Source organism: Xenopus tropicalis, chromosome 1 (genome assembly GCF_000004195.4).
Source record: "Xenopus tropicalis strain Nigerian chromosome 1, UCB_Xtro_10.0, whole genome shotgun sequence".
Classification (NCBI taxonomy): Eukaryota; Metazoa; Chordata; class Amphibia; order Anura; family Pipidae; genus Xenopus; species Xenopus tropicalis.
The window spans coordinates 921483-992921 of NC_030677.2; the positions used below are offsets into that span (position 1 = coordinate 921483).

General features: G+C 48.3%; 4 protein-coding genes across 8 annotated transcripts; 1 reads left to right on the forward strand and 3 right to left on the reverse strand.

The window, feature by feature from the left end:
• Nucleotides 1-3484: 3484 nt before the first annotated feature.
• On the reverse strand, nt 3485-20096 carry idh3b (isocitrate dehydrogenase (NAD(+)) 3 beta). Of its 5 annotated transcripts, none has more exons than XM_031894669.1 (12): nt 19890-20096; nt 12852-12917; nt 12317-12415; nt 12013-12133; nt 11849-11909; nt 11231-11363; nt 10920-11053; nt 10695-10797; nt 9643-9789; nt 8563-8657; nt 7826-7886; nt 3485-3820 (listed from the first exon to the last, which is right to left on the reverse strand). In XM_031894669.1, the coding sequence occupies exons 1-12, from the start codon at nt 19923-19925 to the stop codon at nt 3743-3745; spliced, it is 1134 nt and encodes a 377-aa protein (XP_031750529.1). In that variant the 5' UTR covers nt 19926-20096; the 3' UTR covers nt 3485-3742.
• Nucleotides 20097-36204: 16108 nt separating this feature from the next.
• LOC101735102 lies at nt 36205-43326 on the forward strand. Its single transcript, XM_031895214.1, has 8 exons — nt 36205-36244; nt 36727-37164; nt 37460-37528; nt 37641-37733; nt 40285-40368; nt 41104-41250; nt 41330-41428; nt 42140-43326. The coding sequence occupies exons 2-8, from the start codon at nt 37161-37163 to the stop codon at nt 42265-42267; spliced, it is 624 nt and encodes a 207-aa protein (XP_031751074.1). The 5' UTR covers nt 36205-36244; nt 36727-37160; the 3' UTR covers nt 42268-43326.
• A 2180-nt stretch (nt 43327-45506) lies between these two features.
• On the reverse strand, nt 45507-55151 carry LOC100497670 (vomeronasal type-2 receptor 26). The gene is made up of 6 exons (XM_031895112.1): nt 54943-55151; nt 52069-52360; nt 50900-51724; nt 49395-49622; nt 47073-47196; nt 45507-46423 (listed from the first exon to the last, which is right to left on the reverse strand). Exons 1-6 carry the CDS (start codon nt 55149-55151, stop codon nt 45507-45509), a joined length of 2595 nt encoding a protein of 864 aa, XP_031750972.1.
• Nucleotides 55152-57727: 2576 nt separating this feature from the next.
• LOC116408331 (vomeronasal type-2 receptor 26-like) lies at nt 57728-58390 on the reverse strand (the record flags this gene model as incomplete). The annotated part of the gene is made up of 1 exon (XM_031895113.1): nt 57728-58390. A coding segment is annotated over exon 1 (663 nt), but the record flags the coding sequence as incomplete, so codon positions are not given.
• Nucleotides 58391-71439: the final 13049 nt, after the last annotated feature.

Consider the following 71439-nt stretch of genomic DNA (forward strand, 5'->3'; position numbering starts at 1 on the left):
CCAATAGGTGAGCTGGACTACTGGAATGGATTATCTGATGCGCTTGTTCTATCCAGAACCCTATAGCTTCCAGGGCCAGACAGCACAACCTTTTAAACCTTCTCGGTTTATCATCCTCTCCCTTAGAGATTACATCTCCCACTATGGAGAACTTGAAGGGAAAACTCACCTTTTCTCTCATTTGTTGGGCCATTCTACCACAGTCTTTACAATTATACTGGGCATGATACATCATATCCAGTGTTAAGTCCTTGAGGAGTCCAAGTTTGTAAAGTAAATATCCAAAAAGCTTCCATTAGATTCATAGGTCCCTTAATATCACCATTTCTCAAAGGAATTGTAACTTTTTTTTCCTCCTTTTGTCATAAATACTAGTGACCATGTTAAGGAAGCCCTCCGTTAGCTCAATTCTTCAGATACTAACGAAAAACTTCCAACAGATTCTATAAGGATTTCTTCTGTGGAGCTATCCCAGATGGTCTCTTTCAGTGCATCCTTGGGGGGGGGGGGGGTGAATTCAAAAGAGAAATCCTACCTTATTCAGGACAATCCTGTGACCCAGATTTTCCACCACATCCCAAAAAATCATAAGTCTCACCGGAGGGATACACTATAGTGGCAAGTATAGGATGCCTAAATGAAGGAATATATAATTGGTTAGATTCCTGTTTATAGCCATTAGTTTTCCAACTTAGTGCAGACATAAAAAAATATGGACCATCTCCTACCTTAATGAGAGCATAATGCTTTGGTAGACGGGTACGTGTGGGTAACAATAGACGTTAAATCCTTGTACTTGTTCATACCCCATGATAGGGGTTACAGAACGTTTTCTACAATGATTGTGCTCTATTCATTGATTTGGTTTGGGAATACCTGTTGATCCACAATTAGTAAGGGGGTTCTATCTTCAAAGGCATGGGGCCACTATGGGGGGCATCCTTTGCCCCCTCTTATGTTTGACATTGTATGTTTATGTGAACATATATAGTATCTAATAAGGAATGTCTGCTTTTCTTCATTCTCGTATTACAATAAAATATCTACAGCAAATAAATATCTACAGCAGTCTTATGAAAGCTTTCGGGAGAAGGGACATAGATTTATTACCCCACCTGTGGGTCATACTAATGCGCTAGGGTGGCAGTTTATAGTGAAAAAACTGAGAGTTGGGGTACAGGGAACCTATTTAGTTGAAACTACACAAATTATTGCTTTCTCTTTGCTATCGTTACAGACAGTGTGAGTTGTACAAGATGTTCAGATATGGAATGGCCAAATGAGAAGAAGAATCAGTGTATTGGAAGAAAGGAAGAATTTCTCTCATACACTAAAGATCTCATCTCTGCCTTTATTTCACTTGTCTCAGTACTTTTTGGCCTTAAAACTCAGCTGATATTGGGAATTTTTATTAAATACCTGGACTCCCCCATAGTGAGAGCCAACAACCGGAGCCTGAGCTTCCTCCTCCTTGTCTCCATCAAGCTGAGCTTCCTCAGTGTGTTTCTGTTCCTCGGTCGCCCTGTGGATATAACCTGCATGCTGCGCATCATCACTTTTGGAATCACCTTCTCCATAGCTGTCTCTTCTCTCCTGGCCAAGACTATCATGGTTTGTGTTGCTTTCAAAGCCACCAAGCCAGGGAGCTCATGGAGAAAATGGCTGGGAGTCAAACTGTCCAATTCTGTAGTCTTGTTCTGCTCATCCATTCAAATAATCATCTGCATGACTTGGTTGGCCATTTCTCCTCCCTTTCAGGAACTGGACATTCACACTTCCCCTGGAACCATCATCATTCAGTGCAATGAGGGCTCAGCTATTGGCTTTTACTCAGTTATTGGGTATATGGGGCTTCTGGCAGCTGTTAGTTTTGTTTTAGCATTTTTAGCTCGGAGCTTACCGGACAGTTTTAATGAGGCCAAGTACATCACTTTCAGCATGCTGCTCTTCTGCAGTGTTTGGATCACAATGATCCCGGCCTATCTGAGCACCAAAGGCAAAAACACTGTGTGTGTGGAGATATTTGCCATACTCACCTCAAGCGCGGGGCTTTTAGCCTGTATATTTCTGCCCAAATGTTACATTATTTTACTGATACCTGAAAATAACACGAAGTCTAATTTATTGGGGGGAAAGTGCTGATAATCTTCTAATATATTTATATATATCCTACTCATGCTTTAGAGACTAAATATCAGAATACAAATGGAATATTATTGCAGATCTCTATAGGTCACAAAGTAAACTCTGCAATCCCAAACTTCTGAAGGGGCTGCAAGTAATAATTGCAAATTAGCACAGACGTCCTGTCAGGCAACTTATTTTCTTCAGGTTCATCCCAAGACATCCCAGAAAGCCAGCTGCTGATCTAAACTCCCATGGACCATTAGAGGTCTAGATCACCCTTGGGTGGGAAACATTAAGGCTTGTTTTTATGATACGTGACATCTAAGAGGTGGTAAATAAAATTGAATAGAAGGTGGTGGAATCTTTGAGGATGGGAAGAGACCCCCATCCAGTACGGCCATGTTCACCTCCAGCCCCAGCCAATAGCTTATAAACAATATGCCTATGCCGGTTCCTTTGGGTTGGGCCCTCCAGTAGGCTCTGTATCGTAGAGGTAGAGAAGCTCCGTTCATGTGTTTACTCATTGCTTGACCAAGAAGATGAAATGAAATGTATAGAGAGCTGTTGTCTTCTCGTTGGCATCTCATATTTATAAGCACAGAAACTAACGTGTGAAAGTTCTAGTCTTAAGGAGATGTTGCCCCCTGTGTTGAATAAAGTGGCCGCTGTTCTGCTGCTCAGTGTTGTGGCTTCTGGGTCTCAGCCATGTGTATAGCAGGCAGGGCTTCAGTGAGATCCCCACCCAAAACTATTTTTGCATAACTAAAGAAAATTTAATTATAATTAAATATACGCTCATTTTAAAACATCAATGGAGAAGGAAAGTTTATTGGCATTGTATTATATAGTATAGTTGGGCAATTTTGTGTCTACTGCAATAATGTAAAGTCCCTGTATACAGACGTGATAAACCATAAAATAAAATTTTCCCATTGATTAGAATCTGCCCCAACGTATTGCTATTCATATTAAAGAGCTGGTAAGGACAGAGCAAGGTGTAGTCAGATGGACCAGGTCAGAAACAGAACCACAGAATTGGTGCAGCCAAAGTGTGTGTTCTGCCCTTTCTTGTAATATTTATTGGTGGATTCCAATGTAAACACTCTTCTACATGTACAGTATAAAACCTTCCAGATCCCAGATTATTATTATTGGGTCTCTTGGAACTGAGATTTGGATCCCTGTGGGTTTCAGAGCCACATGTCCAGTCCGGTTTATTCCTCTGCTTCAGATGCACAAAGATACCAGAACATGGTCACATCCCATATCAGTACCAGCAGTAATTATATATAGTGGTGCAATTAGGGGGCGCTCTTTCACTAATATTACTCTCTAGTACAAACTACACCCAGACCAGTGGCTTCACATACATGTTTATTGCACACACAGAGGGGCAAGTAGGTAGGCGCTAGAAGGGGGCAGCGGGTAGATTCAGAGTGAAGCTCACTGGCCAATCACACGCTAGACCCTCATTTCCCAGAAGACAATAAATAAATAGTGCAAGTAGACGCTTGGAAAACAGGCAGAGCAGGGATTGTGCTTTGCTGGGACACACAGAAGAACACTTTTGCCCCCAATCCTGGTGCAGAGGAACCCGTTGTTGGCACAGATGCCCCTAAGAGCTCAGGTTGGAGATGACGGCCTGTGTGTAATCCAGAGAAGTAGCGTAACCTCCCATGTCAGTCGTACGCACCTGAGGGCACACAGGGAACAGAAGGTTACGTTTGGAACAACTCCCACCCACGGCCAGCCTTTGGGGTATGTGTGGCTCCCACACGTACTGCGTCTAGTTTTGTATACTGCTGCCCAAACTGAAGAGGGGCACCTAATGCACGGACCATTGGCCCCCAAATTGATCCCTGGATCAATCACAAATGATTTTCCTCTTCATCATCTCCATTCTTTCTAACCGTTCCACCTTCACCATCAACTTGATAGTTCCTACCCTTTCCTCCAATTTCTATTCTTCTACCTACCCTTCTCTCCTCCTCCATCATCTCCACTGGTCCTATCCTTGCTGCGGAATATGTTGGCGCTTTATAAATAAATGTTAATGTAATGTAATCCTCCATCATCTTCACTGTTTCTACCCATTCAGCCTCTCCATCATTTCCACTTTCTGCTCTTTCCTCCTTCTCCTCCATCATTTCCAATCTTTCTGCCCCTTCCTCCTTCTCCTCCATCATTTCCAATCTTTCTGCCCCTTCCTCCTTCTCCTCCATCATTTCCCTCTCTACTGGTTCTATAATTTCCTCCTCCATCATCTTCACTGTTTCTACCCAGTCCACCTCTCCTATCATTTTGACTCTTCCTGCCTTTTTGTCTTCCTCCATCATTTCCACTATTTCTGTCTCATTCTTCATCATTTCCACTGTTTCTGCTACTATCTTCATCATTTCCACTGTTTCTGCTACTATCTTCATCATTTCCACTGTTTCTGCTACTATCTTCATCATTTCCACTCTTTCTAACCTATCCTCCGTCTCCATCATTTCCACTTGATGGAGACACTCACTGATAATGTTAAGTCATAATAATAGAATAAATAGAATAGAATAAATAATAATGGAAATCAAAATAGGCCTTAGTATTACAAATATAGAGTGTTCCAAACAGTCTACACCAGTCCAATAAATAGTGACTGTCTAGGCTAGGGCATATTACAGTTGCCCCTCTGGCATTTGCCTAAATACACAGATTGCCAGCCTGGACCAGCCTAAGGCCCCACAGGTGTCTCCTAAGAGACAACCCAAGGCAAGTGAGTTTTACAGGGACATTTAAACACAGGTACAGTATATTAAATAATACAGAAGTGTTACACAAATAATAGACACATTTTCCATTCTCTGTAGTAGCAAAAGGCGCACAGAACAAAAGATGACTAAGCTAATTCAGCCTTATCTGTACCCTGCAGGTTGACAGTTAGCAGGCCATGGTGTAAATGCTGTCCAAGCAGAACATCTGTGGGTGGGCTAGTTGTGACCTACAGGATTCTTTGGGTGGGTTAGAATTAACCTATAGCATTCTCACAAGTAACTTGTGTACCTCCTGTTATCTGTGAATGCTAAATGAGTAGGCTATAAAAGGCACAATCATTCTGGGTGGCTGAAGGCTTCCAACAAGACTGTATGTTTGGCTTACAATAAAGCAGCCGTTCCTGCTAATCACCTCTTCTCTGAGTCTTGTTATATAAGATAAGGTTCCGCTAGGTAAATCTACCAACACACTCTGTCCTTTCCACCTCTTCCTACCCTGTCCTCTTTTCCATCATTTCCATTTTTTCTACCCTTTCCTCCTCCTTTATCCCTGCCCTTTCCTCATTCTCCATCATCTCTGCTTTCTGCCCTTTCCTCCTCCATCATTTCCACTCTTCCTTCCCTTTTGCCTCTATCATTTCCACTCTTCCTTCCCTTTTGCCTCTATCATTTCCACTCATCCAACCATTTCCTCTCCCCTATCTTTTCCAGCTTACCTATGTTTTCCTACATCATTTCCACTTTCTAACCAATCCTCTATCCACTCTACTCTCCCTTTTCTCCTTCAACATTTCCATTCTTCCTACCTTCTTCATCATCATGCTCACTCTTCCTACCCTTTCCTCCGCCATCACTTACACTCATCCCACACTTTCATTGAAGTGCTGGGCGATCTTAGTATAAAGACAGTTTGACAGGTCAGAGCAGAACTGGTCATTGTTAATGAAAAGCCCAGGACCAGGGAACATTAAGCCGAGACACTACTCTATCTGAGTGGATGAGTTGCAACGCATGGCTTGTTACAGCGTTTAGGCGCACTGAACAAGTGGCAAGCGCAAGAGGATGCAGCATGCTGAAACGATGAAACGCAAATGGAGTGAAATGCAAGTCTGAAAGCTTGTGAGGCCAACCAGGCAGAATACAATGCAATCAATTAGTAAATGCGTTTAGGTGCACTCAAACTGACTCAAATGCACTCTGAATGCATTAAAAAAATGCTTGTAAGTACCAGCCCTTATTGATCAGCCACAACATCTGGATTGCATATGGGTTGTCTTAAAAGGAACACCAAAAAATAAAATGAAAATATTTTAAAGTAATATTTTAAATATTGATATATACAATGATAGAATACAATGGTGTTTTACAGAGCTTATCTGCCATTTAGCCCTATTTTAGTTTAAAAATCCCCCATGGCAACACAGCATCTTATTACATAAACTATAGTAGCCTTTCTGAAGCCAACAGAACTTTTCCCAGTGCATTTTATTTACTGTAAAACATTTTTATATTTTTTAGTTGTTATTGTTTCTTTAAAGGAGCGATATAGATTGCTATGTATGCCATAAGCATTTTGATATAACTTGACCCACAAACCGGTAGTTTGTCAATGCACTGGCCAACTACATGGAATGAGCTGCTGCTCTACTTGGCCAACTTATACCCATAGTAAATGACCAAGAGAGGAGTAGAGAGGGATGTGGAGGAGGTGCTGGTTGCCATTTCACTGGTACATCTCCCAGTATCCTCCACAAAACAAGGGCCCTAGGGGTGGTGTGAGCCCATATCTGTCACTTTCTCTTGGGCCGACAGATGAAAGGTAGAATTGAGGGGAGTTACTCCGGGCTAACAGCCCTATGATGAGGGGATTAATGTTTAGAGTTTGGCAGAAGAATTATAGAATGTAAAGGGGGCAGCGCTTCTAAAATGCAAAACTCAACAAAAACAAATAAACAAAAGAGCTTTAATGAAAAATAAAGGTTTTTATTTGTGCGGCACTGGGGGTGGGCAGTGTGTGTGTAAATGCTCCAAAGCTGGGCATCAGCCTGGCACAACCTGCCCCAATACTTTGCCCAGGCTAGAGCTCCCACAGTCGGAACCACTTGGGCCCAGACTGACTGCTTGTGGAGCAATGAGCCCCTTATAGAGCAGTTTTATTGGCCGACTGGCAAGGGCGCCCAGTAACAGGAAATGAGCAGCGGCTGAAGGTTCTCTCCCAGTTCTTAGATCTGTATTACAGGGTAGAACTTGCTGAATCCCTGGCACCCACCCAATTTATGGGTTACCCTAGGCCCAGGGGTGGCACAAGGATGGTCTGTATCCATTAACCCTTTATATGCCTGGCTAACCCACTGTAAGACGGAGGCTGAGACAGAAACCGCGCAGGGAAAGGCAGGGAGACGACGACCCCACAAGGGACACAAAGCAAAGTGCACAACAGCCACAAGGGGGGCACTAGTAGGAATGGCGATAGTGTAAGCCGTCAATCACAGCCTTGATGAAGTCCGTTGTCGTGGAATAACCTCCCATATCTCGGGTCCGCACCTGAGGGGCAGCCGCACAGGAGAGAACACAAACAGCCAAATGAACCAAAAGAAAAGTGAGATGGGAAGCAGCAAAAGAAAAATGGGGAGCAATGTGCCGGGCAGCGGTTACACTGAATGATAATGTATGTAGGGGGGCTAAGAGCCTAAAGATAAACAGAGACCTCGTCAGAACCTGGGGTTGGGGGGGATGTATGGGGCTTGGCCCTGGGTATAGGGAATGTAGAAATATTTGTACTTGTTTCCTCTGGCGAATACCACTCTGGCACTGCCCTATCAGACCAAATCAGTAAGGAGTGAATCAGCCACTCACACTCGGGCTGGATTTAACCATAGAGAGGAGGCACTCGCTCACCAAGTCTCGTGGTCTGACAGAGTGGAGGAGAAGGGGGCACTTACCTTTCCCTGTTTAATGACTTTTTTCACAGCATCAGAGATGAGATTTGAGTGATACTCGAGGCTGAAAGATAAAACAGGAGGAGGGGTTTATCCGGCACATTTATGGTTAGTGATAAAGGCAAAGGGCCCGGGGATAAGGTACGAGCAAAGGGGCAGCCATAACCTGGGCAGTGCTGGGTACAGCTACAGTATATGGAGTGCGAGGCTTGGTTAGGATTGCGCCCCCTTCTGTCACTCACACATACACTCAGCTCTGCACTGCCTCATTTGCCATGGTTAAAGGGAAACTATACCCCCAGAATGAATACGTAACCAACAGATAGTTTATGTTATGTTAAGTGACCTATTAAAGATTCTCCCCAAACTGGAATATATATATCAGTAAATATTGCCCTTTTACATCCTTTCCCTTGAGCCGCCATTTAGTGATGGGCTGTGTGCTCCCTCAGAGATCAGCTGACAGGAAGTGATGCAGCTCTAACTGTAACAGGAAGTAGTGTGGGAGCAAAAGGCAGAACTCTGCCCATTCATTGGCTGATGTGGGGGGGGGGGGGGGGAGGATTAATAAAAAAAGAAACTCTCTCTTGGGTTCCTGTTGTACCGCAATGTGATTGTGTTTTTACATATTGTGCTTATTTGCCCCAGCAGAGGCAGTTCTAAGCACACCTACAACTCACAACCATAAAAGCACAAGTACAGCTCACAGACACACACAGAGCGGTTACAGTAGAACTCACTTCAGGTGGCGCAGCATGTTTGTTGCAGAAAGTAACATTGCAGTCGGGTTGGCGATATTCCTGCCCACGGCTTGTGCGAAAGGGTGGCGTGCACCCTGCGGGGGGTAATACAGAAACATTGGTTATAATACAGACTCCTCCCCCTACCCTGTAACCGTACCCCCATATACTAGATACCCACCCTCCCCGCTACCCTGTAACCGTACCCCCATATACTAGATACCCAACCCTCTCCCTACCCTGTAACAATACCCCCATATACTAGATACCCACCTTCCCGCTACCCTGTAACCGTACCCCCATATACTAGATACCCACCCTCCCCGCTACCCTGTAACCGTACCCCCATATACTAGATACCCAACCCTCTCCCTACCCTGTAACAATACCCCCATATACTAGATACCCACCTTCCCGCTACCCTGTAACCGTACCCCCATATACTAGATACCCACCCTACCCTGTAACAATACCTCCATATACTAGATACCCACCCTCCCCCTACCCTGTAACAATACCTCCATATACTAGATACCCAGCCTCCCCCTACCCTGTAACCGTACCCCCATATACTAGATACCCACCCTACCCTGTAACAATACCTCCATATACTAGATACCCACCCTCCCCCTACCCTGTAACCGTACCCCCATATACTAGATACCCACCCTACCCTGTAACAATACCTCCATATACTAGATACCCACCCTCCCCCTACCCTGTAACCGTACCCCCATATACTAGATACCCACCCTACCCTGTAACAATACCTCCATATACTAGATACCCACCCTCCCCCTACCCTGTAACAATACCCCCATATACTAGATACCCACCCTCCCCCTACCCTGCAACCGTATCCCCATATACTAGATACCCACCCTTCCCCCATATACTAGATACCCACCCTCCCCCTACCCTGCAACCGTATCCCCATATACTAGATACCCACCCTTCCCCCATATACTAGATACCCAACCCTCCCCCTACCCTGTAGCCATACGTAAGAGATCCTCCAATGTGGAGGTGCCATGCAGTAGATCGTTACGAATGTGAAGCTTCCCAGTGTCTCACACTCACCGTCTCAAACACGGCGTATTCCGCACTGTAACTCTCCCCTGGCACCACCCCAGCGCCCCCGACCAGCCCAGCCGCCAGGTTATCGATGATATTGCCATACAGGTTGGGCATGACCAGCACATCAAACTGGTATGGGTTCTGCACCAGCTGCCAAGAGACACGAGGGGGTTACTCACAGGATCGTGGGGGGGCAGAGACACGTCATACACAGGGAACTCACAAACATGGGGGACTGGGTTGGAACACTGCCCTCTAGTGGTGAAAATAAAGGGAATTCTTGGATACATACATTCTAACTGTGATGAACAGGGAGGACTGCTTGTTGCATTATTGTTTTAAGGAGTTAAGTCTATTGTTTTGCAACAGGTCTGGCTGCTACTTGGGGTCTGTGGTCTGCTCCTCCCACTGCAGGGTGATACAGAGAGGGGAGACGGGAGGTATAATCTGCTCCTCCCACTGCAGGGTGATACAGAGAGGGGAGACGGGAGGTATAATCTGCTCCTCCCACTGCAGGGTGATACAGAGAGGGGAGACGGGATGTATAATCTGCTCCTCCCACTGCAGGGTGATACAGAGAGGGGAGACGGGAGGTATAATCTGCTCCTCCCACTGCAGGGTGATACAGAGAGGGGAGACGGGAGGTATAATCTGCTCCTCCCACTGCAGGGTGATACAGAGAGGGGAGACGGGAGGTATAATCTGCTCCTCCCACTGCAGGGTGATACAGAGAGGGGAGACGGGATGTATAATCTGCTCCTCCCACTGCAGGGTGATACAGAGAGGGGAGACGGGAGGTATAATCTGCTCCTCCCACTGCAGGGTGATACAGAGAGGGGAGACGGGATGTATAATCTGCTCCTCCCACTGCAGGGTGGTACAGAGAGGGGAGACAGGCGGTATAATCTGCCCCTCCCACTGCAAGGTGATACAGAGAGGGGAGACGGGAGGTATAATCTGCTCCTCCCACTGCAGGGTGATACAGAGAGGGGAGACAGGCGGTATAAACAGCTACTGCCAGTAGTAGTAGTTGGGCACCAGTAGGTAGTCCTTACCTGCATGCAGCAGTTGTCAATAATCATTGTGTCAAATTGTATCTTGGGGTACAGTTGTGCCACTTCCTTACAGCACTGCAGGAACAGCCCATCTCCCAGCTTCCTGTGAGGCAGGAAGACATGAATATATAACAATACGGTACAAGCCATAAATAGCGGCACCCCCCATACCTACAGGGAGGCTCCTACAGCCCCTCGGCCAGCGGGTATCTGCCCCACACTCACATGATATTGGCTTTGTGCACAGCAGTGACCTTGGATCTGCCCTTCTTGGTGGCATAATCAAACGCAAACTTGGCAATGCGGTTGGACTTCTCTCTGGTTATGATTTTAAGGCACTCGATGACTCCGCTGACGCTCTGCCCGAAACAAGCACAACAAATAGACTGTAAGCTCCTCGACGCACCTCATTCCAACTGTGTATTTATAGTAACTGTACCCGGCACTGTTTATGGCTAGTAAAGCACTAAGTACACTTGTGCCGATACTTCTACAGGGGACACATCTCCAAGAGGGGGTAAATACCAGCTACACACCTCGTGCTCCAGAGAGCTGTACTCTCCCTCCGTCTGCTCCCGAATAATCACCAGGTCCAGATTGTTGTGCCGGGTCTTGTAGCCGGGGAGGCTGTTCACATGCACCACGTTAGCAAAGAGGTCCAGCTTGCGCCTACGGGGAGGGGGAGATGGTCAGTGCCCCCCAGAGCTTTGGCCCCAAGGGACATGTACATATCAGCATTAGCACCAGTCCTATAGTGCTCTTTCCCCAGAAGGGTAAGGGCAGCCAACCACAAGAGAAAGGGCAGCCAAACAGGGAAAGGGCAGCCACCCATAAGCCAGCAAGGGAAAGGGCAGCCACCCATAAGCCAGCAAGGGAAAGGGCAACCAACCATAAGCCAGCAAGAGAAAGGGCAGCCAAACAGGGAAAGGGCAGCCAACCATAAGCCAGCAAGGGAAAGGGCAGCCAACCATAAACCAGCAAGGGAAAGGGCAGCCAACCATAAGCCAGCAAGGGTAAGGGCAGCCAACCATAAGCCAGCAAGGGTAAGGGCAGCCAACCATAAGCCAGCAAGGGTAAGGGCAGCCAACCATAAGCCAGTAAGGGCGACAGATAATTGGATCCATTAGAACGCGGAACTGTCTGTTATCCCGTACCGGAGTCTCATTTCATACGACGCCAGTTCCCCTTTATACTCCATGGGGGTGTGGATCTTCCCTAGAGACAGAGAAAGGCAGTGAGAAATGATATACTTACCCCCCTCCCCCATATCGAATCCAACCCATGTGACTCCCAGTACAGACACCCATAACCCCCGTACCTTTAATCGCCACCTTATTTGCCTGCATGGAGGCCAGGACCTCGTCCAGCTTCTCCTTGGAGGCCATGTTCTGCACCTCGCTCAGATGGTGCTCATCAAACTCCACCGGCACATCAGCTGCCTGCGGGAAGCCAAGAAACCTCTGTGGGAACCAATCCCAGCATTCCCTACTCATTGCTGCACTGATGCACCTTCTGCAGTTCCTCATTCTACCACCAGGGCAACCCTTGTCTGTCATTTTATGGCAGAGGTTCCCACAGAGTAGGGAAGTCACAAGCTCCCCTTCCCACTGACTGGCACTTACCTTGAACACCTCTCTCACCGAGTGCATCAGCTCCGGTCCCACTCCATCCCCAGGGATCATGGTGACATGAAAAGCCCCATCTGACTTGCCCGGTTCAGCCTGTGGGGACAAGAACGATCAGCTCAGCTGCAGGTCCCAAGTACACGGTAAGGGCAGTGGCACCCCTAGGCCCGGGGTATATGTTACAAGGCACCATGGGTCCTGTGGCTCCCCAGTAATTTAGTGGGGCTCCCCTGTGGCTCAGAAGGGACAAGCATAACCCCACCCCATATGGACAAATCAAGCTCCACCCACAGAAAATCAAACTGCATCTAGAACTGGGCACCCTACAACCCTACACTGTCACCCTAACGAGCTAGTACCCCCTTCTGTTTCACCTAAGCCCAACATCAGTGCTGCATCCTATTCTGCCCCGTGCCCTGGGGCAATACATCTGCTTCACTACCTGGGGCATCAGGGCCCTGCAAAGAAAGTGGGCGTGGGCAATCACCAGTGATGTACCGGGCATGGGGCTACAGGTTATAGGTGCCCTTACCTGCTGTACCAAGGGGGAGGTGCATAGGGGGCGCCGTGCCAGGCTGATCTGTGGGTACAGCTGTGAGAGAGAAACATTACTGGTTGGCAGGAGGGCAGGAGTGGGGCAGAGGGGCAGCTGATGGGTACAGGTAATATATAGGATAAGCCATATAGAGACAGAACTGGGCAGGGTGAGGGGGTAGAAGATGCAGGGCAGATAGCAGCAGGGGAGATAAAAAGGGCAGAACACATAAGAATAGGGGGGAGAAGGGGCAAGACAGATAGAGGGCTTAATTAGAGGGGGCAGATAACTGAGTGGTAGAAGGGGCAGGGCAGATAGAGGGGCAGATAACTGAGGGGTAGAAGGGGCAGGGCAGATAGAGGGGCAGATAACTGAGGGGTAGAAGGGGCAGGGCAGATAGAGGGGCAGATAACTGAGGGGTAGAAGGGGCAGGGCAGATAGAGGGGCAGATAACTGAGGGGTAGAAGGGGCAGGGCAGATAGAGGGGCAGATAACTGAGGGGTAGAAGGGGCAGGGCAGATAGAGGGGCAGATAACTGAGGGGTAGAAGGGGCAGGGCAGATAGAGGGGCAGATAACTGAGGGGTAGAAGGGGCAGGGCAGATAGAGGGGCAGATAACTGAGGGGTAGAAGGGGCAGGGCAGATAGAGGGGCAGATAACTGAGGGGTAGAAGGGGCAGGGCAGATAGAGGGGCAGATAACTGAGGGGTAGAAGGGGCAGGGCAGATAGAGGGACAGATAACTGAGGGGTAGAAGGGGCAGGGCAGATAGAGGGGCAGATAACTGAGGGGTAGAAGGGGCAGGACAGATAGAGGGGCAGATAACTGAGGGGTAGAAGGGGCAGGACAGATAGAGGGGCAGATAACTAAGGGGTAGAAGGGGCGGGGCAGATAGAGGGGCAGATAACTGAGGGGTAGAAGGGGCAGGGCAGATAGAGGGGCAGATAACTAAGGGGTAGAAGGGGCGGGGCAGATAACTAAGGGGTAGAAGGGGCGGGGCAGATAACTAAGGGGTAGAAGGGGCAGGGCAGATAGAGGGGCAGATAACTGAGGGGTAGAAGGGGCAGGGCAGATAACTAAGGGGTAGAAGGGGAGGGGCAGATAACTGAGGGGTAGAAGGGGCAGGACAGATAGAGGGGCAGATAACTAAGAGGTAGAAGGGGCAGGGCAGATAACTAAGGGGTAGAAGGGGAGGGGCAGATAACTGAGGGGTAGAAGGGGCAGGGCAGATAGAGGGGCAGATAACTGAGGGGTAGAAGGGGCAGGACAGATAGAGGGGCAGATAACTGAGGGGTAGAAGGGGCAGGACAGATAGAGGGGAAGATAACTAAGGGGTAGAAGGGGCAGGACAGATAGAGGGGCAGATAACTAAGGGGTAGAAGGGGCAGGACAGATAGAGGGGCAGATAACTAAGGGGTAGAAGGGGCAGGACAGATAGAGGGGCAGATAACTAAGGGGTAGAAGGGGCAGGACAGATAGAGGGGCAGATAACTGAGGGGTAGAAGGGGCAGGGCAGAAATAGGGGCAGATAACTAAGGGGTAGAAGGGGCAGGGCAGATAGAGGGGCAGATAACTAAGGGGTAGAAGGGGCAGGGCAGATAGAGGGGCAGATAACTAAGGGGTAGAAGGGGCAGGGCAGATAGAGGGGCAGATAACTAAGGGGTAGAAGGGGCAGGGCAGATAGAGGGGCAGATAACTAAGGGGTAGAAGGGGCAGGGCAGATAACTAAGGGGTAGAAGGGGCAGGGCAGATAGAGGGGCAGATAACTAAGGGGTAGAAGGGGCAGGGCAGATAGAGGGGCAGATAACTGAGGGGTAGAAGGGGCAGGGCAGATAGAGGGGCAGATAACTGAGGGGTAGAAGGGGCGGGGCAGATAGAGGGGCAGATAACTGAGGGGTAGAAGGGGCAGGGCAGATAGAGGGGCAGATAACTGAGGGGTAGAAGGGGCGGGACAGATAGAGGGGCAGATAACTGAGGGGTAGAAGGGGCAGGACAGATAGAGGGGCAGATAACTAAGGGATAGAAGGGGCGGGGCAGATAGAGGGGCAAATAACTGAGGGGTAGAAGGGGCGGGGCAGATAGAGGGGCAGATAACTGAGGGGTAGAAGGGGCAGGACAGATAGAGGGGCAGATAACTAAGGGGTAGAAGGGGCGGGACAGATAGAGGGGCAGATAACTGAGGGGTAGAAGGGGCGGGGCAGATAGAGGGGCAGATAACTGAGGGGTAGAAGGGGCAGGACAGATAGAGGGGCAGATAACTGAGGGGTAGAAGGGGCGGGGCAGATAGAGGGGCAGATAACTGAGGGGTAGAAGGGGCAGGACAGATAGAGGGGCAGATAACTAAGGGATAGAAGGGGCGGGGCAGATAGAGGGGCAGATAACTGAGGGGTAGAAGGGGCGGGGCAGATAGAGGGGCAGATAACTGAGGGGTAGAAGGGGCAGGACAGATAGAGGGGCAGATAACTAAGGGATAGAAGGGGCGGGGCAGATAGAGGGGCAGATAACTGAGGGGTAGAAGGGGCGGGGCAGATAGAGGGGCAGATAACTGAGGGGTAGAAGGGGCAGGGCAGATAGAGGGGCAGATAACTGAGTGGTAGAAGGGGCAGATAACTGAGGGGTAGAAGGGGCGGGGCAGATAGAGGGGCAGATAACTGAGGGGTAGAAGGGGCAGGGCAGATAGAGGGGCAGATAACTGAGGGGTAGAAGGGGCGGGGCAGATAGAGGGGCAGATAACTGAGGGGTAGAAGGGGCAGGACAGATAGAGGGGCAGATAACTAAGGGATAGAAGGGGCGGGGCAGATAGAGGGGCAGATAACTGAGGGGTAGAAGGGGCGGGGCAGATAGAGGGGCAGATAACTGAGGGGTAGAAGGGGCAGGGCAGATAGAGGGGCAGATAACTGAGTGGTAGAAGGGGCAGATAACTGAGGGGTAGAAGGGGCGGGGCAGATAGAGGGGCAGATAACTGAGGGGTAGAAGGGGCAGGGCAGATAGAGGGGCAGATAACTGAGGGGTAGAAGGGGCGGGGCAGATAGAGGGGCAGATAACTGAGGGGTAGAAGGGGCAGGGCAGATAGAGGGGCAGATAACTGAGGGGTAGAAGGGGCGGGGCAGATAGAGGAACAGATAACTGAGGGGTAGAAGGGGCAGGGCAGATAGAGGGGCAGATAACTGAGGGGTAGAAGGGGCGGGGCAGTAGAGGGGCAGATAACTGAGGGGTAGAAGGGGCAAGACAGATAGAGGGGCAGATAACTGAGGGGTAGAAGGGGCGGGGCAGATAACTGAGGGGTAGAAGGGGCGGGGCAGATAACTGAGGGGTAGAAGGGGCGGGGCAGTAGAGGGGCAGATAACTGAGGGGTAGAAGGGGCAGGACAGATAGAGGGGCAGATAACTGAGGGGTAGAAGGGGCAGGGCAGATAGAGGGGCAGATAACTAAGGGGTAGAAGGGGCGGGGCAGATAACTAAGGGGTAGAAGGGGCGGGGCAGATAACTAAGGGGTAGAAGGGGCAGGGCAGATAGAGGGGCAGATAACTGAGGGGTAGAAGGGGCAGGGCAGATAACTAAGGGGTAGAAGGGGAGGGGCAGATAACTGAGGGGTAGAAGGGGCAGGACAGATAGAGGGGCAGATAACTAAGAGGTAGAAGGGGCAGGGCAGATAACTAAGGGGTAGAAGGGGCGGGGCAGATAACTGAGGGGTAGAAGGGGCAGGGCAGATAGAGGGGCAGATAACTGAGGGGTAGAAGGGGCAGGACAGATAGAGGGGCAGATAACTGAGGGGTAGAAGGGGCAGGACAGATAGAGGGGCAGATAACTAAGGGGTAGAAGGGGCAGGACAGATAGAGGGGCAGATAACTAAGGGGTAGAAGGGGCAGGACAGATAGAGGGGCAGATAACTAAGGGGTAGAAGGGGCAGGGCAGATAGAGGGGCAGATAACTAAGGGGTAGAAGGGGCAGGGCAGATAGAGGGGCAGATAACTAAGGGGTAGAAGGGGCAGGGCAGATAAAGGGGCAGATAACTGAGGGGTAGAAGGGGCGGGGCAGATAGAGGGGCAGATAACTGAGGGGTAGAAGGGGCAGGGCAGATAGAGGGGCAGATAACTGAGGGGTAGAAGGGGCAGGGCAGATAGAGGGGCAGATAACTGAGGGGTAGAAGGGGCGGGACAGATAGAGGGGCAGATAACTGAGGGGTAGAAGGGGCAGGGCAGATAGAGGGGCAGATAACTGAGGGGTAGAAGGGGCAGGACAGATAGAGGGGCAGATAACTGAGGGGTAGAAGGGGCAGGACAGATAGAGGGGCAGATAACTAAGGGATAGAAGGGGCAGGACAGATAGAGGGGCAGATAACTGAGGGGTAGAAGGGGCGGGGCAGATAGAGGGGCAGATAACTAAGGGATAGAAGGGGCGGGGCAGATAGAGGGGCAGATAACTGAGGGGTAGAAGGGGCGGGGCAGATAGAGGGGCAGATAACTGAGGGGTAGAAGGGGCAGGGCAGATAGAGGGGCAGATAACTGAGTGGTAGAAGGGGCAGATAACTGAGGGGTAGAAGGGGCGGGGCAGATAGAGGGGCAGATAACTGAGGGGTAGAAGGGGCAGGGCAGATAGAGGGGCAGATAACTGAGGGGTAGAAGGGGCGGGGCAGATAGAGGGGCAGATAACTGAGGGGTAGAAGGGGCAGGGCAGATAGAGGGGCAGATAACTGAGGGGTAGAAGGGGCGGGGCAGTAGAGGGGCAGATAACTGAGGGGTAGAAGGGGCAGGACAGATAGAGGGGCAGATAACTGAGGGGTAGAAGGGGCGGGGCAGATAACTGAGGGGTAGAAGGGGCAGGGCAGATAGAGGGGCAGATAACTGAGGGGTAGAAGGGGCGGGGCAGATAACTGAGGGGTAGAAGGGGCGGGGCAGTAGAGGGGCAGATAACTGAGGGGTAGAAGGGGCAGGACAGATAGAGGGGCAGATAACTGAGGGGTAGAAGGGGCAGGGCAGATAGAGGGGCAGATAACTAAGGGGTAGAAGGGGCGGGGCAGATAACTAAGGGGTAGAAGGGGCGGGGCAGATAACTAAGGGGTAGAAGGGGCAGGGCAGATAGAGGGGCAGATAACTGAGGGGTAGAAGGGGCAGGGCAGATAACTAAGGGGTAGAAGGGGAGGGGCAGATAACTGAGGGGTAGAAGGGGCAGGACAGATAGAGGGGCAGATAACTAAGAGGTAGAAGGGGCAGGGCAGATAACTAAGGGGTAGAAGAGGCGGGGCAGATAACTGAGGGGTAGAAGGGGCAGGACAGATAGAGGGGCAGATAACTGAGGGGTAGAAGGGGCGGGGCAGATAGAGGGGCAGATAACTGAGGGGTAGAAGGGGCAGGACAGATAGAGGGGCAGATAACTGAGGGGTAGAAGGGGCAGGACAGATAGAGGGGCAGATAACTAAGGGGTAGAAGGGGCAGGACAGATAGAGGGGCAGATAACTAAGGGGTAGAAGGGGCAGGACAGATAGAGGGGCAGATAACTGAGGGGTAGAAGGGGCAGGGCAGATAGAGGGGCAGATAACTAAGGGGTAGAAGGGGCAGGGCAGATAGAGGGGCAGATAACTGAGGGGTAGAAGGGGCAGGGCAGATAGAGGGGCAGATAACTAAGGGGTAGAAGGGGCAGGGCAGATAGAGGGGCAGATAACTAAGGGGTAGAAGGGGCAGGGCAGATAGAGGGGCAGATAACTGAGGGGTAGAAGGGGCAGGGCAGATAGAGGGGCAGATAACTGAGGGATAGAAGGGGCGGGGCAGATAGAGGGGCAGATAACTGAGGGGTAGAAGGGGCAGGGCAGATAGAGGGGCAGATAACTGAGGGGTAGAAGGGGCAGGGCAGATAGAGGGGCAGATAACTGAGGGGTAGAAGGGGCAGGGCAGATAGAGGGGCAGATAACTAAGGGATAGAAGGGGCAGGGCAGATAGAGGGGCAGATAACTGAGGGGTAGAAGGGGCGGGACAGATAGAGGGGCAGATAACTGAGGGGTAGAAGGGGCAGGGCAGATAGAGGGGCAGATAACTGAGGGGTAGAAGGGGCGGGGCAGATAGAGGGGCAGATAACTGAGGGGTAGAAGGGGCAGGGCAGATAGAGGGGCAGATAACTGAGGGGTAGAAGGGGCGGGACAGATAGAGGGGCAGATAACTGAGGGGTAGAAGGGGCAGGGCAGATAGAGGGGCAGATAACTGAGGGGTAGAAGGGGCAGGACAGATAGAGGGGCAGATAACTGAGGGGTAGAAGGGGCAGGGCAGATAGAGGGGCAGATAACTGAGGGGTAGAAGGGGCGGGACAGATAGAGGGGCAGATAACTGAGGGGTAGAAGGGGCGGGGCAGATAGAGGGGCAGATAACTGAGGGGTAGAAGGGGCAGGGCAGATAGAGGGGCAGATAACTGAGGGGTAGAAGGGGCGGGGCAGATAGAGGGGCAGATAACTGAGGGGTAGAAGGGGCAGGGCAGATAGAGGGGCAGATAACTGAGGGGTAGAAGGGGCAGGGCAGATAGAGGGGCAGATAACTGAGGGGTAGAAGGGGCGGGACAGATAGAGGGGCAGATAACTGAGGGGTAGAAGGGGCAGGACAGATAGAGGGGCAGATAACTAAGGGATAGAAGGGGCAGGACAGATAGAGGGGCAGATAACTGAGGGGTAGAAGGGGCGGGGCAGATAACTGAGGGGTAGAAGGGGCGGGGCAGATAACTGAGGGGTAGAAGGGGCGGGGCAGTAGAGGGGCAGATAACTGAGGGGTAGAAGGGGCGGGGCAGTAGAGGGGCAGATAACTGAGGGGTAGAAGGGGCGGGGCAGTAGAGGGGCAGATAACTGAGGGGTAGAAGGGGCGGGGCAGTAGAGGGGCAGATAACTGAGGGGTAGAAGGGGCGGGGCAGTAGAGGGGCAGATAACTGAGGGGTAGAAGGGGCGGGGCAGATAACTGAGGGGTAGAAGGGTAGGAGAGACAGAAGGGTTCGGCACAGGAGAGCAGGAGGGACAATAATAAGAGAGAGGAGAGAGAGAGAGGAGAGGGAGTCCCTGACAGACCTGAGTAGAGCGCAGGAAGTGTCTGAGCGCCGCCATAGTTGCCTTTGAAAGGAGACAGGAAGTGACGTTAAACACGCCGTTCCTTCAGTTCCGCTAGCGCCAGCCCCGCTGTATAACCCCGCCCACTCCGGCCTGTTACGGGGCGATGGACGAAGCGGGGAGCACAATGACTCACAGTGGCTTATGGGATATTAGCACCTTACAGACACAGTGCCTGAGCAGCGGGGGGAGGAGACTGGCCCGTCACTTACTGTACGAGGGGCGGATACATACCCAGTACGCATAGGCCACGCCCCCATGCTCTGGCTTGGCTGTTCTGCGGCTGCGCTGCTAGGTGATAAACATACGGCATAAAGTTAGGGGCTAATTTGGTCAGTCTTAGGGTTGCCCGGTTGGCGGTTTTTCCGTCAAATTGGGCTACTAATATAAAGCCCAGATGGGTTTCCGTAGTACAAACCCGCCAAGGTACAGTTTGGGGCTAGTTTTTGGAGCCTTGGCGGGTTTGTAGTTTGGAAACTAGTCAAAGTTTTTTCCCCCCTAGTGTGTCTGTCCCAATGCATGCTGGGTAATGTAGTTTGTATCTACCTATTAGCCTACAGCTAGGATTACTATAAAACTACAATACCCAGCATGCAATGGGACAGTATAGCCGGAGGCTCCCATTTCTACTCTATTCTACCCAACCTGTCTGTTCTACCCCCTGCTCCCTAGCGTATGGGATTGTACCATTATTTTCTACTGTGGGGGGGCTGCCATTTGTTACTTTCTGCAGTTGGTCCTTAAGCTATAAACTCTCAGGATCTCTTGGGGCTGCTGGGAGTTGTAGTTCAACGTACCCATATGTACATTATGTCTGGGGTTAATGCAACATTCTGAATCCATTTCTGTAGTGACTTCCCAGCTGGACTGGGCCCAGAGGGAATTACCAGCCATCCCAGTAACTGGAGAGGGGGCACAGGGCATGGGGAGTGATTATACACTTTAAAAAGGCAGGTTTTCCCAAATATACTTTTATTTTCATAGAATTTTTTTTTCTTTGCGCATATTGGGCTACTTTTGGGCTACTTTCCAAGTGGCTTTTGGCTGGTTTTGGGCTGGTCTCAGTCTCTTATCCGTGCCCTGGAGTTGGTTTCTTAGTCAGTGAATCAGTAAGTGGTGTTTGAGGGATTTAGACGTTTACATTGACAGATTTGCTTTACGTTAATGCCAGCCTGTCCCAGCCCGGGCAGTTAAACTGGCACCAAAGGGGCAATAGATTCTTATTTGTTTCTATGGATACGTAACTAATGATTTAAAGGGTTAAATGACTCTGGGCCACTGATTTCTGCCTATGTGTTTGCAGGCAGCCTTTATTATATGCGCCCAGTGCCGGCCTGGCCCGAAAAGCTTCTGGGCTGGAAATGTGGCGCCACTGTATCTATACAGGAAACATTGCCCTCTTCCATCTTTTCCCTTGAGTTGCCATCTTGTGTGCTTCTATTCATCCATCACTGGTCACCTGACAGGAAATTCCTTCAGTGGAAGTCAGTAGGTAGCCATTTTGACACCCCCCCCCCCCTCCAAACAGGCATCAAAGTGCCCTGGTGTCTTGGTCCTATAAAGGTGTTACCAGACGTACCCTTTGTCATTGGCATTGGCATCAGAGAGGCAGTGACCCCTGTGGCAAAATAAACTATTGAATCTGCCCTACCGTCTGGCACCTAAAGGGAAACTAAACCCTGCTGCACAGCGCGGCTCAACCAAACGTTACTCAGCTGTTGCCGGACTACAAATCCCAGAATAATATAACATATAATGAAGGGTGAGGCATGCTGGGAGCTGTAGTCCAGCAACATCAGGGTTGTATTCTTAAAGCAATATTGCACAATAAAACTTTCCCAGCTCCCCAGTGCCCACATTGGCAGCATTGAAATGCAAAAGAATCCTCCAATGAGAATCCCAGCTGATGTGAGTAAATCCGGCTCCCTGTTCTCTGTTCCTGCAATTGGAGTTGGGAGCAATAAGCACAGTTTCCCAGCACTGAACAAGTCTGTCCCTTTATCCCCATGTCTGATTCCTGTGCCATATAATGACGGGAAAATGCCATCATTATCTCTATATGTAAGGTACCAGCAAGGGGCCTGACACAGTGCTGGGGATCCTCATTCTCATTGGTCACTTCTCTTGCATCTTTAATTAAGTTTTCAGTCAGTAGAATTCTCATTGGCGAATTGGTTTCCATGTGTAATTAGGTTTTTCATCAACTTCTATAGAGAACTAGGGGGCGCAGTGGGGCAGCTTTACGGCTGGGTTTAGTGTCCCTTTTAGCCTGGGGCATAGAGAAATCATATTTAGGACCAAACAGACTCCTAAGGGCCCACTGGGACAGTCTGTGAATTTAACCCTTTTGTATCTCACATAACTGGTGTATAGAGTTCAGCACAACCCAGTCCAAGAACTTCCCATGTCCCTTATGAATGTACTGGTTACCCCACCCAGAGGTGCCCCCCTGTTTATCTCTGTACATACGTCCCAGTAAGTTCCAGCATGGAATCCCCAGGCCCCGGGCCCCAGCAGTCAGATACTTCTGTATGTATGGCTCTGTGCAAGCATCCTAGGGCCCCCGGGCCCAGCAGTCAGATACTTCTGTATGTATGGCTCTGTGCAAGCATCCTAGGGCCCCCGGGCCCCAGCAGTCAGATACTTCTGTATGTATGGCTCTGTGCAAGCATCCTAGGGCCCCCGGGCCCCAGCAGTCAGATACTTCTGTATGTATGGCTCTGTGCAAGCATCCTAGGGCCCCCGGGCCCCAGCAGTCAGATACTTCTGTATGTATGGCTCTGTGCAAGCATCCTAGGGCCCCCGGGCCCCAGCTCCGAAGGTACTGAGATTATGGGTCAGTACCAAGATTATTCCTGCTCATTGGGGAACCTGACAGACCGAAGCGGAATCCATAAATGTGAATCTGTGACATTGGACCAATGGTACTTTAGGTTCTGTGCCACGTACAGGGGCAATCTGAGGGGCCCAGACCCCATGAATTGTGGCTCCTTCACAGCCTGCATAGGCCGAGCCCTGGTAGGAGACTCTTTATACACCGGCCCCTCCCCATATAACTCAGATTGTGCCTCTTGTTACTCTGTAGCCTTAGGGCCAAGGGGCCTGTGTATTAGTGCTGTACCTCTTGAGGTGGAGATAAACCCCCCCCATGCTAAAATAGGGCACTCCTCAAAACCACAAGGGACCAAGGCCCCTCATTTGCAGCTTATGAGGCCCAGTCTCCCCCCCATCAAGTCCCTCACAGACAGCGGTCTCATCAATGACACTTACTTTCCTCTGTGCTCTTTAAAATACCTACCCCTTGCCCCCCTAGAACTGCTCTCATCCTGTTCCAGGAGTCTGAGGGCCCCTCCAATCTTTGTGAAGCCTCCATTCATTCATCCCCTGAGGCCATAACAATGGGACTCATTTTGCTGGTGCAGAGACCTGAGGAACCTGTGGGGGGCTCCATTGCTTGGTCGAGGGGTCAAACAGGAAATGTCTAGTGGCCTTGTGACCAAGTCATTCTCTCCTGCACTAAGCAGGGCTATTTCTGGGGCCCCATCTTGCTTGTGCCTTCATCTCACCCCTCCCTTACCCATCCAGGGCGCCATCATGAGGCCCATTGAAATCCCAACTATGTCTGACTCTTTCTTGCCCCCTGAAATGCCTAGTGGAGGAATGTGCTGTGGTTTAGCCACCAGGGGCATTAGGCATATTCCCTTGCATTGTTCTGACCTCTACCCAATGCTGTTGGTAAGAATCCAGTGTCTTGGGGGCAAGAGACCTCCAAATGGTATTGTGTAGGGGGCTCCCACTGTCCAATGTGGTTCCATCAGCTCATTCCCACGAGCCCTAAGGCTAGTAACCATCCCACCAGGGTTTGCATAGTGGCCCACCCTTTCCAAACTACTGAGCCTGGTAACCCTGCTTACACCCTAATGCCTTGCCCTGTTGGGGAAATAACTCCACCCCCAAAGGAATTAACTCCACCCATAGTGGAAAAATCATTTTGCCTTTACTTGGGATATACCACCCACAGAAAAAAAAATAATTCTGCCCCACAGGAAATAACTCCACCCCCAGTGAGATAATCACTCCGCCCTTGGTGGGGCAATAAGGCAATAAGCCATTACGCCAAGGGGTGACTGAATAAGTGGGTGACATAACTGGAGGGCAGGAGGTTCTTGCAAACTTACTGTGCCTTACCTGCCTGGGTGGGATCTAGAAGGACCACCTGCCTAAGCCCTAAATGCCCAATGGTCCTGTGTATTGAATAAACAGCCTCCCCGTGAGAAACCTCCAGCAAAGAACTTGTGGGCAGAACCATGAACAGAACACAGAACACATAATGGTGAGTAAATGGGCCCAGAGCCCCAGCTTTATTGGAAACCATTTTAAAGTCAGTATATTGGTCCTCTTACCCCTGGAAATGTGGCCCATAACCAGGAGACAATCACCCTGTGCTCCTCAGCTTACCTCTATTACTTTCACTCCATAGGACACGGCCTCCCCAACCCTGGCCCCCTAGTTATGCTGCATTGGCCCCCCAACCCTGGCCCCCTAGTTATGCTGCATTGGCCCCCCAACCCTGGCCCCCTAGTTATGCTGCATTGGCCCCCCAACCCTGGCCCCCTAGTTATGCTGCATTGACCCCCCAACCCTGGCACCCTAGTTATGCTGCATTGGCCCCCCAACCCTGGCACCCTAGTTATACTGCATTGCCCCCCCCCAACCCTGGCACCCTAGTTATACTGCATTGGCCCCCCAACCCTGGCCCCTTAGTTATGCTGCATTGGCCCCCCAACCCTGACATCTTAGTTATGCTACATTGGCCCCCCAACCCTGGCCCCTTAGTTATGCTGCATTGGCCCCCCAACCCTGGCCCCTTAGTTATGCTGCATTGGCCCCCCAACCCTGACATCTTAGTTATGCTACATTGGCCCCCCAACCCTGGCCCCTTAGTTATGCTGCATTGGCCCCCCAACCCTGGCCCCCTAGTTATGCTACATTGGCTCCCCAACCCTGGCCCCTTAGTTATGCTGCATTGGCCCCCAACCCTGGCCCCTTAGTTATGCTGCATTGGCCCCCCAACCCTGGCCCCTTAGTTATGCTGCATTGGCCCCCCAACCCTGGCCCCTTAGTTATGCTGCATTGGCCCCCCAACCCTGACATCTTAGTTATGCTACATTGGCCCCCCAACCCTGGCCCCTTAGTTATGCTGCATTGGCCCCCCAACCCTGACACCTTAGTTATGCTACATTGGCCCCCCAACCCTGGCCCCTTAGTTATGCTGCATTGGCCCCCCAACCCTGGCCCCCTAGTTATGCTGCATTGGCCCCCAACCCTGGCCCCCTAGTTATGCTGCATTGGCCCCCCAACCCTGGCCCCCTAGTTATACTGCATTGGCCCCCCAACCCTGGCACCCTAGTTATGCTGCATTGGCCCCCCAACCCTGGCACCCTAGTTATGCTGCATTGGCCCCCCAACCCTGACATCTTAGTTATGCTACATTGGCCCCCCAACCCTGGCCCATAGTTATGCTGCATTGGCCCCCCAACCCTGGCACCCTAGTTATACTGCATTGGCCCCCCAACCCTGGCACCCTAGTTATGCTGCATTGGCCCCCCAACCCTGGCACCCTAGTTATGCTGCATTGGCCCCCCCAACCCTGACATCTTAGTTATGCTACATTGGCCCCCCAACCCTGGCCCCATAGTTATGCTGCATTGGCCCCCAACCCTGGCCCCCTAGTTATGCTACATTGGCCCCCCAACCCTGGCCCCTTAGTTATGCTGCATTGGCCCCCCAACCCTGGCCCCATAGTTATGCTGCATTGGCCCCCCAACCCTGGCCCCCTAGTTATGCTGCATTGGCCCCCCAACCCTGGCCCCCTAGTTATGCTGCATTGGCCCCCAACCCTGGCCCCCTAGTTATGCTGCATTGGCCCCCCAACCCTGGCCCCCTAGTTATGCTGCATTGGCCCCCCAACCCTGGCCCCCTAGTTATACTGCATTGGCCCCCCAACCCTGGCCCCATAGTTATGCTGCATTGGCCCCCCAACCCTGGCCCCTAGTTATACTGCATTGGCCCCCCAACCCTGGCCCCCTAGTTATGCTACATTGGCCCCCCAACCCTGGCCCCTTAGTTATGCTGCATTGGCCCCCCAACCCTGACCCCCTAGTTATGCTGCATTGGCCCCCCAACCCTGGCCCCCTAGTTATGCTACATTGGCCCCCCAACCCTGGCCCCCTAGTTATGCTGCATTGCCCCCCAACCCTGGCCCCCTAGTTAAACTGCATTGGCCCCCCAACCCTGGCCCCCTAGTTATGCTGCATTGGCCCCCCAACCCTGGCCCCCTAGTTATGCTGCATTGGCCCCCAACCCTGGCCCCTTAGTTATGCTGCATTGGCCCCCCAACCCTGGCCCCTTAGTTATGCTGCATTGGCCCCCCAACTCTGGCCCCCTAGTTATGCTGCATTGGCCCCCCAACCCTGGCCCCCTAGTTATGCTGCATTGGCCCCCCAACCCTGGCCCCCTAGTTATGCTGCATTGGCCCCCCAACCCTGGCCCCCTAGTTATACTGCATTGGCCCCCCAACCCTGGCCCCATAGTTATGCTGCATTGGCCCCCCAACCCTGGCCCCTAGTTATACTGCATTGGCCCCCCAACCCTGGCACCCTAGTTATGCTACATTGGCCCCCCAACCCTGGCCCCTTAGTTATGCTGCATTGGCCCCCCAACCCTGACCCCCTAGTTATGCTGCATTGGCCCCCAACCCTGGCACCCTAGTTATACTGCATTGGCCCCCCAACCCTGGCCCCCTAGTTATACTGCATTGGCCCCCTAACCCTGGCCCCCTAGTTATGCTGCATTGGCCCCCAACCCTGGCCCCTTAGTTATGCTACATTGGCCCCCCAACCCTGGCACCCTAGTTATACTGAATTGGCCCCCCAACCCTGGCACCCTAGTTATACTGCATTGGCCCCCCAACCCTGGCCCCCTAGTTATGCTGCATTGGCCCCCCAACCCTGGCCCCTTAGTTATGCTACATTGGCCCCCCAACCCTGGCCCCCTAGTTATGCTGCATTGGCCACCCAACCCTGGCCCCCTAGTTATACTGCATTGGCCCCCCAACCCTGGCACCCTAGTTATACTGCATTGGCCCCCCAACCCTGGCACCCTAGTTATACTGCATTGGCCCCCCAACCCTGGCACCCTAGTTATACTGCATTGCCCCCCCAACCCTGGCACCCTAGTTATGCTGCATTGGCCCCCCAACCCTGGCCCCTTAGTTATGCTACATTGGCCCCCCAACCCTGGCACCCTAGTTATACTGAATTGGCCCCCCAACCCTGGCACCCTAGTTATACTGCATTGGCCCCCCAACCCTGGCACCCTAGTTATGCTACATTGGCCCCCCAACCCTGGCACCCTAGTTATACTGAATTGGCCCCCCAACCCTGGCACCCTAGTTATACTGCATTGGCCCCCCAACCCTGGCACCCTAGTTATACTGAATTGGCCCCCCAACCCTGGCCCCCTAGTTATGCTGCATTGGCCCCCCCAACCCTGGCACCCTGGTTATACTGCATTGCCCCCCAACCCTGGCACCCTAGTTATGCTGCATTGGCCCCCCAACCCTGGCCCCCTAGTTATGCTGCATTGGCCCCCCAACCCTGGCCCCCTAGTTATGCTGCATTGGCCCCCCAACCCTGGCACCCTAGTTATGCTGCATTGGCCCCCCAACCCTGGCACCCTAGTTATGCTGCATTGCCCCCCCAACCCTGGCCCCCTAGTTATACTGCATTGGCCACCCAACCCTGGCCCCCTAGTTATGCTGCATTGGCCCCCCAACCCTGGCACCCTAGTTATACTGCATTGGCCCCCCAACCCTGGCACCCTAGTTATACTGCATTGGCCCCCCAACCCTGGCACCCTAGTTATGCTGCATTGGCCCCCCAACCCTGGCCCCCTAGTTATGCTGCATTGGCCCCCCAACCCTGGCACCCTAGTTATACTGCATTGGCCCCCAACCCTGGCCCCCTAGTTATGCTGCATTGGCCCCCCAACCCTGGCACCCTAGTTATACTGCATTGGCCCCCAACCCTGGCCCCCTAGTTATACTGCATTGGCCCCCCAACCCTGGCACCCTAGTTATACTGCATTGGCCCCCCAACCCTGGCACCCTAGTTATGCTGCATTGGCCCCCCAACCCTGGCACCCTAGTTATACTGCATTGGCCCCCAACCCTGGCCCCCTAGTTATACTGCATTGGCCCCCCAACCCTGGCACCCTAGTTATACTGCATTGGCCCCCCAACCCTGGCACCCTAGTTATACTGCATTGGCCCCCCAACCCTGGCACCCTAGTTATACTGCATTGGCCCCTCAAAATGAGTGTAACCCCCCCATACTCACTGTTCCTATCCCAGCATGCCCACTTTGCCCACCCAAACTTAGCGCCCCCTTCTGTGAGGGATGGAGGGAAGAAGTGAGATAATAGACCTCATTATCCATAGCGCAACCCCCCACTTCCGATTTTGACCCCCATGCCCATTAAGCCCACAGAGCTAACACTTACTTTAGCCCTGGCCCTGGTTTCTTTGGCTCCTGCAACAGGTAAGGGTTAATCAGGGCCCCTTAGGGTGCCCACCCTTAACTTGCTGCTACTGAAGCCCCTCCTAAGCTCCCCCCAACTCTGGCACTGTTAGTAAAGGGAAGGGGAGCCCAGTATGACCGGTGCCCCCAGTATATTCAGCTGCATTTATTCCCCTGGGCCAGTGACCCCTTTAGGGCAATAATGTACCGGCCCAGCAGCACCGCTTGCACTCTACAGATAAAGGTGCAGTTATGGTGCAGAGCAGGAGCTGCTGCATTAAGGCTGTTTGGGCCCTGTGTTTGTTTTTGGGCCAAAAGTAAAGGCCTAAATCTGGAACATTCTCTCACAGAGAAGGCAAAAGTACAGGAATTTCCAGTGCACTGAGAGCCAAACTTGCTCCCCCTCCCCTGCCCAGTATGATGAAACAGCCAGGCAACTATCCATAATTGTGACGGGGGGGGTGTGATGACACACACTTACCTGAGCTGTGGATAATGATGGACGTATCTGCCCTCCTGCTGCTGGGCACCCTCATCCTGGGGGCAACCAAAGGTAGGGGCAAGGGGCTTTTGTTCGGGGGTCGTCCCCCCCGCAATTGCTACATGCACAGCTCATCAGGGAAAGCCTGAGGGAGGGGACTCATTAGTATAAATGCAACTCGTTAGTGTAATTACCTCAAGCATTACTCAATTACTTAGTGTAATTACCAGATTAATTAGAAAAGTATTCATTAGTACAATTAGTGTATGGAGCGACAGCAGCCTCTGGTACAGAGTAACCTAACATGTCCAGGCATGTCCCACTATATACTATACTCACAATATATACTCCTGTACCCCATAACTACTCACGTATCCCAATAACTATGCTCACATGTCCCACAGACTATATAGTATTCTCATGTACACCCCAACATATACTCACATACCCCAACATATACTCACATACCCCAATATATACTCACATACCCCAATATATACTCACATACCCCAACATATACTCACATACCCCAACATATACTCACATACCCCAATATATACTCACATACCCCAACATATACTCACATACCCCAACATATACTCACATACCCCAACATATACTCACATTTCCCACTGACTGATAGACAGACTTACCTGGGCTTTCTTGTAACTGCTTGGTATTTCCCACAATCCTGCATTCCTCCTTTACAGCAGAGGGTGAGTAACAGGGTGAGTAGAGCATGAGGAGTAGTGGATGGATAGTGATGAGTAGTAGGTGAAAGAGGATAAGTAGAAAGGAACAAAGAATGAGTAGCGGATGAGTAACAAAGAACAGGATGAGAGTTGAAGGACAAAGGAAGACTTATGGGAGTAGTAGGGTGGATGAGTACAGAGGAGCAGAGAATGAGCAGTGGATGAGTACAGAGGAGCAGAGAATGAGCAGTGGATGAGTACAGAGGAGCAGAGAATGAGCAGTGGATGAGTACAGAGGAGCAGAGGATGAGCAGTGGATGAGTACAGAGGAGCAGAGGATGAGCAGTGGATGAGTACAGAGGAGCAGAGGATGAGCAGTGGATGAGTACAGAGGAGCAGAGGATGAGCAGTGGATGAGTACAGAGGAGCAGAGGATGAGCAGTGGATGAGTACAGAGGAGCAGAGGATGAGCAGTGGATGAGTACAGAGGAGCAGAGGATGAGCAGTGGATGAGTACAGAGGAGCAGAGGATGAGCAGTGGATGAGTACAGAGGAGCAGAGGATGAGCAGTGGATGAGTACAGAGGAGCAGAAGATGAGAAGAGTGGATGATATATGGGAGCATTTGGATGAAAAGAGGGGAGCAGAGGATGGGTAGTGGGAGACAGAAGATGATTAGTAGTGGGAATAGAGAATGAGTAGAGGGGAGTGTAGGATGGGTAGTAGGGGGGGAGAAGATGAGAATTGGGGGGTGGAGGATAAGTAGAAGGGAGAGGAGATGGAGTAGTGGGGGGCAGAGTATTATTATTAGCGGGAATAGAGGGTGAATGTAGAATGGGTTGTAGGGGGAGTAGAAGATTAGACTTGGGGGGCAGAGGATGAGTAGTAGGAAGAGGAGGATGAGCAGTGGCAGGGTTAGGATGAGTGAGTAATGGGGAGACTAGAGGCTGGGAAGTGGGGGGCAGAGGATGATTAGTGAGAAGCGGAGGATGAGCAGTGGCAGGGTAAGGATGAGTGAGTAATGGGGAGACTAGAGGCTGGGAAGTGGGGGGCAGAGGATGATTAGTGAGAAGCGGAGGATGAGCAGTGGCAGGGTAAGGATGAGTGAGTAATGGGGAGACTAGAGGCTGGGAAGTGGGGGGCAGAGGATGATTAGTGAGAAGCGGAGGATGAGCAGTGGCAGGGTAAGGATGAGTGAGTAATGGGGAGACTAGAGGCTGGGAAGTGGGGGGCAGAGGATGAGTAGTAGGAAGCGGAGGATGAGCAGTGGCAGGGTAAGGATGAGTGAGTAATGGGGAGACTAGAGGCTGGGAAGTGGGGGGCAGAGGATGAGTAGTAGGAAGCGGAGGATGAGCAGTGGCAGGGTAAGGATGAGTGAGTAATGGGGAGACTAGAGGCTGGGAAGTGGGGGGCAGAGGATGAGTAGTAGGAAGCGGAGGATGAGCAGTGGCAGGGTAAGGATGAGTGAGTAATGGGGAGACTAGAGGCTGGGAAGTGGGGGGCAGAGGATGAGTAGTAGGAAGTGGGGGATGAGCAGTGGCAGGGTAAGGATGAGTGAGTAATGGGGAGACTAGAGGCTGGGAAGTGGGGGCAGAGGATGAGGAGTGAGAAGCGGAGGATGAGCAGTGGCAGGGTAAGGATGAGTGAGTAATGGGGAGACTAGAGGCTGGGAAGTGGGGGCAGAGGATGAGGAGTGAGAAGCGGAGGATGAGCAGTGGCAGGGTAAGGATGAGTGAGTAATGGGGAGACTAGAGGCTGGGAAGTGGGGGCAGAGGATGAGGAGTGAGAAGCGGAGGATGAGCAGTGGCAGGGTGAGGATGAGTGAGTAATGGGGAGACTAGAGGCTGGGAAGTGGGGGCAGAGGATGAGTAGTAGGAAGCGGAGGATGAGCAGTGGCAGGGTAAGGATGAGTGAGTAATGGGGAGACTAGAGGCTGGGAAGTGGGGGCAGAGGATGAGGAGTGAGAAGCGGAGGATGAGCAGTGGCAGGGTAAGGATGAGTGAGTAATGGGGAGACTAGAGGCTGGGAAGTGGGGGCAGAGGATGAGGAGTGAGAAGCGGAGGATGAGCAGTGGCAGGGTAAGGATGAGTGAGTAATGGGGAGACTAGAGGCTGGGAAGTGGGGGCAGAGGATGAGGAGTGAGAAGCGGAGGATGAGCAGTGGCAGGGTAAGGATGAGTGAGTAATGGGGAGACTAGAGGCTGGGAAGTGGGGGGCAGAGGATGAGTAGTGGGAAGCGGAGGATGAGCAGTGGCAGGGTAAGGATGAGTGAGTAATGGGGAGACTAGAGGCTGGGAAGTGGGGGGCAGAGGATGAGTAGTGGGAAGCGGAGGATGAGCAGTGGCAGGGTAAGGATGAGTGAGTAATGGGGAGACTAGAGGCTGGGAAGTGGGGGGCAGAAAAAGAATGAGGGTGCATTTGCTGCTCTCAGGGGCAAAGTAAGAAACAGGGCACAGTAGGTACGGAACCCCCAAACTCAGGATCTGTTGTTGCTCAACAACTCAGTTTCCAAGGAAGTGATGCCTCTGTGGGATCCTGGGTGCTGGAGAGAGGGTGACGGTCCCACCCCCTGTGTTAATGAGGGAGAGACCCCAAAGCTCTTTGCACTTCTGAAAAGGGGAGCCAACATGCACTGAAGGAATCCATTGCCATTCACATACAGAGGGCAAATATTCCAGATAAAATACCCTACAGGTGCACTTAGATCTGCCCCACCCAGCGTAGTGCTCACAATACAATCCTGGGAAGTAAGAGAAGGAACTTCCTGGTCCTTGTGCTTGGGCCCCTGCCGGTCCTTGTGCTTGGGCCCCTGCCGGTACTTGTGCTTGGGCCCCTGCCGGTACTTGTGCTTGGGCCCCTGCCGGTACTTGCTCTTGGGCCCCTGCCGGTACTTGTGCTTGGGCCCCTGCCGGTACTTGTGCTTGGGCCCCTGCCGGTACTTGCTCTTGGGCTCCTGCCGGTACTTGCTCTTGGGCCCCTGCCGGTACTTGTGCTTGGGCCCCTGCCGGTACTTGCTCTTGGGCCCCTGCCGGTACTTGTGCTTGGGCCCCTGCCGGTACTTGTGCTTGGGCCCCTGCCGGTACTTGCGCTTGGGCCCCTGCCGGTACTTGCGCTTGGGCCCCTGCCGGTACTTGCGCTTGGGCCCCTGCCGGTACTTGCGCTTGGGCTCCTGCCGGTACTTGCTCTTGGGCCCCTGCCGGTACTTGTGCTTGGGCCCCTGCCGGTACTTGCGCTTGGGCCCCTGCCGGTACTTGCGCTTGGGCCCCTGCCGGTACTTGCGCTTGGGCCCCTGCCGGTACTTGCTCTTGGGCCCCTGCCGGTACTTGCGCTTGGGCCCCTGCCGGTACTTGCGCTTGGGCCCCTGCCGGTACTTGCGCTTGGGCCCCTGCCGGTACTTGCGCTTGGGCCCCTGCCGGTAGTTGCTCTTGGGCTCCTGCCGGTACTTGCGCTTGGGCCCCTGCCGGTACTTGCGCTTGGGCCCCTGCCGGTACTTGCGCTTGGGCCCCTGCCGGTACTTGCTCTTGGGCCCCTGCCGGTCCTTGCGCTTGGGCCCCTGCCGGTACTTGCTCTTGGGCTCCTGCCGGTACTTGCTCTTGGGCCCCTGCCGGTACTTGCGCTTGGGCCCCTGCCGGTACTTGCGCTTGGGCTCCTGCCGGTAGTTGCTCTTGGGCCCCTGCCGGTACTTGCGCTTGGGCTCCTGCCGGTACTTGCGCTTGGGCCCCTGCCGGTACTTGCGCTTGGGCTCCTGCCGGTACTTGCGCTTGGGCCCCTGCCGGTACTTGCGCTTGGGCTCCTGCCGGTACTTGCTCTTGGGCTCCTGCCGGTACTTGCGCTTGGGCTCCTGCCGGTACTTGCGCTTGGGCCCCTGCCGGTACTTGCTCTTGGGCTCCTGCCGGTACTTGTGCTTGGGCCCCTGCCGGTAGTTGCTCTTGGGCTCCTGCCGGTAGTTGCTCTTGGGCCCCTGCCGGTACTTGAGCTTGGGCCCCTGCCGGTAGTTGCTCTTGGGCTCCTGCCGGTAGTTGCTCTTGGGCCCCTGCCGGTACTTGCTCTTGGGCTCCTGCCGGTACTTGCGCTTGGGCCCCTGCCGGTAGTTGCTCTTGGGCTCCTGCCGGTACTTGTGCTTGGGCCCCTGCCGGTACTTGCGCTTGGGCTCCTGCCGGTACTTGCGCTTGGGCCCCTGCCGGTAGTTGCTCTTGGGCTCCTGCCGGTACTTGTGCTTGGGCCCCTGCCGGTACTTGCTCTTGGGCTCCTGCCGGTACTTGCGCTTGGGCCCCTGCCGGTAGTTGCTCTTGGGCTCCTGCCGGTACTTGTGCTTGGGCTCCTGCCGGTACTTGCGCTTGGGCCCCTGCCGGTAGTTGCTCTTGGGCTCCTGCCGGTACTTGCTCTTGGGCTCCTGCCGGTACTTGCGCTTGGGCCCCTGCCGGTAGTTGCTCTTGGGCTCCTGCCGGTAGTTGCTCTTGGGCTCCTGCCGGTACTTGTGCTTGGGCCCCTGCTGAGCTGCTGTCCGTCTGTCTGTCTGTACTGAGCTGCTGGCAGTTAAAGGGAGGTGACGGCAGTAGGAGGAAGTGGCAGTTGTACATAGAGCTGACGTGTCTGGGAGGGGCCTCAGTAAGCTGACAGATAGGGAGATAAGGAAGCTTTGCACACAGGCGTTGGCCAGGCTTTCCAAACTGTGCAGACCCCTCCCCCTAGTGCCAGACTGACCAATGTTACCAGCACTTGGGTACATTTACAGGCCATGTAAGAGTTAATAAAGCAGGCCAAGGGATTCATTAAACACAGAAAACTCACAAACATACAAGAATCTGTTCATCTGGGTCTGGAACCAGTTCTAGGTACGGGGGTCACAGCGATGTGTAGCCCTCTGGCTCATAAGAGCCGTACCATGTGGGGGGGCAAAGGGGTGGCTTAGAATTCAGACTAAAACATACCCGTAAGCGTGTTTATCCTCAGGCTCCACCCCTGTTATACCAACTGGCTATGGGTTCAATGTAATATTTCCTGTCAAACCAGTCCAAATGTGACTCTGGTACTGGGGGTATCAGATGGGAATATGTGGGCGGGGGCAGGTTACAGGGCATTGAGGTTTGGGGTGTGAGGAACCAGTAGGAAAAACCCTGACCTATGAATATAATATAATTTCTCTCCTATGTTTCTGTAGGGAGTTATGGTTTTGATGTACAACAAATTGGGGTGTGAGTGAGTTGTGTGGGGTTTGTGGGGTGCTCCCTTGTAGCCACCAGGAGGGGGCATAATTGAGACAGGCTGCTCACCCTATAGAATCATTCTACAGATGATGAGAACCAATCGAGTTCCAGACCCACCTTATTCAATGCCCCACAGTTACCCTTTGCTACACAGCCCAACTGAGCATTTGCTACTCACTGACCTACAGGGGTTGGTGGGGCATTTTCCTCGTTTTATTATCCTTTATATTGCATTTATTTATGGAGCAGAGCAGAGATCCCCAACCTTTTATACCCGGGAGCCACAAGCCAAATGGAAAAAGTGTTGGGGAGCAACACAAGCATGGAAAAAGTTCCTGGGGGTGCAAATATAGAGCTATAATTGGCTATTTGGTAGCCCCTATGTGGACTGGAAACCAATAGAAGGCTCTGTTTGGCTTTATACTGAGTTTTATGCAACCAAAACTTGTCTCCAAGCCAGAAATTTAAAAATGAGCACCTACCTTGAGGCCCCTGGGAGCAACACCCAAGGGGTTGGTGAGGAACATGTTGCCCCCGAGCCACTGGTTGGGTATCACTGGAGTAGAGATTGTTCATAGCTAACTGCCCCAGTGAACATTACAGTCTAAGGTCCTTTCTACCACAGTAAGGGCAGTTTTATCATGAGCCAATGAACCTGCCTGTATGTTTCTGAATAAATAAGTATATGAATTTTGTGGTCACCGCCCCATTGCACCTCCGCCTAATGGTTTAAATTTAGTGGTGAGCATAACTTTCCCTTTGTTGAATAGAACTCAGGACCCAAGTGCTGCACCAGTGCCCCCTACTGATCCACCCATAGTACCAGCCAATGTGGCTTCTCGCCTGTGTCACTGTGCATGGCCACATACTGTGGTACCACCAAACAAGAAGAGTGTTGAAGATGCAGGCACATAACTACCTCCCCAGACCCACTCACCTTGTTGCACACACAGTATGGGGGGCTTCCAGATGAATGTTGGGGTATGTAGCAGTGAAGTGAAATGGTTCTGCTTGATTTCCCCCCAGTTCTGGCTATTCCCGAGGGGGTCAAGGAGATATCTGCTACGTTGGGAGCAACTGTCCACATCCCAGACAATGTTCCATGCATCAAGCGCTTACACATGACCTTTGACTTGGATAGAAGTGGCCAGAATTCTGGGTTTGTTGGCTCCTATGAAGATGACTTGTTGTCTGATGATAAGTATAAAGGTCGGCTGGATTTCTCCAAGAAGTCCTGTTCCTTTATACTGAGGAACGTGACTACAGCCGACACTGGCACTTACACCTACGTGCAACAGATGTCTTCTGATGGCAAGAACAAGAACACCACCAAGATTAACATCAATCTGACCATAACTGGTGAGTCCTCCTGGCCTTCTCCATAGTATCCCCCATGTGTATGTCACTCTGTAAGACTGGACAAAGGGTGTGATTCCATGTGTGAGCTACAAGCCAAGAGAAAGACCATATTCCCTTGGTTTATTTATTTATCTCTGTCTCTAAGGCTGATAGACCCCCTGGGCATATGAATCTGTGGGCCCTTCAGCTGAAGGCTTTTATCTCACACCTATGAACATAACATTATGAGGTATTAGGTTGCTTCTTTGGTGTCTTCCATGGCCTGATGTTTCTTTGTCTTCTTCATGGCCTGTGTGGTGTGCTGTAAAGCCATTGAGGGTCCACTAGAGTCATCTGCCATTGGTACCAGTCTTCCATGGCCTGATGTTTCTTTGTCTTCTTCATGGCTTGTGTGGTGTGCTGTAAAGTCATGTATTATCATTAGAACTATAATTTACCTTTATTTCCCTTTTATTCTACTGATTTGCTTTCAAATTACCCAGCTCCCGAGACCACCACCCCTTCAAAACTCTCTGTGAAACCAGGAGACCTTCAGGCTTCAGGTGAGTAGCGATGTGTCTCTGTCCTGGCCCTTGGGAGTAGCTCTGTCTCTGTGTCCCAACCTGTGAGCCCCCAGCCTTTGGGTCAGTAGCTCTGCCTTTGTGTCCCACCCTGTGAGACCTCAAGCCTTTGGGTCAGTAGCTCTCTCTCTATGCCCCAACCTGGGCACCCAATGACCCAGAGAGAACTCCAGACTTTGGGTCAGTAGATCTGTCTCTTTCTCCTAACCTGGCATCCTGGTAGACCAAGCAAGGGGGCTACACCCCTCTCCCCTCATTGGTACATTTCTTTCTTTGCAGGATTATTGGGGAGATTTGTTGCCCTGTGTCTCGCTGTTGTTTCCCTCGGGCATCTCCTAATCAATCTGCTGCCCTGGATGGGTAAGTGCCCTCTGTGGGTCGGTGTATTGTGTGAGGGATGTGAGCTGATACCAGATACTGTACAGATGTTTGTATGCAGAGTTTATACCCATGGGGGGGGCACAAGATCAGCTGTATATGCCATTTCTTGCACAGGCTTTGGGGAGAGAGAGATACACAGATACAATAAGAATCCTGCCCCCTACTGGTATGGAACAGTAACCTTTATTGCTTTTCAGTGCTGTAAATAGAAGGTATGTAACGGGCCTATCAGAACCAAATATTCACCTGTCTGAATCGGTTTATTCTTCCCCAGATGCAAAAAGCCTGGAAAGTCGATGCTGTTGCCCTTGTCTCAGTAACGGGATCAGTGGAACTATTCCCAGTAAGTCTGACCTTCTCTGTGGACGTGTTGCTCTGTGTTGGGTCCAGCCCATAATATGTTCTGTACTGAGTAGAATGAACCCTGGGTAACAATTCTCTCATTGAATAAACAGGAATCCAGCAGAGTCTCCGTACTGCCCTCGGTTACACTGGCTTGTTATTCCTGATGGGTCAGATTATCAGCATCACCCTATGGTTATACTACGGTAATGAGATCCTCACGTACCCACAATTCCCTGATGCCCCTCCTCTAAATTAGCTTCATGGTCTGTGACCAGTAAACTGGGCCATTCAAAGCCAAAATGGCTACCTTTCTCTTCAAATAATAAAATTAATAAAATTAAGGGTGCATAAATGGGTGCAAATGATTAATCCCCGGGTGAATAATTTCATCTTCCGCACTCATCATGCTCCTAACGACATTGTTTCTTCCAATGGCAGAGCCTACTTTATAGTAGATCTGCCCCCCCCAGCTGTAGCGGTATGGAGCCATGGAGTGTGTGCAGGTTGCACCCAACCCTAACCCACCCACTTCTCATCCACACCCAACCCTAGCCCACCCACTTCTCATCCACACCCAACCCTAGCCCACCCACTTCTCATCCACACCCAACCCTAACCCACCCACTTCTCATCCACACCCAACCCTAACCCACCCACTTCTCATCCACACCCAACTCTAGCCCACCCAATCTCATTCACACCCAACCCTAGCCCACCCAATCTCATTCACACCCAACCCTAGCCCACCCACTTCTCATCCACACCCAACCCTAACCCACCCACTTCTCATCCACACCCAACCCTAGCCCACCCACTTCTCATCCACACCCAACCCTAACCCACCCACTTCTCATCCACACCCAACTCTAGCCCACCCAATCTCATTCACACCCAACCCTAGCCCACCCAATCTCATTCACACCCAACCCTAGCCCACCCACTTCTCATCCACACCCAACCCTAACCCACCCACTTCTCATCCACACCCAACCCTAGCCCACCCACTTCTCATCCACACCCAACCCTAGCCCACCCACTTCTGATCCACACCCAACCCTAGCCCACCCACTTCTGATCCACACCCAACCCTAGCCCACCCACTTCTGATCCACACCCAACCCTAGCCCACCCACTTCTGATTCACACCCAACCCTAGCCCACCCACTTCTCATCCACACCCAACCCTAGCCCACCCACTTCTCATCCACACCCAACCCTAGCCCACCCACTTCTCATCCACACCCAACCCTAGCCCACCCACTTCTCATCCACACCCAACCCTAACCCACCCACTTCTCATCCACACCCAACTCTAGCCCACCCAATCTCATTCACACCCAACCCTAGCTCACCCAATCTCATTCACACCCAACCCTAGCCCACCCACTTCTCATCCACACCCAACCCTAACCCACCCACTTCTCATCCACACCCAACCCTAGCCCACCCACTTCTCATCCACACCCAACCCTAACCCACCCACTTCTCATCCACACCCAACTCTAGCCCACCCAATCTCATTCACACCCAACCCTAGCCCACCCAATCTCATTCACACCCAACCCTAGCCCACCCACTTCTCATCCACACCCAACCCTAACCCACCCACTTCTCATCCACACCCAACCCTAGCCCACCCACTTCTCATCCACACCCAACCCTAGCCCACCCACTTCTGATCCACACCCAACCCTAGCCCACCCACTTCTGATCCACACCCAACCCTAGCCCACCCACTTCTGATCCACACCCAACCCTAGCCCACCCACTTCTGATTCACACCCAACCCTAGCCCACCCACTTCTCATCCACACCCAACCCTAGCCCACCCACTTCTCATCCACACCCAACCCTAGCCCACCCACTTCTCATCCACACCCAACCCTAGCCCACCCACTTCTCATCCACACCCAACCCTAACCCACCCACTTCTCATCCACACCCAACTCTAGCCCACCCAATCTCATTTACACCCAACCCTAGCTCACCCAATCTCATTCACACCCAACCCTAGCCCACCCACTTCTCATCCACACCCAACCCTAACCCACCCACTTCTCATCCACACCCAACCCTAGCCCACCCACTTCTCATCCACACCCAACCCTAGCCCACCCACTTCTGATCCACACCCAACCCTAGCCCACCCACTTCTGATCCACACCCAACCCTAGCCCACCCACTTCTGATCCACACCCAACCCTAGCCCACCCACTTCTGATTCACACCCAACCCTAGACCACCCACTTCTCATCCACACCCAACCCTAGCCCACCCACTTCTCATTCACACCCAACCCTAGACCACCCACTTCTCATCCACACCCAACCCTAGCCCACCCACTTCTCATTCACACCCAACCCTAGCCCACCCACTTCTGATCCACACCCAACCCTAGCCCACCCACTTCTGATCCACACCCAACCCTAGCCCACCCACTTCTGATCCACACCCAACCCTAGCCCACCCACTTCTGATCCACACCCAACCCTAGCCCACCCACTTCTCATCCACACCCAACCCTAGCCCACCCACTTCTGATCCACACCCAACCCTAGCCCACCCACTTCTCATCCACACCCTTATAGACCTGTGCCCAACCTGCCCATCTCTGATGTCACCAAAAGGGCGGGGCACACAGGGGTGTGGCATAGTAAGGTCGACCCCAACCAGTGGGTTTCAGGCTGGCCCACCCGTCAGTAGTGTGTTAGGGGCTTTGGCTTTGCCTATTATGTCTCCTCTGTCTGATTGCAGGGTATAAGAGTGTCTTCGACTGGACTCTCCTGGGCGCTGTGGCCCTCAACACTGGGATTTGCATAATGGGGATCTGCTCAGGAGGTGAGTGGCTGAATGGTGCTGGGAGCAACGAATAAGAGCCCCCCCTTGGCTCTTACCCTCTGTGGAGGCAATGATTATGTAGGAGACACCACTGACCCCATCTTGGTATAGCCCCATTACCCACAAGCCAGTGCTTTGTATAACCACAATATTACTGACTGGGGCCCATTATTATTCATAAGGGGGCGCCACCCCTGGTTTGGGGAGATCTAAGATCCGGAACCCAAATACAAAGGCTCCATATGGGAAAGGGGATACAAAAACTGTCCAGCCATATGGAGGGGCTTTTATAGCCATAAGAAAGATGTCAGAGCAGGTCTAGGGTATTACTCAAGAACTAGTTGCCCAGCCAGCAGGGGGAGTATTTCCCAGTCAGTGTTTAGGGAATGAGAGGAGAATCAGGATAGAACATAGGAGCCCTATTGCCCAGCCAGCAGGGGGAGTATTTCCCAGTCAGTGTTTAGGGAATGAGAGGAGAATCAGGATAGAACATAGGAGCCCTATTGCCCAGCCAGCAGGGGGAGTATTTCCCAGTCAGTGTTTAGGGAATGAGAGGAGAATCAGGATAGAACATAGGAGCCCTATTGCCCAGCCAGCAGGGGGAGTATTTCCCAGTCAGTGTTTAGGGAATGAGAGGAGAATCAGGATAGAACATAGGAGCCCTATTGCCCAGCCAGCAGAGGGAGTAAAAGCAAACATAAAGCTCATTATCTGACCCTCTCATTCCTGTTTCAGCCATTACACCCCCGTGCCCAAAGGCAGTGTGCCCCCTATCTGACATGTTACAGAAGATCGAGTGGCTCAGTGTAGCCTATACGTCTATCAGCAAGTTCATAATGTTGGGATATTCCATCTCCTTGTTGGTGCTGTACTGCTTGAGATGTAAGTATCTGCCCGGGGGGGGGGCAGTATATATATATATATGTATAGGTCTCTTACCCTTCTGCTCTCTCTCTTACAGCCGACAATGGGAAAGTGGAAAACTGGATTCTTATTCTCATCATCATCATCATTTTGGGCCTTTTAATTGATGTTGTGACTTGTGTGTGCATATACAGAGGTAAGTACTGATAGGGTTCCACGTGTTCCCATAAGGTGAATAATAGTGTAGAGAGAGAGGGTAGGTGGGCAGAGGAATATACTGTGTATTTGGGCCCCCCCCCATAGCTAAGATTCCTACTATCCCAATCTGTCAGTTCCTACAATAATAAAGCCCAGAGGAGTCCATCTTGTCTAGCATGGGGGGGTGCATGTAAGAATGAGGTTCGGAAGGGCTGACTGGGGTTCTTGCGCCCCCTAAAGAACAGACATTGGGCCGGACATGGAGGTACCAAAGTGGCTGCTGCTGAGGGAAGGTTGTGCGTCTGCGGGGGTCATTTATAAAATTCACGTAGCACGTATTTTTTTTGCAAATGGCTGCACGAATTTTATAAAGGTGGCTTTTATTTTGCCTCTTGTCTTTGCCCCAGCTCAGTGGGTAGGTACCGTACAAAGTAGGTATTCTACATATTGGATCTAATATCAGGAATTCTTGGGTTTTCCAGATAGGGGTGGTGGGGTCTCTGTAATTTGGATCCCATACCTTATGTCTAATAAAAAAATGTAAGCACTAAAGGTTACAAGAGGATGAATCACTGGGGGGGTGGGGGGGGGGGTGGTTGACAAGTTGTTGGGACCCCCCTATGATTCTAGTTGCTTACTGGTACCGTTGTCTGGATCCAGAACACTGAACCTGTTACTGATACCCAGTCTGTGTCCCCCCCCCCCCCAGGGTGCCGGCAGGATCCTTCCCCCGCGGTGACTAAAGCAGAAGGTGAGATCCTTCCAGAAATGGAGCAACTCAATCCTCCCGGAGCAATGGATGGGGGGCCTGTGGGCATCGTGGCAGTACTGTGCTGAGCCCCCCCCCCAGGTCCGACTCCTTCATTTCCCCTGTGTTTCCCAGTAGAATAAATATGAGACTGTTACAGAGACACCCCCGGTGCCTTAGAGAGTGGGGGGGATCCCGTTCCCCTAATTAGTGGGAAGGTGACTGGGGCATTGGCACACTGTTAGTTGTAGCTCTTATTCGCCTGCCAGTGCCCAGTTACCCACCCACGCAGACTGTAAGCTCCTCCCCCTCTTAAATTCTGTATATTGAAGTCTGCACTTCCTGCCTGTTTGGTGCTGCTGCTTCCTCCGTGCCTTATACATAAAGCAAACTGAGCCTGGATGCCCCAACTATACAGCTGGAATTGCACCCTCTCGCACCCAGTGGCATCATAATAGTTCTGCCCCAATGGCACTTGCACCGGGGTAATTCTGCCTTCCTGGAACCCTGGGGCCCGAGCTTTGATGTGCAGAAAAATGGAAAATGTCCATCCCAAGCCCCGTTCATTGCACTCGTATTCAGGAAGAGGGTGTATTTCCCCTTTAAATGTTCTACAGAGACATAACGGGGCCTGCCTGGACGTATGAGACATTCCGCACATATGGAATTTTTATATTTCTTTGTTGGATCTTTTTTTCCAGGTCCCAGTTAGCTGATTAATTGCACTGATTCTGTTTGCTTTGAATCCATTTTTCTGCCTTTGCCTCCTTCCCAATGCCCAGACAGACATACAGGGTTACATAGTGACCCCCGCAGCAGTAAATTCCTGGGACAGGAATATACTATAATATAATATATTATAAATCCCGGATAAAAGTGTAAGACACTAGTGTTCATTCAGCAGTATGTCTGTCTGGGCTCTGGGGGGCGCTCGTGCCACATAAAGAAATGCAGCGTCGGGGGCTCCAGCCCAGCTCTCTCCTGGGGCCCCGGTAGCAAAGTGCCAGCATTTATATGTGAGAAGCCGTTTGTGTAGCTCATTAGGAACAAAATGGGTAAAAATGCATAAATTCGGCTTTATTTGTGTTCCTCTTGTGTACATATTTAATATTGTGTTCCTATTGTGTATATATTTAATATTGTGTTCCTATTGTGTATATATTTAATATTTATATACATTTATATAAAATGTATATTTCTGTATATTTATATCTTTATATCAGAATATTTTATCTTATTAAATAATTTATAAAAAAGCAAAGTGTCTGTACTTGTTCATCTGCCCCTTGGGTTCATATAGGTTTGCCCATGTGTGAGTGTGGGCAGGGGGGGTCAGTGAATGCAGATCTGCCCCGTTACACCTCTGTGTGTGAGATTGTTAGCCCTGTATTAAGTGAGGGGGGTACACAGCTGTGACATGGCCATTGCCCCTACTAGGCAGAAGTACTAGGGCAGGTAGGGTCCTTTACTTGGGGCTCCATCCCACTCCAGAGGGTGCAAATTAGTCTCCCTGTACTATGTGTTTCATTACACTTACACAGCCAATCACTGATCATTATCAGGGCAAAGCTGCACTGAGTCATCTATCAATAGAAACACAGGATTTCTTGTCTCCTTTTGTGCCACATGTTCTTCTGCATCAGACTTCCTGCTCTCAGAAAAATCTTTCAAGGCACGGTCACGAGTTTGCACAACTCTCTCCTCTCTCCCTTTCCTCCTTCCTCCCGCTCTCCCTCTTCCTCCTCCTCCTCCCTCCCTTTTCCTCCTCCCCTCCCTCCCTTTTCCTCCTCCCCTCCCTCCCTCCCTCCCTTTTCCTCCTCTCCCTCCCTTTTCCTCCTCTCCCTCCCTTTTCCTCCTCCCCCTCCCTTTTCCTCCTCCTCTCCCTTTTCCTCCTCCCCCTCTCTCCTTTTTCCTCCTCCCCCTCCCTCCCTTTTCTTCCTCACCCCCTTTTCTTCCTCCCCCTTCCTCCCTCCCTTTTCCTCCTCCCCCTCCCACTAGAATTTTCTCCCCCTCCCATCTTTGTGTAATCTTAGCTACCAAAAGCACAGAAGCTACTGAGACCAAGCTAAAATGGCAGCTGCTACCTTAAACAAACAGAGGGAGCTTCTAGGGTTGTTACTCAGGCAGGTAAAGCTTTCTGCAGAATAAATATAGGGCTCTAGGTGGCACTAATGTGACTAATTTATTGGCAATACAATGCCAATAAACTTTCCTTCTCCATTGATGTTTTAAAATGAGCGTATATTTAATTATAATTAGATTTTCTTTAATTATGCAAAAATAGTTTTGGGTGGAGATCCCACTTAAGCCCTGCCTGCTATACACATGGCTGAGACCAAGGAGACGCGTGCCCACATAATATCCCAGGAGCTACAAACACAACACTGAGCAGCAGAACAGCGAGCCGCTTTATTCTCACAGGGGGCAACATCTAGAACTAGAATTTTCACACGTTAGTTTCTGTGCTTATAAATATGAGATGCCAACGAGAAGACAACAGCTCTCTATACATTTCATGGCATGTTCTTGGTCAAGCAATGAGTAAACACATGAACGGAGCTTCTCTATCTCTACGATACAGAGCCTACTGGAGGGCCCAACCCAAAGGAAACGGCATAGGCAGAGTGTTTATAAGCTATTGGCTGGGGCTGGAGGTGAACATGGCCGTACTGATTGGGGGTCTCTTCCCATCCTCAAAGATTCCACCACCTTCTATTCAATTTTATTTACCACCTCTTAGATGTCATAAAAACATGCCTTAATGCTTCCCACCCAAGGGTGATCTAGACCTCTAATGGTCCATGGGAGTTTAGATCAGCCGCTGGCTTTCTGGGATGTCTTGGGATGAACCTGAAGAAAATAAGTTGCCTGACATTATTTGCAGCCCCTTCAGAAGTTTGGGATTGCAGAGTTTACCTTATGTAACCTATAGAGATCTGCAATAATATTCCAGTTATATTCTGATATTTAGTCTCTAATGCAGGGGTCCCCAACCTTTTTTACCCGTGAGCCACATTGAAATGTAAAACGAGTTGTAGAGCAACACAAGCATGAAACAAGTTCCTGGGGTGCCAAATAAGGACTGTTATTGCCTATTTGGCAGCCCCTACTGGAAGCCTACAGGATGTTCTGTTTGGCAGTATATCTGGTTTTTATACAACCAAAACATGCCTACAAATCAAGAATGAAAAAATAAGCACCTGCTTTGAGGCCACTGAGAGCAACATCCAAGGGGTTGGAGAGCAACATGTTGCTCACGAGCCACTGGTTGGGGATCACTGGTCTAATGCATGAGTAAGACTGAGTGTGCAGCTTCATATACACTGTATTAGGAGATTATCAGCACTTTCCCCCCCAATAAATTAGACTTAGTGTTATTTTCAGGTATCAGTAAAATTATATAACATTTGGGCAGAAATATACAGGCTAAAAGGCCCGCGCTTGAGGTGAGTATGGCAAATATCTCCACACACACAGTGTTTTTGCCTTTGGTGCTCAGATAGGCCGGGATCATTGTGATCCAAACACTGCAGAAGAGCAGCATGCTGAAAGTGATGTACTTGGCCTCATTAAAACTGTCCGGTAAGCTCCGAGCTAAAAATGCTAAAACAAAACTAACAGCTGCCAGAAGCCCCATATACCCAATAACTGAGTAAAAGCCAATAGCTGAGCCCTCATTGCACTGAATGATGATGGTTCCAGGGGAAGTGTGAATGTCCAGTTCCTGAAAGGGAGGAGAAATGGCCAACCAAGTCGTGCAGATGATTATTTGAATGGATGAGCAGAACAAGACTACAGAATTGGACAGTTTGACTCCCAGCCATTTTCTCCATGAGCTCCCTGGCTTGGTGGCTTTGAAAGCAACACAAACCATGATAGTCTTGGCCAGGAGAGAAGAGACAGCTATGGAGAAGGTGATTCCAAAAGTGATGATGCGCAGCATGCAGGTTATATCCACAGGGCGACCGAGGAACAGAAACACACTGAGGAAGCTCAGCTTGATGGAGACAAGGAGGAGGAAGCTCAGGCTCCGGTTGTTGGCTCTCACTATGGGGGTTTCCCGGTATATGATGAAGACTCCAAAGATCAACACAGTTTTGAGGAAAAAGAGAAGAGAAATAGAAAAGAACACTACAGAGATCCCATCACTTGTGTAGGAGAGAAATGTTTCCGTGCTAGTAATACACTGAGTTTTGTTCTCATTGGGCCATTGTAAATCTGGGCATCTGGCGCAGTTTGCACTGTCTGAGAAAGATACAAATAAGGACAAGACTACTTCATGAAGGGGATTTGACTCATTATCCAGTGATTCAGTAACAATGAGACAAAGAAGGCACAACTTTGTTTCATAAAGACTCAAAGGTTGCCCCACTGTTTCTCACCAAGGTTCTTACTATATCTGGCCATTCTTACAAAACCATTGATTAATCCCTTTGCTGACCAAAGCCATTAGGAAAAAGAATCATATTGGTGGACCTGCTATTAGCCCAGTGAAACAACTTAGCAATTCAGTTCACTGGGTAGTGTCCAACATATTGAAACCCCCAGGGAATGTGGGTATTATTGGGTATTTCTATCCTTTAGAACTAATTCTTCATCCAAGGCAGTACTCTAAGCCCTCTTCCACCTACCCACCTTCCTAAACCACTTATTCTGCCCCACAAACTATAACTCCTGAGTTTTTGCTACATAAAGTAGAGTTACCAGGACTAAATTTGGTAAGTCAAACAAGTAAATCTGATCACATTGTGAACTTCTGTAAGTATGAAGTATCTGACCCCTTGACTCATTGCTTTAGTGGACACCAAGCCATTTGGAAGGAACAAGGCATCTCTACAGGCAATGGGCTCAGGTGATTTACAGCTCACTGTATAGAATAATAAGAACATTGTACCAGTTGTATTGGAGATCTCTCCCTCTGAGCACCGGACACAGTCATAACAACAGAGCTGAGTTTGGACCCTCTGGGCCTTCCTAAAGCCGGGGAGACAGTTATCTGAACATTGAGCTCTTGGGATCTAAAAGAAAGAACATGAAGGAATGATAATTACAATGATATGTTTGTGGGAGCTGGGTTTACTTGGAAGGGTTGAACTTGATGGACTCTGGTCTTTTTTCAACCCTATGTAACTATGCTATGTCAACATACAGTAGGTATCAATGACAATGTACAGAAGGTCTCCAGTCTATGAGAACCATGCATGAACTGAATATTTTTTTTTTTAATATATATACCATTCAGCTTTGTTCGATTGAAAAATCAATCATAACATCTGACTGGTTGAAGAACATCCATAAACATCATTATGCTATATTGAAAAATATTTATTACACACAAATAGAAGAAAAAACAAAAACAGCCAGGATTTTAAACAAAGATTATTTCAATTTGAACCATTCATTTGTTTTCCAAACATTATCTGCCGTATCCCCAATATTCTTTTTATCGGGTAAATAAACGGAATACAAAAAATTAAAACCCATCCTGACGCATTCTTAAGCAGTTTTAGCCTCTTCTTATAACTAATAAATTCATACACTTTACAATTGCTTCTTTGAAAGCCTCAGTTATTTGCCATCCTTTCAAAACATCTTCTTGTCCCCAATCTAGCTTAAACCCATAAAGAACCATCTCATAATTAGTACTTTTAACTCCCCCAATATATTTCAAAAAACTACCCACCCTCCTCCCAAGGTTCTGTACAAAATAACTATTCCAAAAAGCATGAAGAGTAGGTTCATTATCACAACAACCTTCCCTCGGACACATGGGATAATGTAATAGACCTCTTATATATTGAAAATTCCGTACTGGCAAAACATCATGAGCAATCACCCATGGAGGGTCTTTTTGACTATTGGTTAAGTTTTTATTAACAACCATGTAGCCTCAGAGCACAATGATGTTCCAATCATTTACATGCAATACGGACAGCTGTTAGGAACTGAACTCCACCATTCCCTAAGGACAGAAAACTCATGGTCACTTGGGGAGACGCTGGGGACACCTCAGGGTGCCAGAACACTTTAAAAACTAAACTATAACCAAAGACCTTTCTTGAAAACGCATAAACCATTGATTTTAGTGAAAAGGCACATCCCCATAATTCTTATGTTAGTGAATAGACCCCCACAGTCTAGATGCCTTAACCTTAAGCGCCACGGATTGTAGGATCTACATTCTGCAGCAGAAAAGGACTCAACTGGGACTGAGATTGATGATTGGTCTGAATTAAAATGTAAGTACATGTGAAGAGTGGATGATAAAGAAAACACCCATATGTATGGAGTGTGGGGGCAAAATCTGTATTTACTTTGGTTAGCAATCTAAGGTGCATGAAATATAGCAAATGTTTCAATGATAGGAAAGTCTACACAACTGTACAAACTGTGTAATTGTATTGCAATCAGGTTTAACTGATTAATGGTCCCCATACATGGGCCGATTCTAGCTGCCGATATGGGTCCCTTAGACCGCAGCTAATCGGCCCGTGTATGGGCACTGCCGACGGGCCTGCCCGACCCATATCTGGCCTGAAATTGGGCAGATCTCGATCGGGCAGGTTAGAAAATCTAGCTCGTTGATTCGGTCCGCGGACTAACATTTGCTATGCTCGTTGTTGGGCCAAATGATTGAATTATCCTGGATTCTCCCGATATCACCCACCCATAGGTGGGGATATCAGGAGAAGATCCGCTCACTTGGCGACATCACCAATCGAGCGGATCGGCCCGTGTATGGGGCCCTTAAGTCTCCACCCTGTGTTCTACTGGGTTTTTTTCCCTTTATTGTAGAGAACAAACAGAACATGAAGTACAAAGTAACAGAACACTATTACACTATTACTTAGCGGAACCCCTATATACTAGTGATGTGTGGGCCGGCCCGAGACCTCGCCACAACAACTGCGGGTAGGTTTGGGTCGAGCGCTTCCACTCACCCTCCCTGCCTGCAACTTTACACTGCTGGCTTCCTCTTCCAGCTCTCTAATTTATAGGCTCGAGCCCAGCATGGCCCGCCCCACTTGTGACATCATTGCGGGGCGGGTTGGGTGCGGGTCTATAAATAGAGGGAGGAAGCGGGTTCGGGTCTGGTGTGGGTTGGGAGTGGACGGGTTATAGTCAGGTGAGGGCCAAGTATTTCTCAACCCACACATCAGTACTATATACCCCAGAGAGGCGGCCTTTGCACCGAGGCCACAGACCAATCACTTACATCACTGTCGGTCCCCTTCCATTTAATGATGTTGGAGTGGAGGATGAGCTGCTTGCCTGCGGTGGCCCATGGGATGAATATCCCCACAAGGTACAGATAGAGCTCACCGTCAGCCTCAGTAACAGAGTTATAGATACCGAACCTTGTGATAATCTCCCCATTCTCATTGAAAGAGACAGCTCGGCCCTTGGGGGTTCTGTACTGGACTTTCTGCAAGTGCCGGTGCAGCTGGGAGGGAAATAAAACATTCAGAAATGGGGCACAAAGTACAGTTATTAGACACAAATTGTCTACTATAAGTATAATTAGCAAATCTTTCAAGCTATGCACCAAACGTGGATCCAAATCAGAAGCCATTTGTTAATTATTACTTACAAGCTGTGAACAATGTAATTTCCATGGGATTTGTGTTGGAAGGGCGCCGCCTCTGGCAGCTTTAATAACAGCATTAGTGTCCCAGCCACAAGTCATGGGTTTTGGGTGCAAGTAGTGATTCTCATCAGTTTTGTCTCTATGTTAGCAAGTCAATGGGTAAATTAGGACTTTTGTCACAATTTGCTGCACCCATATCCCCCCAACTTGGAGCTATGAAGTGCCCCCCTTGCCCAAATATCCTTTTCTGTTTTTGGGAAACTTTACAGACAATTCTGTGCAGCCCAGGAACACATAAAGCTTTGACTTCAGGTCAAAGACCATTGAAAGGAGAAGAAATTCCACTAATAGGAGGTAGAGAAAAGGTATTGCCCTGGCCTATGCTTTAGTGCAGGGATCCCCAACCTTTTATACCCGGGAGCCACATTTAAATGGAAAAAGTGTTGGGAAGCAACACAAGCATGAAAAAGGTTCCTGGGGGTGCAAATAAGAGCTATAATTGGCTACTTAATAGCCCCTATGTTGACTGGCAGCCTATAGAAGGCTCTGCTTGACATTATACACGGTTTTTATGCAACCAAAGCCAGAAATTAAAAAATAAGCACCTGGTTTGAGGCCACTGGGAGCAACATCCAATGGGTTGGGGATCAACATGTTGCTCACAAGCCACTGGTTGGGGATCATTGCTTTAGTGGAAGTGGGATTTAGTTTGGCTGTAACTCTCTTGCCCTTAATCCCACTTCACACCCTGCACCCCATAAAATTCCCCATATACAACTGACATATTTGCCCAACAGTGCTGTTCTTTGCACCTTCAAATTAATGGCCCAAGGTGAAGAATTGCACTGGTCAAATTGCTCTGTGCATGGCCATGAAGGGGCACGATCCACTCCCATTGGTTCTCTTGCATCTAGGGGTAATTGTAGGCAGGGACCTGAACTGATGAAGTTGGGCTGAAGGTGGGGGCATCCTCTCCATAGATGGACTCATCTACCATGACAAGGTAAATGACCAAGGGGAGATTGGCAAACATTAATGATTAAGGACCTATAATAAAGCCTCACACTAGAGTCAGAGGAACAGATATGGGAGAGTACAGGTGCATGCTGGAAAACAGTCTGTATGGGATTTACCTGGTGCTGATACTTAACCGCCACTTTGGAACTTTCAGGAGATTGGTCACCAAGGGAAACATTCATATCATGAAGCGCAAGGGACATCATATTGACCGCAAGGTGCACTCGCCCAGAGTTACCGTGATCATTAAAGTTACCCAAGTCGGTGATCCGTTCCTGACCGGTGCAGTTGTGCAAAGTCCGTAGGTAGATGTGCTCGTACAGGCTGTTCTTATTTGGGTTGTTTGATAAACACAAAAGATGAATCGTCCAAATATCTTCAATGAGTTTGTCATCCGGGTAATTAGAAGGGGTGAGGCTATTCAAGAAGTCCCTCATTTCTGCAGTGTCTAGCTTATACGGATAAATCTGCGTAAGTACCAGACTGCCGGTAAATATGTGTTGGGCATAGCTTAGGATTTGGTCATTGGCTCCCCATTTGGATGGGAGGACAAAGGTCTTTTCCCTGATCCACCTTGCGAATTTGGCCAATTTTCCAACAAGCGTTAGAGAAACGGTCCCACACAGTACAATGACCCTGCTAGAGGATTTCTGGATGATATTCTGCCCCCACAGCCACTGAGGATCATCGCCAATGTTACTGCCAATCTTCACTGTGAATTCGATGCAGATGCTCTCCCCATGGAGGAACCTTCTGAGCAACTCAACTTCTTTCTCTCCGCTGTCATCGTCTGATCTGATAATTCCAATCCAAGTCCAGGAAAAGTGCCTCAGTAATTTGCTTAAGGCATAATACTGCCCAGAGTCACCTTGTACCGTCCGGAAAAAGTACGGGAAGGTGGTTCTGTCACTCAGCGATGGGTCTGTCGCTCCATAACTGATCTGTTTATGGGAAATATAGGATGAGTATTTTTCAACATTGATATCGTATACACATGTTAGCACACACATAGAAAGAGACAGCTGTCCTACATGTTTATTTTTGAAGTTTAGGAGAAAGCCATCAGAGAAAAATCCACCTTAACACCAACGATTTGGATTCCTGTCCCAGTTTTAGCTTATCTCATGGTATAAAGAGATTCTGAGTGACTTTAGACCGTGCTGGGGACTTTGTAAATCAGACACCACCTGAAACCTGCAGATGTCTACGGACGTTTCGACCTTCACCTTCCAACCTTCATCAGTCATGATCAGGTTATGAGAACATAGCTGAGGAAACATCTCACCTGGGAATATCCATAGATGCTCAGTATCTGGGCTATGGGTACAGTTGTCTCTGAGGTGAGATCCCCAATAAACCCAGCAATGTTTCTCTTTCCCACACAGGAGTAATTGGGAACCGGCTCCCTGGTACCAGATAATATCTGTAATACGCTCCTCACTGCCTTCCGGGGGTCCCCACAGGAATCGTATATATGGTACCCCAGGGTCAGGTTGGCCAAGAGGGATGGATTTGTGTTCAGTTGCTCAATGGAGAATCTGAAATCCAGGAAATGTTTTGAGTTCTGTTGAGTGGGACTGAAAAAATAAATAATGAGATTATAGTAAATCCATGAAAATGAACCAAATCATAGGAATCAAACTCACTGCTAGAAACCCAGGAGGGGCCCCAATAACTGGTTTTAATTTCAGTGCAATCTCTTTGCATTTGGTGCAGCCCAGAATCTTCCATTTATTAGAAGTTTATGTGTCAGAACATACCCAATTATATGGTAGAGCCTGGCTGTAGATGATGGAGTGTTTGGTGTGGTCAGGGTGAAAGCTATCATGCATTAGATAAGATGGTTTATCCGTTGGCTTTCGATATATGGTGGTTTGTAAACTATTATAAATCTTATCTAATGCATGATAGCTTTCACCCTGACCACACCAAACACTCCATCAATTACAGCCAGGCTCTGCCATATAATCGGGTATGTTCTGACACTGCTGAAAGGGACCACCACCTAAAAACACTTAAAGCAGACTTCATTAACAGGGGCTACAACCCAAGGATTGTGGATCAAAACATATATACAGCCACCAGGATACCCAGAAGTCAACTTCTGCAATATAAACAAAAAACAAATAGAGTTCCTCTAGTAGTAACATACAGTCCCCAACTAAAGACCCTCAGAAAAATAGCTAAAGATCTAGAGTGCACGCTCCATAAGGATGAGAGGCTCCAAAACATATTCCCAGACCCACCACTTCTGGCATTCAGGCAGCCCCCAAACCTAAAAAGGTTAATAACAAGAAGTGCCTTAATACAACCCAACAAAAATGGAACTTATCCGTGTGGCAAAAAACAATGCAAAACCTGCCCACACGTCTGTAATTCAGACAAAATACAGATTCCAGACACATTAGAGGAATACAGCATCCATGGCCAGTACAACTGTTCTTTCTCCAACGTGGGGTATTTAATACAGGGCACTAGATGCCCAACAGGAGGATTGTATATAGGAGAGACTGGCCAAAGCCTGAGAGGAATACACACCACCGCTTTACCATAACAATAACAAACTGGACACACCAGTAGGGAACCAGTGTAACAGCCCTCACCTCTCCATAAACGATTTAAAAATCTTGGTCCTTAAGGGAAACTTTAAAACAGAGAATGAAAGGAAAGTTTGGGAGAATAAATTAATGAAAACTTTCAACTCTCTGGAGAAGGGACTGAACCTGGGCCTTGGATTTATGGCAAATTATACAGATTAAGAACTGCCGGCACCCAGCCAGAAATACCAACATCTGGAGAGACACTGGGCCAGTTAATCACATGGAATTCCATTCACTTCCCACTCAGTAACTTACCCTCATTTATATCCAGCCACTTTATCCACATTATCCTGTACCTTATCTGTTTGTATCTGTTTGTCCCGTGCAGCCCCCCCCCCCCCCCGTTTATATGACATTGTTACCACCTTCCACACAGATATTCTTTTTGTCTGGGTATTTGATCCATGAGCTGAATGCTGTATATATATCAGAGAGCAGCACAGCTTCATTGTAATCAGCTTGATAAAGGAACTGGAATGTTCTGGCAACTTGCTATGGTTATCTTAGTTAGCCAATAAGGTATCACCTTTATACCACTTTTGTTATTTTTTATTTCAAAAGGGTTACCCCATAAACATTTTTGACTGGCTAACACGGTACATCACCTTTTCCTGCATTTAGAAGTTTATTACAGTAAAAGCCTCTGATCCCTATAGTGATCTGCAGCCTTATTCTACAAACAGGGGGATTCTCCCCAGCTGATTCTAGGCAAAATGGAACTGTGATGGAGTGGATTTATATTAATTAATCCCTAAATTTTAATTAACTTTAATTAATAGGACTGTTCTGCCCCAATAAGGGGTAATTATATCTTAGTTGGGACCAAGTACAGGTACTGTTTTATTATTACAGAGAAAAGGGAATCATTTAACCATTAAATAAACCCAATAGGGCTGTTCTGCCCCCAATAAGGGGTAATTATATCTTAGTTGGGACCAAGTACAGGTACTGTTTTATTATTACAGAGAAAAGGGAATCATTTAACCATTAAATAAACCCAATAGGGCTGTTCTGCCCCCAATAAGGGGTAATTATATCTTAGTTGGGATCAAGTACAGGTACTGTTTTATTATTACAGAGAAAAGGGAATCATTTAACCATTAAATAAACCCAATAGGGCTGTTCTGCCCCAATAAGGGGTAATTATATCTTAGTTGGGATCAAGTACAGGTACTGTTTTATTATTACTGAGAAAATGGAATCATTTAACCATTAAATAAACCCAATAGGGCTGTTCTGCCCCCAATAAGGGGTAATTATATCTTAGTTGGGATCAAGTACAGGTACTGTTTTATTATTACTGAGAAAAAGAAAATAATTTTTAAAAATCTGAAGTATTTTATAAACTGGAGTCTATGTGAGACCTTTATCAGAACTTTCTGGATAGCAGGTTTCTGGATAATGGATCCCATACCTGTATAATGGAATGCAGTAACTGATGCATTTACAAGTGCTCATACCTGCTTCTAAAACTCCCATCAGATGTACAAAAACACCCCCATAAAGCAGAATTTCTTATTAATGCTTCCCATCTGCGCAGAGAAAGAAATGGCACTTACTCAGTACAAATGAGAATATGAAGTCCTGGTATCTTTTTAGTTATAACTAATAAATGCGCAGTCAGCACCCCTCCGAGCATGATGTCTCCCTCCTGTATGTATTCATGCTCCTCTATTGCCTCAATGATCTGCAGGCGACAGGCAGGATTGAGGGGTTGAACCCCAGGTGTGCAGAGTCCCACACACAGGGCTGTCAGGCAGAGCAGCATTGTGATTGGATTAGGAGCCACCAGCGTTGTACCTGCACAGAACATGAATTGCCCCAGGACATATCAGGGGATCCAAGAATCAGAATATTTCCCAGCAGCAGTGAGTAGCACAGAGAGACACAGGGGCCCCAGGGTTGGGCTGTGTGTGTAGAACAGAGTAAGGGGCCCGGCTCATCCAACCCTCATTTTATAGAGAGCAGAGAGAGGATTTGCCCCAGTAACAGTCAGTGGCACAGAGAGACACAGGGGCCCCAGGGTTGGGCTGTGTGTGTAGAACAGAGTAAGGGGCCCGGCTCATCCAACCCTCATTTTATAGAGAGCAGAGAGAGGATTTGCCCCAGTAACAGTCAGTGGCACAGAGAGACACAGGGGCCCCAGGGTTGGGCTGTGTGTGTAGAACAGAGTAAGGGGCCCGGCTCATCCAACCCTCATTTTATAGAGAGCAGAGAGAGGATTTGCCCCAGTAACAGTCAGTGGCACAGAGAGACACAGGGGCCCCAGGGTTGGGCTGTGTGTGTAGAACAGAGTAAGGGGCCCGGCTCATCCAACCCTCATTTTATAGAGAGCAGAGAGAGGATTTGCCCCAGTAACAGTCAGTGGCACAGAGAGACACAGGGGCCCCAGGGTTGGGCTGTGTGTGTAGAACAGAGTAAGGGGCCCGGCTCATCCAACCCTCATTTTATAGAGAGCAGAGAGAGGATTTGCCCCAGTAACAGTCAGTGGCACAGAGAGACACAGGGGCCCCAGGGTTGGGCTGTGTGTGTAGAACAGAGTAAGGGGCCCGGCTCATCCAACCCTCATTTTATAGAGAGCAGAGAGAGGATTTGCCCCAGTAACAGTCAGTGGCACAGAGAGACACAGGGGCCCCAGGGTTGGGCTGTGTGTGTAGAACAGAGTAAGGGGCCCGGCTCATCCAACCCTCATTTTATAGAGAGCAGAGAGAGGATTTGCCCCAGTAACAGTCAGTGGCACAGAGAGACACAGGGGCCCCAGGGTTGGGCTGTGTGTGTAGAACAGAGTAAGGGGCCCGGCTCATCCAACCCTCATTTTATAGAGAGCAGAGAGAGGATTTGCCCCAGTAACAGTCAGTGGCACAGAGAGACACAGGGGCCCCAGGGTTGGGCTGTGTGTGTAGAACAGAGTAAGGGGCCCGGCTCATCCAACCCTCATTTTATAGAGAGCAGAGAGAGGATTTGCCCCAGTAACAGTCAGTGGCACAGAGAGACACAGGGGCCCCAGGGTTGGGCTGTGTGTGTAGAACAGAGTAAGGGGCCCGGCTCATCCAACCCTCATTTTATAGAGAGCAGAGAGAGGATTTGCCCCAGTAACAGTCAGTGGCACAGAGAGACACAGGGGCCCCAGGGTTGGGCTGTGTGTGTAGAACAGAGTAAGGGGACCGGCTCATCCAACCCTCATTTTATAGAGAGCAGAGAGAGGATTTGCTCAGTAGAATGAATATAGACAGCCACCGGGGGAGCCCTGCTCTATTCTGAGAATGGTACATTTACCCTTGCGATCTTTGTGCTTAACTTGTTGTTTTCTGCCATCTATTTCTATTTCAGTTAAGGGCTGATTTATTCTAGATTTCAGTCCCCCAGTGACTTTAGACTCTTTGCAGCAGGACAGTCACATACAGTAAATGTTTTCATAATTTTTTGACAGGATTTTGGATGCTATACCTTAATACAGATAGCTAGCATGAATTTCTGATGATTTGCCAAAGTTGCATTAAATTATATTTCTAAAAACTAAAATATATTGCAAAATGTAAGTGCTACTTATGTACGCAGCGCTATACAGCAGAACAATAAATGAATACAACAGGGGGTTATTATGTACATGAAGTCCTAAAGGGTAAATGCCTGGAGTAGTCTGTTATATATGCATCGTTTTGACTGTATTTGTGCTGTTTTTTTAAACAAAACAGGTTTGGGTACAAAGATGTTTGTTTTTAGGGCTATAGTTGTATGTTAAAAAGTAATGGATACACAACATGCAATATATTACCAAATTCATATTTACCATTATTGGGCTTTGTAAAGTAAGTTAGTCTTTTTGTTCATTTCAGGCTATATATATAAGCAAAACACAACTATAAACAAATGGCAGCATTACCTAAACAGAGCTGATCATTGTATTTTTCATTAATTCCATGAAAAATCAGTACCGATACTGCCTGTTTCTGAGTAAATGAGATTTTGTGTTCATTTTAGACCTAAACTGAATAATATAACATTTGGGCAGAAATATACAGGCTAAAAGCCCAGCAACTGGGGTCAGAATGGCAAATATCTCTACACAAAGTTAATGATATTTATGTATTACAACATATAACAAAACTATTAATGGTGATTTGAAAACTATTTTTATTTGTTTCCAAGCAAATTTGTTTTCATATTCAGTTCTGGCCTAAGTAGTATTGTGTAACATTTGGGCAGAAATATACAGGCTAAAAGGCCCGCGCTTGAGGTGAGTATGGCAAATATCTCCACACACACAGTGTTTTTGCCTTTGGTGCTCAGATAGGCCGGGATCATTGTGATCCAAACACTGCAGAAGAGCAGCATGCTGAAAGTGATGTACTTGGCCTCATTAAAACTGTCCGGTAAGCTCCGAGCTAAAAATGCTAAAACAAAACTAACAGCTGCCAGAAGCCCCATATACCCAATAACTGAGTAAAAGCCAATAGCTGAGCCCTCATTGCACTGAATGATGATGGTTCCAGGGGAAGTGTGAATGTCCAGTTCCTGAAAGGGAGGAGAAATGGCCAACCAAGTCATGCAGATGATTATTTGAATGGATGAACAGAACAAGACTACAGAATTGGACAGTTTGACTCCCAGCCATTTTCTCCATGAGCTCCCTGGCTTGGTGGCTTTGAAAGCAACACAAACCATGATAGTCTTGGCCAGGAGAGAAGAGACAGCTATGGAGAAGGTGATTCCAAAAGTGATGATGCGCAGCATGCAGGTTATATCCACAGGGCGACCGAGGAACAGAAACACACTGAGGAAGCTCAGCTTGATGGAGACAAGGAGGAGGAAGCTCAGGCTCCGGTTGTTGGCTCTCACTATGGGGGTGTCCCAGTATTTAATGAAAACTCCCAATATCAGCTGAGTTATAAGGCCAAAAAGAACTGAGACAAGTGAAATAAAGGCAGAGATGAGATCTTCAGTGTATGAGAGAAATTCTTCCTTCCTTCCAATACACTGATTCTTCTTCTCATTTGGCCATTCCATATCTGAACATCTGGTACAACTCACACTGTCTGTAACGATAGCAAAGAGAAAGCAATAATTTATGTAGTTTCAGCTAAATAGGTTCCCTGTACCCCAACTCTCAGTTCTTTCACTATAAACTGCCACCCTAGCGTATTAGTATGACCCACAGGTGGGGTAATAAATCTATGTCCCTTCTCCCTAAAGCTGCCATAAGACTGCTGTAGATATTTATTTGAAAAGTAACAAATGAAACATATAGATTGTAATATGAGAATGAAGAAAACCAGACATTATTTATTAAAGGTCGATAAAATGAGCACTATTTATAGCATGCATTAAAAATTTTATCACTTATTATTTTTTGCGACAACGCTCAATTAAACTTTCGCTTCATGTAGGTAAGGCCTGGTTTATGAGCCACCCATGCACTGCCAGTGTTTCCATGCACAGATCCCTGTGCCTGATCACCTATTCTCTTGATGAAACTAGGGCAATTAGGTTGTCCAAATAATGGAACAGATTAATCTTCTGCCACCGCAAGTACATCACCGTGGTGACTACCACATGCTTGGATTTATAGCTGACTTCACAGACTCTAAGGACTCTATCATGAAATGCTGAATTCTTAAGACTTTGTTCACCCTTACTAGGTCTAAACCAGTCTCCAAGCTCCCAATGGCTTCTGGCTTCTTCTCTTTTATTCAGAGAGACAAGACCTATGACCTGTTGCTGCTCCAACATGAATAGGTATTCCTGGAAAGCCCTTCTTCTAGAAATGTCTGGTAGAATTGGAGATGTGAGAAATCCTGGTGCTGGAGGAATGAGCTAAACTCCAGCCTGTAACCTTGCTTCATGATCCCCAATACACACTTGTCTTCTATATATCCTTCCCAGGTAACCTGAAATAGATAAAGCCTTCCTCCTAGAGCAGGACCCTGGGTTGCACTGCCTTCATAACTGTTTACGGGAGTTATCTGCAGTCTTCTAGTCTTCTCTTTGGAGAGGTGAAAGAAGCCTGACTGTCTACCCTTCCAACTGCAAAATAAGGGCCATTCCTGGCCCTGGAATGGCAATGAACACAAAGCTGCCATTGAGGCCCTATCAGCCTCCCAAGATCTGAGCCATAGGGTTCTCCTTGCTGAGACTGTCAAGGACAAAGATCTGGAAGCCAGATGGATCTGGTCAACCACAGAATTGACTAGATATGCTGAAACCAACTTCAATTCCTTGAGACCATCCAGAATTTCTTCTCTCTCCCGGTCTTCTCTTATAGCTGTGTCAGTATTGGCTAACCACACCTTCTAGGCCTTTGCCGCTGAGAGATTAGCAATAGCTGGTTTAAGGCTCTCTTATGCAGAAATTAAGGCTCTCTTCAAATCTGAACCCAGTCTATTGTCTATAGAATCCTATAGACAATAGAATGATGCATTGTCCTCAATCAGCAACAGAGAGAGATTTAAGACAGGTGCATGGACCATAGGGATAGTGCTGAAGTCTTTTACCACCTCATCCTAGAAAGGATACAAGTTTGTGGTCTGCACTGCATAAAATTCCATTTTGAAGGAATATCCCATTCTGACTTTATAAGCTCCATGACTTCCTGGTGTAAAGGGAAAGTCCAACCCTTAGCCTTAGGGCATGGCAAAAAGGATGAAGAAGTTGAGGCCTGGCTTTTACCTTCCAGAGCCAAGGAAGCCCTAACAGCTCTTATAAGTAGCTGTACAAGAGCAAAGGGAAGGGTGTGGCTCCTACTCCTTATCCAAAGAAAACTGATCCTCCAACTGATTTCCAAAGAAAACTGATGCTCAGGTGCCCTTACTGCAAAAGTATCCTCCAAATCAAGGTCCAGGTCTAATTGAGGACCTCTAGATATCAACCTTAGAGCCTCCATTGAGGCCTGAAGTGGAAACTAAACATAACTGGCAAAGACTGGCCAGAATGATTGCTCCAACCAAGCCGCATTCCAGAAACCCAGTGCCAGGCCCTGCCCAAACCCAGAGCACAAAGACCGCTACCAAAAACATAGTAGAACCGCTGCATTGTCCTGCTTCCAGGACTACTCACAACTGAATTCGAGGATAAGTTTATCTCATCAAATAGAATATTTGAGAAAATTTTTTTTTTTAGTGAATTCTTTTGTATTTTAACAATTTTATTGTATTTCACATTGTTCTTTGTTACTTGTCTTTGCACATGGACATTTTGTCTGCTGTATTTCAATTTGGCTTCCTCTGCACACCACATAGTTTGGTAAATCTATGCATACTGGGCATCAAACTGTTCAATAGACCCCTGGCATTCATATTCATAGAGTGTTTTATTGGTATGTTACAAAATGTGGGGTACATAATAGGGCAAAATGCAAGCTTTGTGATGATTTTCAGAAATATAATAGAAATCATTATGGTTAGCATAGCTTTGTAGTTTGGTAGTTTGCAGTAGAAAGTTGTATTTCCCATTTTTGTTTTGTCAGAATGTTTATTTTCTGAAAATATATGGTTTTCTAGGGTCTCCTTACTGTTAGGGGGTCTTACATAATACACATACCGGGTGCAAAAACTGCACGAGCCGGAGCCTCATTTGTGAAAATTTATATGCACTATTTTTATTTGGGTGCCCCTGTACCCCATATAGGGCATCAAACTGTTTAGCAGACAACTGGGGTTCATATTTAGAGTGTTTTATGTTGATACGTTACAAAATGTGGGGGTACATAATGGGGTAAAATGCAAGCTTTGTGACGATTTTCAGAAATGTCATAAAAATCATTTAGCATAGCTTTGTAGTTTGCAGTAGAAAGATGTATTTACCCATTTTTGCTTTTTCAGAAAGTGTACTTTTGGAAAATGTATGGATTTTTAGGGTCTCCATACTGTTAGGGGGTCTTATGGCACATAATACACATACCGGGTGCAATAATTGCACGAGCCAGAGCGTCATTTGTGAAAATTCATATGCACTATTTTTATTTGGGTGCCCCTGTACGCCACATAGTTTGGTATATCTATGCATATTGGGCATCAAACTGTTCAGTAGACCGCTGGTGTTCCTATTTGGGGTGATTTGCATTTGTATGCAAGAAATTGTGTGAGATAAATGCGGCAAATTGCAACATTTTTAAGCAATTTTCTGAAATGTCATAGAAATAACTAATTTTAGTAAAGCTGTGCAGATTGGTACTTTGGTGTAGAAAGGATTCTTTACCCATGTTGGATTTGTCAGATTGTGTACTTTCCAAAAATATATGGTTTTCAGGGGTCACCTTACATTTCTGCAGCTTCTATCCCACATAAAACTGCCATGTGTTTATGAATTAGGTAAAGATAAGCCATGAAATTAGTGGCACAAGTTATATTTTGGGGTCTCTAAGTGCCATGTGCATTGATAAACCTATGTACAGTGGGCATCAAACTGTTCAGTAGACCTCTGGGGTTCATATTTAGGGTGATTTGTCTTGGTACCTAATGACCTGTAGAAAATAAGATGCTGCATATTGGAAGATTTGAGGTGATTTTTGGAAAAGTCATAAAAATCCTCAAACTTAGTAAACCTTTGCGGCTTGGTACTTTGGAGTAGAAAGATATGGGTACCCATTTTAGATTTTAGGGGATGTCTATTTTAGAAAAATATATGACTTTCTGGGGTGAGTGTACTTACTAGCTTTACCCCAAATAAAATGATGTAAATGTGTTGATTTTGCAGAAGCTGAAATAACAGAAATGATAGATCATGTGGGGGTATGTTCACATTGGGGCCCCTACATGCCACATACTTAGGTAAACCTATACATATTGGGCATCAAACTGTTCAGTGGACCCCTGGCATTCAAATTCAGGGTGTTTTATCTTGGTACCTAATGATACATGGGAGATAAGATGCTGCAAACTGGAAGCTTTGAGAGGACTTTTGGAAATGTTAGCAAAATTGCCAAATTTAGGAAAGCTTTGCGGCTTGGTACTTTGGAGTAGAAAGACATGGGTACCCATTTTGAATTCAGGGGAATGTGTACTTTCCAAAAATATATGACTTTCTGGGGTGAGCATACTTTTTGTAGCTTTATCCTACATAAAATAATGTAAATGTGTTGATTTTGCAGAAACTGAAATGACAGTACATATGGGGGTATGTTCCCATTGGGGCCCCTACATGCCACATACTTAGGTAAACCTATACATATTGGGCATCAAACTGTTCAGTGGACCCCTGGCATTCATATTTTGGGTGTTTAACTGGTTACTTTATGGCCCGTAGGAGATAAGATACTATAGACTGGAAGCTTTGAAGCGATTTTTAAAAAATTTCCCACATTTTTATAAAAACCTTTATAAAACTGCAACTAAGATAAAGATAAAGATAAACCTTCTGTGGAATTTTTGGACTTGAAATCTAAAGTATGCAGCTTTCTGGAGCAGTGCTTTGGGAATTTGGTAGGTACTGCTGGGAGTTTTTGACCTATACAAGTGAGAAATCTCCATAAAACTATATATATTTGGTATTCGCACATTCAGGAGACATGGGACTTTCCAAATCAGTTGTATTTTCATGCATAAAATAATTTTTGTTTCTGGTGTATGTGTTTATATTATGGAAAATATATTTTTTTTTCATTTGTTAGACATTTAGAAGCCTATATCTTGTTACAGAATTGGAATTACACAAAAATGTATATTTTGAAAGCTTAGGTTGTCCTGAAAAAAAAATTATATATTGTTTTCCTGGGTAAACTAAAAGTGCCCCCGAGGAAAGGCCCCTAAAGTGAAACATTGCAAAATGTGAAAGGATTAAATAATTCCCCTTTCTCTGTAATAATAACTCAGTACCTGTACTTGATCCCAACTAAGATATAATTACCCCTTATTGGGGGCAGAACAGCCCTATTGGGTTTATTTAATGGTTAAATAATTCCCTTTTCTCTGTAATAATAAAACAGTACCTGTACTTGATCCCAACTAAGATATAATTACCCCTTATTGGGGCAGAACAGCCCTATTGGGTTTATTTAATGGTTAAATGATTCCCTTTTCTCTGTAATAATAAAACAGTACCTGTACTTGATCCCAACTAAGATATAATTACCCCTTATTGGGGCAGAACAGCCCTATTGGGTTTATTTAATGGTTAAATGATTCCCTTTTCTCTGTAATAATAAAACAGTACCTGTACTTGATCCCAACTAAGATATAATTACCCCTTATTGGGGCAGAACAGCCCTATTGGGTTTATTTAATGGTTAAATGATTCCCTTTTCTCTGTAATAATAAAACAGTACCTGTAATTGATCCCAACTAAGATATAATTAATCCTTATTGGATGAAAATCAATCCTATTGAGTTTCTTTCATGTTTAAATGATTTTTAGTAGACATAAGATATGGAGATACAAATTACGGAAAGATTGCTTATTCAGAAAACCTCAGGTCCCAAGCATTCTGGATAATAATTTCAATGCCTATACTAATTCATTTTATATCAGAGGGTATACGGGTAGAGTCTAGTGCAATACCATAAATCTAATGTTTATTGTTGTGGAAACAACAAAACACTTTAGACTCGGACTAAAACAAAACTACTACAATAAAGAAGCCTAGCTAGTTCCATGCTGGCTCACAATGACCCACACAAGCTCCTCTAATTTGTAATACATATACCCTGTATTGGGAGCTTGCAGGTTGCCCATGCCCCTCCTCTTGGGCCTCCTGTTAGATAAGATTATATTGTAGGATCTCACCCTGGACACTGTATGTGCCAGGAACAAGTACCCATTACTGAAGGAGACCATTGAAGCAAAGTTCATGGGATTCTACTGCAAGTGTAAAGTAAGTGGTGCCCTGAGCCCTACAGGAGTGGGCAACTGATTGTAACAATGTGCCCCAAAAAACTTTCATAATGTAAATCAGTGGCTGAATAGACCCTTTAGGGTAAACACCACCATCACATACAGAGAGTACTTGTAGTAGCAGAATACACTGGAGGTCCACTGTAACGGTGTCAGGCAAGAACCTGGGCATAGGGTAGGACTCATACACACAACTCCTTTAGGGAATGAGACTTTATTGCAGCTTCAACTTTGCAAGTTTTCTCAGTGTTCCTATAGTGTCCCTCTGCCTGCCCTATTCTGCCTGTGTGTGCCATACTCTACCTGTCCTATGCTGCCTGTGTGTGCCATACTCTGCCTGCCCTATGCTGCCTGTGTGTGCCATACTCTACCTGCCCTATGCTGCCTGTGTGTGCCATACTCTGCCTACCCTGCCCTGCCAGTGTGTGCCATACTCTACCTGCCCTACCCTGCCTGTGTGTGCCATACTCTACCTGCCCTATGCTGCCTGTGTGTGCCATACTCTGCCTGCCCTATGCTGCCTGTGTGTGCCATACTCTGCCTGCCCTATGCTGCCTGTGTGTGCCATACTCTGCCTACCCTAACCTGCCTGTGTGTGCTATACTCTGCCTGCTCTACCTGTGTGTGTCATACTCTGCCTGCTCTATGCTGCCTGTGTGTGCCATACTCTGCCTGCCCTATGCTGCCTGTGTGTGCCATACTCTGCCTGCCCTATGCTGCCTGTGTGTGCCATACTCTGCCTGCCCTACCCTGCCTGTGTGTGCCATACTCTCTCTGCCCTATGCTGCCTGTGTGTACCATACTCAGCCTGCCCTATGCTGCCTGTGGGAGGTGAACCTGCCAGGGGTTTGTTGTGGGAGATTGTTAGCATTTGAAAAAAGTCATTATATGGTCCCTAAGGTGTGTAATTATGTGCTGGGGGTTGCTGTGCTATCCACAGGGGAGGAGGAGGCACATGGATTTAAGGGTATGTCTTAATATGACATAATATAATTCTTTCACATATGAATGAAGGGGATATCCCTATAGTGAGCACCAACCATTTGGGTTTTTGATGCGCTACCACCATTAATGTGGGCATAGTCTTAAAAGCTCTTGTGATAACATGGGTGTGATTTAAAAAGGGGGAGTGGTCAAACTGGCTTCGATTATCGGCCCTCTAACGCATTGGCCAGAAAAATTCCGGCCCTTGGTACCACAGAAGTTGGACAGTGCTGACCTAGATGCTCTAGAGCAGGGATCCCCAACCTTTCTTACTCGGGAGCCACAGTCAAATGTAAAAAGACTTGGAGAGCAACACAAGCACCATAAAAGTTCATGGAGGAGCCAAATAAGGGCTGTGATTGGCTATTAGGCAGCCTCTATGTACACTATCAGCTTACAGGAGGCTTTATTTGATAGGAAATCTTGTTTTTATTCAACCAAAACTTGCCCCCAAGTCAGGAATTAAAAAATAACTACCTGGTTTGGGGGCACTGAGAGCAACATCCAAGGGGTTGGGGGCAACATGTTGCCCCTGAGCCACTGGTTGGGGATCCCTGCTCTAGAGTCTAGAAGCTCCTCTGTGGGATCCCCAACCTAACATCGCCATCTAGTGCCTGGAACCCAAAATTACACTAATTACACAAATAATTTCTACTCCCTACATGTATGTGCACAAAATGTCAAGTTTCCTAACCCTGTAGGCGGTGCTTTTGTGGGTATGCCTTGTGTGGGGATAAGGATGAGGGATTTGGAAGTTTTTTTTATTATATACCGGTTTTATTAGAGATCTCTCCCTCGGCACAGGGGACACACCCATAGCAGCAGGATTGGGCTCTGGGGATCGGCATCTTCCTCTGTCCGGGCAAACAACTGTCTGAGCATTGAGCTCTCGGGATCTAAATATATTAGAGATAAATTCAATCTGTGAGACAAGTAGTGATTTGTCACTGAAACAATTGTACAGTCAGATTTATGCAGCATAACTGAGAACTGGAATTTAATCAACTGAACAAACATTAAACAGATATAACCATATAACCTGTATAAAAAAACAATAAAAGCATGGGGATAATATCATTGGGAAGGCCATACATTCATATAAAAACATGACAATATAACAACCCCAACGTGAGTGTATATAGTAACATTACCTGTGTCCTCTAGCAATAGTATAATAACAGATATCAGAAAGGGAAACCAAAACAGTAAGTTGGCTGTAAGTGCATCTTTAATACACAGTGAAAACCAAATTCCTGGTGTTGCTGGTCTATTTTCTATGTGGCCTTTACGGCACAGAGAGGCTGAAGCTAATAGCCCATGGAGCAGATATGGGGCATATTTAGCTGGCAGAGATGTGCCTGAAGCCCCATTGTGATGGCACAGAGCCATGTGAAGGACATAGACATAGTCAGACTCACACACACAATTCTATTAGAAAATGAGGCTCTTTATTGTAGCTTCAGCATTGCCAGTTTGCTCATAGTTCTTGTGGTAGCCAGCCTGCACTTAGCGGTTCTACCTGCAGGGGGTGCCAGAGTTGGCCACTGCTACTTCTAGGCACTGGAACTTTTGGGTACAGCTGTGATGGTTATAGCTGGGCAGTCTCTGTGATCTTCCTTGTGTATAATAAAGACTAACAAATTGGAATTGTTGGCAGCTGCCTTTGTAAGCCAGAAAGGAAGCAGCCCCTGTTGTAAATACAGAACAGTGTTTGATTCCTCTGCCAACCCAAAGGCAGCTTCCAGAAGGGCCAATCACAGCTAATACCACTGGGCCAATAAGGTGCCATTTAGTGAGCTTGCCCAGTTTAGTCTGTATGCAGGATCCAGACATGGCACAGCCCTTACAGGGGGTCTTGGGGCCGACTATGTGTATTGGAATACAGGGGGTCACAGCAGGGGTCAGTTACCTTGGGAGAACAGGAATTCAGGCGGCTACACATAACATTAAACAGACATAAACAGAGGCTGTACCATTTGCCCCACAGTTACATTATAGCTGAAGAGATAACATTTTTTCTCAGTGTATAAAAAAAGTGGTTTTATTACACCCATGTCACTTACTGTTCTCCTACCAAAGATATTTATGAGAACATGTCACTAAGCCCCTGTACCAGTAGCATTAGCCATTAGGGCTGTTGCACACAGGGCATTTTGTCTGCTGCTCCTCAGTAGCACCTACCACTTCTTATAATAAGAAAAGCACCTTGTGTGAGGAACGTGGAGCATGAAGTTGACCCTCCACCTGTGGCCTCTATGAAGGGTTCCACAAGTTACCCAGGCACCAAAGAGTGAGAGATCAGACCTATCTGACTTTGCCAGGTATATGATACATTGTGAGCTTATAAACATCAGTCTCTCAAGGTTTGATGATTGTCCAGAGAGTTACAGAGCCTGGAGATCAACCTTTAAAGCTGCAATTGCCGACCATAACCTCACAGCCAAGGAGGAACTTGATTTACTTATTAAGTGGCTTGTTCCAGAGTCTGCCAATCGAGTAAAGAGACTTAGAGCTGTACATGTTGACTATCCTGAGGCAGGCCTTGCTGCTGCCTGGAGAAGGCTTGAGCAAACCTATGGGAACTCTGAAGCCATAGAAAATGCCTTGTTTAACAGACTACAAAACTTCCCAAAAATAACTTATAAAGACAGTCGCAAGCTGCAAGAGCTTAGTGACCTTCTGATGGAGCTGGAGTTAGCTAATGTAGATCCTCACCTGGCAGGACTCAGCTACTTGGACACTGCACATGGTGTAAACCCAGTAGTACTGAAGCTGCCTTATGGTTTGCAAGAGAAATAGACCACAACGGGCTCAAAGTACAAGAAACAATATAATGTATCCTTTCCTCCATTTTCATATTTCTGCAAATTCATCAGTGAATATGCCTGGACCAAGAATGATCACAGTTTTAGCTTTAGTGAGCCTAATCTTCCTGCTTCATCATCTTCAAGGCATGACAATGCAGCTGCTAAACACAGAGACTTGCGGAGAACAGTGTCAGTCAGAAAGACAGACATCCCTCCTGCCACAACCTCTTCCACTGACAAATTTTCCTCTTTTGGGAAAACTGAGGATCCCAACCGTCAGTGCCCAATTCACAAGAAACCACACCCACTTAAAAAATGTTGTGGGTTTAGGGCAAAGTCTTTACAGGAGCCCAAGGAGATCCTCCAGAAGTATGGGGGCTGCTATGTGTGCTATAAGTGCTGTGCTTCCTCAGACCATTTTGCAAAAGACTGTAAGATGGTTAATAAGTGTACAGAGTGCAATAGCAATAAGCATGTTGCAGCAATGCATCCAGCTCCTCCTCCTGATAATCTGCAGCCTCTAACCCCTGCTTAAAACCATGGTGGGGAGGAACAAGGGTATGTTCCAGTTTCAACAAAGATATCAACTTCATGCACTGAAGTCTGTGGGGAAGGTTGCAGTGCCAAATGCTGTGCCAAGGTATGGCTAGTACAGGTTTATCCCGAAGGACAGCCAGAGAAGGCTATCAGGACTGATTCCATCCTTGATGACCAAAGCAACAGACCTCTTGCAAGACCACAGTTCTTTGAGATTTTCAACATCAAAGGAGATGCATTACCATATACCCTCAAAACCTGTGCCAGTCGCATAGAGACTCTGGGCAGAAGGGCTAATGGGTATGTTGTCTCTTCAATCAAAGGTAACATTCATCTACCTTTACCTACCATAATTGAAAGTGAGGAAATCCCTAATAACAGGGAGGAGATTCCTACACCAGAAGCTGCATACTAACATTTCCACTTGAGGCACCTGGCCAACCAAATTCCTGCCATTGACAAATATGCTGAAATCCTGCTCTTGTTGGGCAGAGACATTCTTAGGGTCCATAAGGTACATCAACAGTGCAATGGTCCTCATGATGCTCCCTATGCACAAAGACTTGACATAGGGTGGGTAATAGTGGGTGATGAGTGCCTTGACAAATTGTGCAGGCACATTTTAAAACTCATGTATTGAGAAGTGGACGCACTACTCACTTCAGACCATGCCCTCATCATTTTGAGGGGAAAGGGAATACTAAGGATATGATCCCAGCAACCAGTATCACTCCTACTTCTTGTGATGACAGTATTTCATACTACAAATGATGACAACAAAATTGCATCTTCCATTGAGGATAAAGAGTTCATCAGAATAATGGACAATGAATTCTTCAAAGACAATTCCAACAGTTGGGTTGCACCCTTACCATTCCGCACTACTAGAACCAAATTGCCTAACAATTGTGAGCAAGCCATTTCCAGCTTTGCCTCACTTCAGAGAACTCTTAAGAGCAAGCCTGAAATGAAAGACCACTTTGTGGCATTTATGAAGAAAATATTTGAAAATAATCACGCGGAACCAGCCCCACCACTACAAGAACATGATGAATGCTGGTACCTACCTTCCTTTGGCGTATATCACTCACGCAAACCAAATTAGGGTGGTATTTGACTCAAGTGCCAAGTATCAAGGTATATCTCTCAATGATGTTCTTCTCACTGGTCCCAACCTAACTAACAACCTTGTGGGAGTGCTCATGAGGTTCAGAAGGGAGCCAGTTGCGATCACGGCTAATATCCAGCAGATGTTCCATTGTTTTATCGTACGAGAGGATCACAGAAATTTCCTCAGATTCCTCTGGCACCACAACAATGACATCAACAGTGAAGTAATAGAATATCACATGAAAGTGCATGTCTTTGGTAACAGTCCATCACCTGCTGTTGCAATATATGGACTAAGAAGGACTGCTCGTGAAGGTGAAAATGAGTATGGTGCAGATGCACGGCATTTTGTATAAAGAGACTTCTACGTGGATGATGGCCTAAAGTCTTTACCCACAGATGAAGAGGCCATTGACCTGCTTAAGAGGACACAAAGCATGCTCTCTGATACTAACCTGAGACTCCATAATATTGCTTCAAACAGCACTGCTATAATGAAAGCCTTTCAACCTGATGACCATGCCACATAATTTAAAGACTTAAATTTGGGAATAGACAAACCACCCATTCAGAGAAGCCTTGGCTTAAGATGGGACTTTTTGAACAACACGTTTCAAGTTACCACCACAGACAAACCATTTACAAGGCGTGGTGTCCTGTCAGTAGTGAACTGCCTGTATGACACACTGGGGTTTGTAGCACCCATCACCATACAAGGTAAATCTTTAATAAGACAGCTATCAGAGACTGTTAAAGACTGGGACACTCCTTTAACAACTGATAAACAATCAAAATGGGAGTCCTGGAAGCCATCTCTAAAGGATCTAGAGGAACTCCACATACCTAGGTGCTACACTTCAACTTCCCTTGCTGAAAGTCAGAGGAGAGAGATTCACATTTTCTCAGATGCATCTAGTGAGGCCATAGCAGCTGTGGCCTATCTGAAGGTAAGAGAGGTCTGTGGTCAACCTCATATAGGTTTTCTGTTTGGCAAGGCTAAGTTAGCACCAAAGCCTGAGCACACCATCCCAAGACTTGAACTTTGTTGAGCTGTATTCACATTGATGCTATTTAATTCTATACAGACAGTAAAGTTGTTCTAGGCTACATATATAATCAGACACAACACTTTTATGTGTATGTAAGCAATTGAGTAGAAAGAATCAGAAAATCCACCAAACCTGAACAGTGGCATTATGTACCATCTGAAATTAACCCTGCAGACGATGCAACCAGGCCAGTGTCCACAGCTACCTTTGCAGGTACTTCCTGGCTAATGGGTCCTGAATTCTTACTGGATCACTCAGAGGCTACAACTACTGGAGATGTCTTCAGTCTCCTAGATCCTGACAGAGACCCCGATTTTTGTCCTGAAGTTTCAACTGAGCAAGGATTAGGTTGTCAATGCTTTGAACGCTTTTCCAAGTGGACGAGACTTGTTCGCACCATTGCAAGGTTAGTCCATATTGCACACTGTTACCATACAAAATCAAAGGATGATAAGGCCTGCTGTGGATGGTACCTATGCCACAAATCTCCCACTGCAGCAGATATTGCTCAAAGTGAGCTAATCATTGTACGCTGTGTACAGCAGCATGTATTTTCTGCAGAAATCAGACTTAATAAGGAAAACATTTCCAAAAATAGTCCTATTGCCGACCTGAACCCAGTAATTGACAGTGATGACATGTTAAGGGTTGGTGGCTGCTTGAACAAAGCCACAACACAAGGAAATGAACAAAATCCTTTGATAATACCTGGTCACCATCACATTGCCACCTTGCTTATTAGCCA

Coding starts and splice junctions, on each gene's coding strand:
- idh3b (XM_031894589.1), bottom strand. CDS start 19,925: ATGGCGGCGCTCAGACACTTCCTGCGCTCTACTCAG. Junction 12,416..12,851: donor CCTCCCCCTTGGTACAGCAG/GTAAGGGCACCT, acceptor TTGTCCCCACAG/GCTGAACCGGGCAAGTCAGA. Junction 12,134..12,316: donor CGGTGAGAGAGGTGTTCAAG/GTAAGTGCCAGT, acceptor GGCTTCCCGCAG/GCAGCTGATGTGCCGGTGGA.
- LOC101735102 (XM_031895214.1), top strand. Junction 37,734..40,284: donor CACCCTATGGTTATACTACG/GTAATGAGATCC, acceptor GTCTGATTGCAG/GGTATAAGAGTGTCTTCGAC. Junction 41,251..41,329: donor GGTGCTGTACTGCTTGAGAT/GTAAGTATCTGC, acceptor TCTCTCTTACAG/CCGACAATGGGAAAGTGGAA.
- LOC100497670 (XM_031895112.1), bottom strand. CDS start 55,151: ATGCTGCTCTGCCTGACAGCCCTGTGTGTGGGACTCTGCACACCTGGG. Junction 51,725..52,068: donor GCATCTATGGATATTCCCAG/GTGAGATGTTTC, acceptor TCCCATAAACAG/ATCAGTTATGGAGCGACAGA. Junction 47,197..49,394: donor GGAAGGGGACCGACAGTGAT/GTAAGTGATTGG, acceptor TCTTTCTTTTAG/ATCCCAAGAGCTCAATGTTC.